This window comes from Hevea brasiliensis, chromosome 10, assembly GCF_030052815.1.
Source record: "Hevea brasiliensis isolate MT/VB/25A 57/8 chromosome 10, ASM3005281v1, whole genome shotgun sequence".
NCBI classification, from domain to species: Eukaryota; Viridiplantae; Streptophyta; class Magnoliopsida; order Malpighiales; family Euphorbiaceae; genus Hevea; species Hevea brasiliensis.
This window is the reverse complement of record NC_079502.1, coordinates 85816370-85888102: the sequence shown is the minus strand read 5'-3', so window position 1 is coordinate 85888102 and position 71733 is coordinate 85816370. Positions and strand designations below refer to the sequence as shown.

At 34.0% G+C, this 71733-nt stretch overlaps 5 protein-coding genes and 1 non-coding gene across 9 annotated transcripts; 4 read left to right on the top strand and 2 right to left on the bottom strand.

The window, feature by feature from the left end:
* The first annotated feature begins 29355 nt into the window (after nucleotides 1-29355).
* On the top strand, nucleotides 29356-29462 carry LOC131170121 (small nucleolar RNA R71). The gene has a single exon (XR_009141063.1). It is a non-coding gene; the product is annotated as a small nucleolar RNA R71 (small nucleolar RNA).
* An 8819-nt stretch (nucleotides 29463-38281) lies between these two features.
* LOC110642983 (agamous-like MADS-box protein AGL104) lies at nucleotides 38282-39533 on the top strand. The gene is made up of 4 exons (XM_058128721.1): nucleotides 38282-38509; nucleotides 38645-38707; nucleotides 38934-38952; nucleotides 39255-39533. Exons 1-4 carry the CDS (start codon nucleotides 38328-38330, stop codon nucleotides 39399-39401), a joined length of 411 nt encoding a protein of 136 aa, XP_057984704.1. The 5' UTR covers nucleotides 38282-38327; the 3' UTR covers nucleotides 39402-39533.
* A 131-nt stretch (nucleotides 39534-39664) lies between these two features.
* On the top strand, nucleotides 39665-41704 carry LOC110642987 (uncharacterized). 2 transcript variants are annotated; one of them, XM_021795200.2, is made up of 8 exons: nucleotides 39665-39783; nucleotides 39923-39984; nucleotides 40079-40178; nucleotides 40335-40379; nucleotides 40475-40593; nucleotides 40780-40939; nucleotides 41064-41186; nucleotides 41398-41703. In XM_021795200.2, exons 2-8 carry the CDS (start codon nucleotides 39953-39955, stop codon nucleotides 41431-41433), a joined length of 615 nt encoding a protein of 204 aa, XP_021650892.2. In that variant the 5' UTR covers nucleotides 39665-39783; nucleotides 39923-39952; the 3' UTR covers nucleotides 41434-41703. The 2 variants fall into 2 exon arrangements, with proteins under 2 accessions (XP_021650892.2, XP_021650891.2); XM_021795199.2 differs by having other exon boundaries at nucleotides 39694-39984; nucleotides 41398-41704.
* Nucleotides 41705-41810: 106 nt separating this feature from the next.
* On the bottom strand, nucleotides 41811-44351 carry LOC110642986 (agamous-like MADS-box protein AGL104). The gene is made up of 11 exons (XM_021795198.2): nucleotides 44031-44351; nucleotides 43867-43920; nucleotides 43755-43773; nucleotides 43616-43677; nucleotides 43494-43521; nucleotides 43336-43397; nucleotides 43164-43263; nucleotides 42720-42770; nucleotides 42475-42605; nucleotides 42176-42389; nucleotides 41811-42085 (listed from the first exon to the last, which is right to left on the bottom strand). The coding sequence occupies exons 1-11, from the start codon at nucleotides 44213-44215 to the stop codon at nucleotides 41960-41962; spliced, it is 1032 nt and encodes a 343-aa protein (XP_021650890.2). The 5' UTR covers nucleotides 44216-44351; the 3' UTR covers nucleotides 41811-41959.
* A 1164-nt stretch (nucleotides 44352-45515) lies between these two features.
* Nucleotides 45516-50253, top strand: LOC110642981 (photosynthetic NDH subunit of lumenal location 4, chloroplastic). 3 transcript variants are annotated; one of them, XM_058154292.1, is made up of 6 exons: nucleotides 45520-46069; nucleotides 46939-47031; nucleotides 48325-48385; nucleotides 48490-48558; nucleotides 48949-49077; nucleotides 49951-50253. In XM_058154292.1, exons 1-5 carry the CDS (start codon nucleotides 45698-45700, stop codon nucleotides 49026-49028), a joined length of 675 nt encoding a protein of 224 aa, XP_058010275.1. In that variant the 5' UTR covers nucleotides 45520-45697; the 3' UTR covers nucleotides 49029-49077; nucleotides 49951-50253. The 3 variants fall into 3 exon arrangements, with proteins under 3 accessions (XP_058010276.1, XP_058010275.1, XP_021650884.2); XM_021795192.2 differs by having other exon boundaries at nucleotides 45522-46069; nucleotides 49944-50253; XM_058154293.1 differs by lacking the exon at nucleotides 46939-47031 and having other exon boundaries at nucleotides 45516-46069; nucleotides 49944-50253.
* A 696-nt stretch (nucleotides 50254-50949) lies between these two features.
* LOC110642982 (heavy metal-associated isoprenylated plant protein 23) lies at nucleotides 50950-52334 on the bottom strand. The gene is made up of 2 exons (XM_021795195.2): nucleotides 51720-52334; nucleotides 50950-51609 (listed from the first exon to the last, which is right to left on the bottom strand). Exons 1-2 carry the CDS (start codon nucleotides 51877-51879, stop codon nucleotides 51311-51313), a joined length of 459 nt encoding a protein of 152 aa, XP_021650887.1. The 5' UTR covers nucleotides 51880-52334; the 3' UTR covers nucleotides 50950-51310.
* Nucleotides 52335-71733: the final 19399 nt, after the last annotated feature.

Here is a 71733-nt window from a genome sequence, read left to right as displayed (position 1 = left end):
CAATTTATAATTGGTTGGCAAAGGCTTGAGAGGCAAATTGGGGCTGCCCATTGGTGATCTTGGTGTGGACAAGCTAGAGGGACAACACTTGGGGTCCTAAGTGCTTCCTAAAGGTGCTAATTACATCCATAGTGCATCAAAGAGATTAGTGCTCTAACTCCTCTTTTAAATTAGGTTTTAAATGAATTAATTTGTTAATTCACAATCTTAAATGACAAACATAGATCCTAATACATATTAAAAGTGTTTTAATATGCAATTGAGCATTGAAATTAATTAGGCACATAAGAGATGTGGCATGATGCATGTAACCCTAGAAGAAAAATTTTGAAATTCAATGCTCTAATGAACTAATCAACTTGCTTTCGCTCCTTCAGTCCAAACATGAATATTTGTGAGTGATCGCCTGGTTCTTTAATTTCTTTACCCTAGAGTCCTCGACACTGTTCAGAGTGATCTTCTTTGGTGCTTTGGGGACAAAATAATTCCAGCTACATGGAACGCCCTCGAAACCATTAGGATCTTTACTCCTAAGTATGAAAAACTGATCTTTCCAATTCTTTAGTGAAGAAGGGAGATCAATGAAGAGCCCACAGTTTGGCTTTGCTTGGAAAAACCAATATTCATCATCTTTTCACCGAGCAAGCCTGTGTAGTTCGGCAAAAACCTTCACTGTGGGCTCAAGTCTCTTAGCTCGGTAAAGACCTCTGAAGGCCACCATAGTCCACCAAGAATTCGGATGCACTTGAGCTACACTAACTCGGTGGAAATTTAGAACGTCTTTATAAAATTCATCCAAGGGAAACCACAGCCTGGCTTTTAATTATTCTTCATACACCATGATTAGGTCAGTTTCGTCAAAGAAATGATCTGCTCGAAGATCCTTATGGCATCTGATAAGCTCGAAAGAATCGATCAGGAGGTTGTATTCTTGGCTAATGGATTGGAGTTCAGCATCCCCTAGGCAGAGGGCAGTTCATCCATGAGTAGATTATATTTCCTCGTGGTCAAAGCTTTTGCTTGTTTCAACTCAACTGGCTGACTAGAGATCAAAATAATGGTTGTAGTAGGTTCAGATCGCACACTTAGTCCGGTCGCATCACCTTCTTCCGAGGTCCATGAAAAGTGAACGGAAGGGGGACTCGTAACACTCTAACCTTCAGTACCGCTCATTTTCGAAAAGTAAAGATAAACTTGACCGAAAAAAGATTAAAACCTTTACCAGAGTGTAAATCGATGCTAAAAAATTTAGAAACAGAGAGAGAACGCGGTTTTCCTGGGGAAGTTGAGAATAGCGTAAGTGTATAAATGGCCATCCCCCCTTCCTATTTATACTCCTCCAAGCATTAAATGCTCGTGAGGCCCTAGCTGATGCATCGGTTAGCGAAAATCCAGTCATTTCAAAGGAAAATTCTAGAAGCATAGGGAGGAGATCGGACAAGTAAGGTCGGTCGCGGAGAGTGAACGTAGAGCGGATAGCAATGGGATTTGGACAGAAGAGATCGGTGGAATTCAGGTTCGCTTAGGGATTAGATCGGACACAGTTATTAGAGATCAAAAAAAAGATTAATGCAATGTGAATAATAAAGATAAAATAAAATAAAAATAGAATAAGTAAATAAAATTCCATTTCATTTCTAAAAGGTCAAATTATATCATTTGGACGATCTCTTCGGATCAATAATTACAAATATCCCTAACCCTACATCTATCTTGCTCCCACAGTTTGGACTCCTCCCGATCTCAAGATGCTATTTAAGAGATACATGGAGATCGGGAAGGTAGCTCTCATCAACTATGGTAAAGACTACAGGAAGCTCGGTGTCATCGTCAATGTCATAGACCAGAACCGAGTTACAATTGGGACCCTTGAGATGGTTGGGAGCCAAATGAACTTCAAGAGGCGGTCACCAACATCAAGATTGAAATTAGCAGTCCTCTTGTCTGAGATCGGTCCATGGTTTAGACCAATAAGTCAACCAAAAGCTAAACTGACAGTCATTTTGGACCCTGATCTATCAATTAGTCTGGTTCCCTTGCTGTCATCAAGTGACGCTCTCATAGTTCTCTGATTACTGGTATCGTCCATTTTCAGGTGATGGGCAAAGAAGACTATTGAAAAAAGATCGAGGTGGTTATCATGATAAGAATTCTTGCTGGGAAAACTAGGTCTAGAAAGAAAGCACATCGAAAATTTACTGGAGAAGAAAAAGTGGAATGTGAAAATAACAGGATTACTTCACTCGTATATATAAGCTTGGGCATTTAATGCTTGCAGAACTCGAAGTGGCTCATTGATAAGTGGAGAATTAAATGCTTCACCATTATTCAAGGTTCATAGATATAGATCGGATACAAAGAAGAGATAGGATGGAAGTCAAGTAGTAAAAAGAGATCAAACGTGAAAGGAGTTGGGTTAAGAGATCGAGATAGGAAGTCCCAAATTTGCCAACCATAGTAAGAGATCGAGTAGACCAAGAAATATCCGACAGAGATCGGAGGGTTTGGGGAATCGAATCACTTTCAATCATGACCCTTAATTTGTAAGAATAACTCCTCACCATCGAATCTCAAATGGTTAAAGCATCCCAGTACGTCTCAATTCACACCGTTGATCGCACTTGTAAGGATGGATTTGGGACCTTCAGATTAAAAGTAAATAACTAATTCGGCACTTTTCATTTTCAGCCCTTGGATCTATCTTGTAAGGTAAGACCCCTGACCATTGGATTAGAGAATGAAGGATAGAATTTCTGCTCCAAATCCCAATTTTGATTCTTTTTAATTCCAAGATGTTGGATTGTGTCCTTTTAAATCCAGACTCTTCATCCCTTCCTACCAAAATCATGACCCTCCATTTGGGGCACCCGTCTCCTATAAATACCTGCATGTAATACTATAGAAAAAAAAGGGGGAGGAAAAATCACTGTACCAAGAGAAATCTCTGAATTTAAATTTTGCGGTAGCCTTGTGGCCTTCATTCTGAAGCTCTTAAGTTTTCTAGAGACTTTAGAAATAAGTTTTCTAAAGGATATTATCACTAGAGCTATTAATATAGCAATCTATATACTTAGTATTCGCATGCTATCTCAAAGGTCCAATCTCATTTTGTCATCAAAATCTTGTTTTCATCATCTCTGGTAGCTCAAGTTGCTTTGTCACCCCAGCTCTAACAATTTTAGCTTCGCGGGACATTAGTATTGGCTCTCCCATCACTTCAACTTTCCACAGGTATGTGTTTTAACGTATCATCCTCCAAATATAACTAACCTGTGTTCACGATGTAAGAACTTTTAAAATATCATGTCATGCTAAACTTTCAGGATAGGGTAGTATTAGGTTAACTTATCTCACAAATATCACCTTTCGCTTCCTATTATGACGTCCACATCTCCTCAAAGAATTTTATTTTCATTTTTATTTTTATTTTTTTTAATATGAGAATAAAAGTTCTGGTGATATAAAAGTTACTGGGATTTCGCAAGTACTATAAGGAGTATGGATGGAAGTGATGACATAGAGAGTTTCGATCTAGTTAAAGGGGAAATAATTGAGATGAATAGACATAGTTCAGGTAGGTGTAGAAAGGTTCGAGCAATTAACAGGAGATCAGAAATCTAGGCAATCTCCGACAATAAGTTATGGGATCGAATAATAAGTTACGAGATTGGAGACTGAGACAAGCTCAGATAACAAGTTATAAGATCGAAAATCGAGATGAGCTCGAACAAATAAGTTACGAGATTGGAAACCGGGACAAGTTCGAACCACGAGTTATGGGATCGAAAATCGAGACGAGCTCGAACAAGTAAGTTATGATATCGGAAACTGAGATGAGCTCGGACCATAAGCTATGAGATTGGAAACCAAGAAAGTTTGGATAATAAAGAGGTCAAGAAATTAGGAGTTCGAGAAAGAGTTCGGCTCAACATCCGCGATTTAAAAAAAAAAAAAAACTCACTTTTCAAAATAGAGGGATTGGGAGAGAGTCCTTTCTTGCATTCCCATTGTTATACACTTTATAAAATTGTTCAGTGTAAAATAGAGGAATCGGGAGAGAGTCCTTTTCTAGAATTCTTGTAGTTCTAAAAATTATTCTGTATTAAATAGAGGGATTGAGAGAGAGTCTTTTCCTGAAATTCCAGTAGTTTATATTTTATAAAATTGTTCGGTGTAAAATAGAGGAATCGGGAGAGAGTCCTTTCCTGAAATTCCAATAGTTTATATTTTATAAAATTGTCCGGTGTAAAATAGAGAAATTGGGAGAGAGTCCTTTTATGGAATTCCAGTAGTTCATATTTTATAAAATCATTCGGTATTAAATTAGAGGAGATCGGGAGAGAGTCTTTCCTTTAGTCTGGAATTTTTATAAACCTATTCGGTATTAAATTGGGGAGAACGGGAGAGACTCCTTTCCATGATAACCCCAGCACTTATTTTTATAGAATATTACAAATAAAATATATCACACATTTTAGTAATCGGTTCACGGGAGAGCCCTTCCAAAAACTCCAAATTCTATATTGGGATCCAATAAAGAGTCTTTATCGAGGACCTCATATTATCAAGGGAGATTTCTTCCTTCAATTTGTTTTAACCAAATAGATACTATAATTCTGAAACATTAAACCGCTTTAAGAGGAAATGATATGGGTAAAGGTCTTATCGGTGATTATATTGGTGATGAGACCTCCCTTCATTAACTGAGAGTCCTCATTAATGAATAATGAAGGGAATTCTCTAGGTTTTAATTAATGCATCCCTTTTAAATTAGAGTCCAAATTAAAAGGAATGAAAATCTATACCCATATCAGTTCTTGTATATCCATTATACACACCGCACCCTCGGTTATTGGAATGCCAATGATAAGGTACATAATGTGTAAGCCGAGAGTCCTTTTCACTCGTTATGAATCTTTATGGACCGAATGACATCTCTTTGGAATTAGAGTCCTAATTTGAGGAGAGAGGAATTTAACAAATGCATAACAAATTAAACAAACACAATATCAATTCACTGTAGGGTCATCCCATGTACTCGTGTTCTTGGGTAATCCAAAATAGTGAAATATCAAACGTTCCTTTTATCAATAACAGGGACCAACATCATAATTTTAACCCCAAAATTATCGATCTTAAATTATAAAGAGCACATCATTAAATATGTTTGCCCTCATTGAGGGACGAGGTGGGGTGCCTAACATCTTCCCTACCCATACACGGAGCCCGAACCTAGAATCTCTGTTTTAAAATTGGTCTTTATAAATTTTATTTTTACAAATGGTTTTCTTTAATTTCTCTCAAAATTAAAGTGGCGACTCCTCACTTTTTCACTTCCGTGAGAATCGTCCAGCGACCCAAAACCCTTATGACAGCGTCTTATGTAGAGTTAAAACTAGAAAGAATAAGTGAAGATAGGTTTGCATGGACATATAAATCCTTATGCACATTTTGGTAAGCTTTAAAGAATTTCTGTGAAGGTGCATAAGTAGTTGCATAGGCTATGCAGAAAGTTCTGCACATTTCAGCAACCCTGGGAGATTTTTTGATCAACTGCATAGGTTATGTAATAACCGATGCATAAGGCTACGTAAGTTTTGGCAGAATTAAGTTCATCGTCCGTGAAGGTGCATAGTCTATGCAGGAAGTTATAAACATTTTGGCAGACTTACAGTATCTTTTTGGTCTCCCGCATAAAATGGTGCATAGCATGCACTAAGCTATGCAACTTTGTAACATCCCTACTGTATGTATTCTGTACGTTCTATTGCTCCAGTGGCCAAATAATAGTCCAGGCAGGTTAGGATGTCTGGAACTACACTTCGGTGATAGTGAACAGACATATAATGATCAAATAAATAAAAAGAAAATACAAGATAAATTAAAGAAAAATGAAAGAGAGAAAATGAAGCTAAGTTAAACGAGCCGGCACCACAGCGATGGGTGACCGCATTGGGAAGGCCGTTGCTAACCCCAGGACTGTAGGGAACCCTCAGAATTTAATTTTGAGGCATAAATAAATGTTTATTGAAATGTAATTGACACTAGAAATATCAAATAAAAATTAATAAATTAGTACAAAGAAAAATGAAAAACGAAAAATCAAGAAACAGACAAAAATCGGTGTTACCGAAAAATCGAGAATATAACCTGAAGTGGGGTATTTTGGTCATTTGACACCTAGAGTTGCCTTTTGACCTCAATTTCCATTAAAAATAAATGATATTACACTTTATAAATGTCATGAAAAATTAAATTGTGATACATTATAAGAATAGTGAAAGAAATGGGGGATAAAATCTAATTTATGAAACTTTGAATAATTAAAATTAAAATCTAAGTTAGTGCTCCACTAACTCTTAATTTGGGACACTTAAATATTCCTTTGGGACAGCAGAACCATCATCTTCCACCTTGAGAAATAACCAGCCAAGAGAAATGAAGTTCACCATGGAAATCACCATGGATGCCCCACATGAAACCTCCATGGGTGCATGATCAAGCCACCATTTCTACTTAGTTCCTTCATTAAAGCTTGCTCACACACCTTGGGCAGTATGTTGGAAGCAAAAAGAAGAGGATTTGATGAAGTTTTGGTGAAGCTCAAAAAAGGTTAGTGCTAGTTTTTCATCCCTTGCTTCATTAAAGTTTGTATTAAGGTTGAGATGAGTTGGATGGTGAAGAAATTTGAAGGATTCGATGAGTTATTGATATATATAATTTTGGACAGCCATGAAAGTTTATTGTAGTTGAGTTTTCTTATCTCTAATGGATGGAAATTAAGGTTGATTAACTTAAATGGAAGTGGTAGTAAGTTAATATCCAATGATGTGCATGTTAGTGCTTGAATTAAGGGTTTGAATATGGGTCTTGATGCCTTGGCAAACTACCATGTTTGGCAGCCTATTAAATCATGAATTTGTGTGTGAATATGTAGTTTATTAATGAAATATGCTAGTATTAAATTGTGGGCAGTATGTGTAAGTGATATTGAAGTATGATTATGTTGAAGTGTATGTGTAATATTGACATTGAGATATGTTAAATTTTGGTGGAAGGAAATGTTGAACTTAATGGTGAATTGTGTGCATTGAGTACTTGAATATTCTGCCTAAAATTATTGCTGGAATTGTGTACAATATATATATATATATATGGAATAATTATTGATTAAATATTGAAGTAATGAGGAGGAGAAGGAATATCAAATTGGAAGTGTATGTGCTTTGTGCAGGTTGTGTATTGAAGGCAGTACATAAACTAGACCATAAGTGCCAAACTGTGAACCCAATTGGTATGAAGCCAATGGGGGGTGAAACTAGACACCAAATAGGCCAACTTTCATGTAGAAATGTTGCCAAAATTCTGCCTAGAAACTGACCTTAAAAATGACCAAATCCGGAATAGCAACCTTGCAACCCAGATTTTTGACCATATGAACAGTAGTTCTTGGGATGACCATAACTCACTCAAAACAGGTCCAATTGATCTGAAATTTTTACCATGGTTAGTTTAGACATAGATCTACAATTCTTGTGAAGACACTAAAGCCCAGAACTGGCCAGAACCAAGTCAAATGGCTTGCACAAATTCGGGTACAAAAACTGCCGAACCAAAAGTGACCTAAAAATTGACCAAATTTTGCACTAAAGGTGCAATCTGTCCAGCTTTAGTAAGTTAACCATATCTTGGTCTGTACAACTCAGAATGACCTGAAAATTTTCCCCGTGTGCAACAAGACATAGAACTACAATTTTGCTTCTTTGACCAGAAGCTAAAAACCAAGAGAAATAGGACTTTAAGCTAGACCAATCTAGCATACAAAAATTAAGAATTTGACATCTTACATACAATGATGCTTGAAGCATTTTGGCAATGAATGCCAACTTGTAAAAATGGTAAATTGCACTATATTGACAGCATATTGAGATATAAATTGTGACATATTGATGCTAGAAACAACTTATCCATATTACCTAAAAAGGTCAACATATGCATTGACTTGTGAATTATATAATAGTTAGTAAACTCCAAAAATTAAAGAATTAAACAATTAATTTATAATGTGCCCTAGTTTGCCTTGTTGACTAGTATGGATAGGTTGGCATGCCAATAGGATTCTGACAGCTGTTCTGTAAATGGCTTCATGCCACACTGTGTTTCTACGGCTTATTATGCCACACTGTAACTTTAATAGCCTATGGCTATACATATTGTGTATTTATTCTTGGCTTATCGCCAGATTGACTATATGGCTTCTTAGCCACACTATTTGCACACCGGGAGAAACTTTGTGATCGATGGTGTGACGGCTCGAGGTACTAGGTACCCAGCTCCAGTATATCCGTTTATCCAGTCTGGTCAGTATATAGGCTACATGGACAGTAATTCAAGTACTAATAAATTCAAATAGCTAAATCCAGTCTACTGACCTACAGCACCACCAAAAATTCGTAAACACTTTATTTACTTTATTTTAGTGTATATTTCTTTATATTTGGCACCACTAAGGAAAATTGCTTAGCGCGTTGCTTTTGTAACGTGTAGGTATTGGAGACACAGCTGGGAAGCCCAGCAAACCTACGACCGGGTGAGACATCAGATCTGCACAGGAGTCCAGAGTCATCTGCACTGCATTGCATACATGGTAGGACTTAGGATATCTTGTATTTTGCACTTTTGTTGTATCTTTGAAATTCAGACTTGTATTTTGTAATATTATGAAAGCTTTAAAGTTTGTAATATCTTGTACATATTAAATAACATGAAAATTTTCTGGATATATTTGAATTATTATGGACTGTATTATGGAACTGTTTAATGACTGTAAAAGTCTATTGACTTTACTGAGAAATAGAGACTGTGAAATATTTGAGATTTTGATATTATCATATTAAACTGTTTTCAACAGGTTTGGAAGGACAGTTTGTTAGAAATACAGATGGCACCTTGCCAAATTTTTATTACCATTTTTAAAACACTGATTTTATTAAAGTGTGAAAATAGAACCAGTATGCTATGAATAGCACATAAAGACTTCTTAAAATCAAATTGAGTTTAGAAAATGTGATAATCACAGACTAAGTGCTCTGACACGCCGTGTAGCACGCCTTGCTTGGGTACACTGTAGACGGGTGAGGGGTGTTACATTTAGTGGTATCAGAGCACGGTTTAGGCGTTTCTGGACCTAGACAAATTGCATATCATGCATTGCATTGTAAGTGTTAAGATGACTCTAATGTAGATCTTTTGATTTGTTTTGTTATTTTGATCAGAATATGGACTCCACATCGCAGAGAGCGGTAGATGAGGAAGTGGAAAGTCATGCTCCATCTATGACTGAACCAGGAGACAAGAGGGAACCTGCTCCAACAGTACCAGGTGCACCAGCCACATTTCAGCAAATGGCTGAGTTCTTTAGACAGATGGCAGGAGTTATGCCACCACCACCACCTCCACATCAAAAATCTCATATGGAGAGACTCAGGAAGTTTGGAGCAATGGACTTTCTGGGCAAAAGGGAAGATGATTCTGTCACAGCTAAAAACTGGTTGGACAGAATTGGAAGAGTCTTGAAACAACTTCATTGTACTCCAGAGCAGAATTTGGAAGCTGCTGTATCACTACTGCAAGATGATGCATACCAGTGGTGGGATACAGTAACTAGTGAGGTGCCACCAGAACAGATAACATGGGATTTCTTTCTCACTGAGTTCAAAAAGAAGTATGTGGGAAGTGTATACCTGGAAGAGAAGAGAAGGGAGTTTATTACCCTACGCCAGAGACAGTTGACAGTGGCTGAATATGAAAGAGAATTTGTCAGACTGAGCCACTGAGGGCGGGAAATAGTCCCTAATGAGGCAGAGAGATGCAAGAGATTTGAGGAAAGACTTAATGATAACATTAAAGTAATGATTACAGCCTTGGGGATTACAGAGTTTGCCAAATTAGTGGAAGCTGCACTGAAGGTTGAAAAAGTTAGAATGAATGAGCAGAACAGAAGGGACAGACAGCATAAAAGAGGTCAGGGTCAGACCGGTACATTTTTTGCCCCTAGCAAGAAATTCAAAGGTTCGCCTACTCAGAGTTACAGTAGAGCACCAAGTCAGGGTCAGTCACAGAGGCCTAAATCTTAGTTTGCACCAAGGAGAGGTCAGTCCACCCCTTCAATGGCTAGCTCTCCAGGGACAGGGTATAGGGGACCAGCCCCAACAGTATCTGTTGCTTGCCCGCATTGCCAAAAATGGCATAAGGGTGAATGTTGGAGGATGATAGGTGCTTGTTTATGGTGTGCATCTACAGACCACCTAGTCCAAGATTGTCCTTGCAGAACTGCAACATCCACTCTGGTATCTACTGATAGGCCTACCCCTCCAGCTCCAAGGGGTAGAAGGCCGGGTAAGGCTGAGGTAGCTGGTACTTCACAGAAACCTGTATCAGAATCTGTGGAGAGAGCAGAAGGCAGAAAACCAGCCAGAGCCTATGCTATATGGGCACAAGAGGAACAGGATGCTCCAGATGTCATCAAGGGTACATTCCTCCTTTATAATACTTCTATGCATGCATTAGTGGATCCTGGATCTACTCATTCCTATATTTGTATCAAGCTGCCCGTAGAAAAGGGAATACCAGTAAAGGAAAGTGACCAAGATATCCTGGTCACAAATCCGCTAGGCTACAGTGTGGTAGTAAACAAAGTGTATAAGGGCTATCCATTGAAGATTCAAGGGAAAGAGTTCTCAGCAGACTTAATCGAGCTGCCTTTCCATGAGTTTGATGTGATTTTAGGAATGGACTGGTTATCCCATCATCAAGCAATAGTAGATTGTAAATTGAAGAGAATCTCTCTGAAAACTGCTGAGAACGAAGAAATAATAGTAGTGGGTAAAAGGACAGATTTCTTGTCCAATGTCATCTCAGCTACAGTTGCAAGGAGATGGTTGAGAAAAGGGTGTGAAGCCTATCTGGCACACGTGGTTGACACTAGGCAGGGTAAACTTGACTTGTCTAACATACCCATAGTAAGGGATTTCTCTGAGGTATTTCCTGAGGAATTGCCTAGTTTACCACCAGAAAGGGAATTTGAATTTACTATTGAGATTATGCCGGGTATAGCTCCAATTTCAATTGCTCCGTATAGGATGGCACCTGCTGAATTGAAAGAGTTAAAAACCCAGTTGCAAGAATTACTAGACAAGGGGTTCATATGCCCCAGTGTGTCACTGTGGGGAGCTCCGATACTGTTTGTAAAGAATAAAGATGGGACACTAAGGTTATGTGTTGACTATCGGCAGTTAAACAGAGTAACAGTGAAGAATAAGTATCCATTGCCTAGAATTGACGATCTGTTTGATCAATTGAAGGGAGCCGGTGTGTTTTCTAAGATTGATCTCAGATCAGGGTATCATCAGCTAAGGGTTAAGGATGCAAATGTGCCTAAGACTACATTTAGAACCCGATATGGGCATTATGAATTCCTGGTGATGCCATTTGGGTTAACAAACGCTCTAGCAGCATTTATAGACCTTATGAACCGTATCTTCCATCCATATTTAGATCGGTTCGTTGTGGTCTTCATTGATGACATCCTGGTGTATTCCAAGGATAAAGCAGAACATGATAAGCATTTGAGAATTGTTCTGCAAACTCTAAAAAAGAAGAAATTGTATGCTAAATTGTCTAAGTGTGAGTTTTGGTTGAATGAGATTGCATTCCCTAGACATGTAGTATCAGCTGAAGGGATTAGAATGGATCCCAAGAAGATTGAAGCAGTGATGGAATGGAAGCCTCCCAGAAATACAACTGAGATCAGAAGTTTCTTGGGGTTAGCTGGATATTATAGAAGATTTGTAAAGGGATTTTCCCTAATAGCTGCTCCAATGACCAAATTACTACACAAGAATATGAAATTTGACTGGAATGGCAAGTGTCAAGCCAATTTTGAGAGGCTGAAGGCTATGTTGACAGAGGCACCAGTGTTAACATAGCCAATGTCTGGAAAAGACTTTGTAGTCTACAGTGATGCCTCACACAATGCGTTAGGGTGTGTACTCATGCAAGAAGGGAAAGTGGTCGCATATGCTTCCATGCAGTTAAGGCCACATGAAAAGAATTACCCTACTCATGATTTAGAGTTAGCAGCAATTATCTTCGCATTGAAGATATGGAGGCATTACTTGTATGGAGAAAAATGCTACATATACACAGACCATAAGAGTCTGAAGTATGTGCCAACCCAGAAGGAAGTTAATTTGAGACAGAGGCGATGGATTGAATTCCTAAAAGATTATGATTGTGTGATTGACTACCACCCTGGGAAGGCAAATGTAGTCGCTGATGCTTTAAGTAGAAAATCTATTGTAGCATTAAGATCTTTGAATGCCCAACTGTCCTTAACTCATTATGGAGTTATTTTGGCTGAGTTGCAAGTGAAGCCAAATCTGTTACAACAGATACAGGATGGGCAGAAGACAGATGAGAAATTAATGGCTGTTATGGGCAAAATCACTTAGGGGAAGGAAACTGAATATGAAGTGACAGAAAATGGGTGCCTGTACTATAAAGAAATAGTATGTGTACCAGATGATAAAGAGTTGAAAACCAGTATTCTAAAAGAAGCACATAATAGTGTGTATGCTATGCACCCAGGAAGCATAAAAATGTACCATGACCTGAAACTCCGATACTGGTGGCCAGGTATGAAGAAGGACATAGTTGACTATGTAACTAGATGCTTGACATGTCAGCAAGTCAAAGCAGAACATCAAGTTCCATCAGGTTTGTTATTCTGACCCATAAACATACCGAATGGAAATGGGACCGAAGTCACTATGGACTTTGTCGGTGGTCTACCTCTCACTCGGAAGAAGCATGATGCAAGTATGGGTGATTGTGGATAGGTTAACCAAATCAAGCACATTTTTACGCGATCGAATCGACTACTCACTGGAAAAGCTAGCAGAAATGTACATCAGTGAGATAGTTAGACTACATGGAATTCCACTTTCCATTATATCTGATAGAGACCCGAGGTTTACATCTAGATTTTGGAAGAAATTATAAGAATCCTTGGGCACACAACTCCATTTTAGTACGGCTTTTCATCCTCAGACAGATGGACAGTCAGAAAGAATAATCCAGGTAAATTTTGAAACTCATTGAGTTATTGCAAACAATAAACTGATAATAATGATTGTAATAACTGAATATGTGTGATAGTTCCTCGAGGATATGCTGAGAAGTTGTGTTATTGAGTTTGAGGGAAGTTAGGACAGATATCTTCCACTGGCAGAATTTGCATATAATAATAGCTATCAAGCTAGCATACAAATGGCACCCTATGAAGCACTGTATGGGAGAAAATGTAGAACACCTGTATGTTGGACTGAATTGGGTGAAGATAAGCTAGTGAGGCCAGACCTGATAAAACAGATAGAGGAAAAGGTGAAACTGATAAAGGCCAATTTGAAAGTTGCCTCAGACCGACAGAAATCTTATGCTGACTTGAGGAGAAAAGACACTGAGTATGAAGTTGGCGAGAAGGTATTTCTCAAACTATCACTATGGAAGAAAGTGTTGAGATTCGGGAAAAAGGGAAAATTAATCCCTAGGTTCATTGGCCCATATAAAGTTATTGAATGTGTGGGACCAGTAGCCTACCGATTAGCATTACCACCTGAGCTGGACAAGATACATAATGTGTTCCATGTCTCGATGCTTAGAAGATACAGATCAGATCCTTCACATGTCATCTCAGTAGAACAAATTGTGGTACAACCTGACCTGACATATGAAGAAGAACCAATTAAAATCTTGGCACGAGAGGTAAAAGAGCTCAGAAACAAGACAATTCCACTAGTAAAAATCCTATGGAGACACCACAACACGGAAGAGGCAACATGGTAAAGCGAGAAGACAATGAGGCAACAGTTCCCTCAGCTCTTCACATCAGGTAAATTTTGAGGATGAAATTTTTATTTAGAGGGGAAGAGTTGTAACATCCCCACTGTACGTATTCTGTACGTTCTATTGCTCCAGTGGCTAAATAACAGTCCAGGCAGGTTAGGATGTCTGGAACTACACTTCGGTGATAGTGAACAGACATATAATGATGAAATAAATAAATAGAAAATACAAGATAAATCAAGAAAAATGAAAGAGAGAAAATGAAGCTAAGTTAAGCAAGTACACCACAATGATGGGTGACCGTGACCGAAGGCCGTTGCTAACCCCAGGACTGTGGGGAACCCTCAGAATTTAATTTTGAGGCATAAATAAAGGTTTATTGAAATGTAATTGACACTAGAAATATCAAAGAAAAATTAATAAATTAGTACAAAGAAAAACGAAAAATCAAAAAACAGACAAAAATCGGTGTTACCGAAAAATTGAGAATATAACCCGAAGTGGGGTATTTTGGTCATTTGACACCTAGAGTTGCCTTTTGACCTCAATTTCCATTAAAAATAAATGATATTACACTTTATAAATGTCATGAAAAATTAAATTGTGATACATTATAAGAATAGTGAAAGAAATGGGGGATAAAATCTAATTTATGAAACTTTAAATAATTAACATTAAAATCTAAGTTAGTGCTCCACTAACTCTTAATTTGGGACACTTAAATATTCCTTTGGGACAGCAGAACCATCATCTTCCACCTTGAGAAATAACCAGCCAAGAGAAATGAAGTTCACCATGGAAATCACCATGGATGCCCCACATGCAACCTCTATGGGTGCATGATCAAGCCACCATTTCTACTTAGTTCCTTCATTAAAGCTTGCACACACACCTTGGGCAGTATGTTGGAAGCAAAAAGAAGAGGATTTGATGAAGTTTTGGTGAAGCTCAAAAAAGGTTAGTGCTAGTTTTTCATCCCTTGCTTCATTAAAGTTTGTATTAAGGTTGAGATGAGTTGGATGGTGAAGAAATTTGAAGGATTTGATGAGTTATTGATATATTTAATTTTGTACAGCCATGAAAGTTTATTGTAGTTGAGTTTTTCTTATCTCTAATGGATGGAAATTAAGGTTGATTAACTTAAATGGAAGTAGTAGTAAGTTAATATCCAATGATGTGCATGTTAGTGCTTGAATTAAGGGTTTGAATATGGGTCTTGATGCTTTGGCAAACTGCCATGTTTGGCAGCCTATTAAATCATGAATTTGTGTGTGAATATGTAGTTTATTAATGAAATATGCTAGTATTAAATTGTGGGCAGTATGTGTAAGTGATATTGAAGTATGATTATATTGAAGTGTATGTGTAATATTGACATTGAGATATGTTGAATTTTGGTGGAAGTGAATATTGAACTTAATGGTGAATTGTGTGCATTGAGCACTTGAATATTCTACCCAAAATTGTTGCTAGAATTGTGTACAATATATATATGGAAGTGTTATTGATTGAATATTGAAGTAATGAGAAGGAAAAGGAATATCAAATTGGAAGTGTATGTGCTTTGTGCAGGTTGTGTATTGAAGGCAGTACCTAAATTAGGCCATAAGTGCCAAACTGTGAACCCAATTGGTATGAGGCCAATGGGATGTCACACCCTACCCCTCTGTAAGGCATAACATGATCCTGTAGTATACCTAATGAATTACCAACTTCGTCTACTGATAACCCATTAAATACACTACAAGGGATTTTAAAACTTTTCTTACTTCTTTTTACATTAGTGAGCACTATTTACAGGTGTTAAAAAATTTTTTTTTTGAACTTAAGTGAAAGAGCTAACACATTTGAATTATTAGGAATTTCTGTAAAAATTTTGGCGGAGTGCCCTCTGTATTTTGAATAAAACGGTTCTTCAGAAACCTGTAAAAAGCACTTCAAATATATTTCTCAATCTTAACTCCAACAGTTAAACTACACAATATATTTCTCAACTCAAATCCACAATAATTTTTCAGTATTTTCAAAGGACGAGATAAAAGAAATATAATACAAATTTTACAAGTTAAAATAACTCATAATTTATTTTACAACTTCAATGTATAATTTTAATTTACAACTGCTCAAAACCAAGAACAATATATACATACAGTGAACATACATTACAGTACAAAATGCAAAATGTGGTATACTCAATATACCCGATGATCTCTCACTGAATGCACTAGCAGCCTAGTCTGCTGCCCTGTCAATCTGTCTACCTGCGACAGCAATGAAAAGCTATCGCTGAGACAATGTCTCAGTGGTGCACAACATTAATCAAATACAACTTTAAATCACAATTCATAAATCATATAAATGATAGATACGTAAAACCATAGTTAAATTCAAGACAATGAATGTCATAAGGAATTTAACACAATATCACAATAAATCTCAGTAATCAAAGCGTAGTTAAATTCAAAAGACAATGAATGTCAATAAGAATTTAAACTCCATTTCATAAATTATCAAAGATCATAATAACACAATTTAGTCAAATAATTTACGAACACAGTGTTGCCAATTCATACACAACTTAAGCCATGACACAAAATTTCCGATCAATGCCGCGTTATACACCACGACAAAGCAATCACAACCCCACTAATCGAAATCAATGAGGAAGGGAGCTAGCTATATAATGAGTACTCATCCGATCACCTCAACTAGTAAACCAGGGAGGGAGAAAAATAAACGATCACGACTCCATAAATGGAGAAGGAAAATAAACGATCACAACCCCATAAATGGAGAAGGAATGATATGATACTGTCATGCTAAGTGTGAACACAAAATCAATTCCAAACATTTTATTCAAATGATTCGTGAGAATCCAATAAATTTCCAAAGTCATAATTTCATTCACAAAATGGCAACACAATTCATAATTAATTTCAATTTTCACAAGTCACACTAAATCAATTTTTCCATAGTTTCAAACCATTTACAATGCTTTTCAAGCAATAAGTATCCATTCAAACACATTTCCATAATTGAAAACAATAATATACAAATAGTCATAATTTATTTCAATTGAAAACTTCAAAAGAAATAACTGTTGTGTTCAAACCTCTGATAACTGTCTCCTGGTCTTGACTCAGTGTTTCCTTCCCTTTCCCTGAGTCTTTGCTAACTGAGAAACACAATTTGAAGTGTTTCAGTACTTAATTAAACTGTCTCTAACGATAATGCTTAATAAGTAATTCATTGAATGCTATTATTTGCTTAATCAACCTAATATATCGACCCTCGATGTGTTCTAGGTAAATTAGGTTTTAAGGTTACCAATATGTCACATTCGATAGTCTTTTAGGGTTGGTACATGTTACTAAATTCATTTCCATATATCTTGCATTTTCTTGCAATTTGCTGGATTCCGGGATACTAGTTTGACCTAGCCGGACGACCTAGTTCCCTCAGTTTTCGGGTTTTGGTCAAAACTAAAAACTTGTAGATCTATGTCTTATTGCATGCGGGGCAAAATTTCAGGTCATTCTGAGTTATGTAGACCAAGTTATGGTCATTTTACTATTGCTGGTCAAAGTGCATCAAAATTGGTCACTTTAAGTCATTTTAGGTCAATTTTGGTTCGGCCAGTTTTTGGACCCGAACTTGTGCAAGCTGTTTGACTTACTTATGGTCCTTTTTGGGCTTTGGTGTCTTCATAAGACTTGTAGATATGGGTCTTATCTATTCATGGTTAAAATTTCAGGTCAATTGGACCTGTTTTGAGTGAGTTATGGCCTAAACACTAACTGCTGCCCAAATGGTCAATTTTCAGGCCTCAATTGCACTTAATCCGGATTTGGTCATTTTTCAAGCTACCTTGCAAGCAGAATTTTGGCAAGCTTCCTTCATGATAGTTGGCACATTTTGTACCTAGTTTCACCTCCAATTGGTCTCATACCAATTGGGGCCACACACTTAAAGTTCTAGGCCTAAAACTCAAACTGCCTTATTGCATTTCTTTCATACACATCAAGGATCACTCCTAACACTTACCAAACTCAACATTCATGCCCATTTTTGGTTTGTACCATAACCTAAACATATTTTACTACATATTGTTGATCATTTTGGCAGCTTACAATCACATTCAACATACACCATTAAGTGCAGAATTTGTCAAAATCAATTACAATAATTTAGTCACCTATTCATGCTCATTTACATGTCCAACTTCATACCATCACACATATACCCAAACTGCCATAACAACTAACACAATTCAACATTAATATTCCATAATCCAACCATGAAATAACATCCTTATGGTTCACCAAACCAGGCTGCCGATTCATGCATTACATTCCCTAAATTTCCAAGCATTCAAATTTCAATACACATCACATATACTAAGTATACATCACCCAAATAATTTCCTACACACATAAACATTTAATCAATCCTTTAATCCACCATTTACAAGCAAAAATAAACTGTCTTCAAAGAGTTTCCATGGCTGCAAAAACTAAACATCTCCCTTAGAACATTAAACTCCAAAATTCTTTCCACAATTCAAGTACCCATAACCTCCTTACTAACTTTAATGAAGCACTAACCAAAAACACAAACTTACCACTTTGGAAACTCTTCAAAATCTCTCCAAAACTTGGTCTTCTTGCTGCCAATCTACTGCCCAAGTGGTGTAGACTAACTTTGATGAAGGAACTTAGGAAGAAATTGGCTTACTTCATGCATGCATGGAGCTTGGCCATGGATGGCCATGGAGGAACTTGAGAGAAAAAGAAGAATTCGGCTGGTTCTGGTTTGGAAGGTTGAAGATGGTAGTTTCAGTCCACTAATGGTTAATATGGGTCCCTTAAGAGGTAACTAGTGGAGCACTAACTTGATTAAATAAGTCATAAATCTTAATTTCCTTAATTTTGCTCATTTGCCACTAATCTTTTACTATTTACATAATGGATCTCAATTTAATTTTTCATGTCATTTCTAAAGTGTTATATCATTTATTTTTAATGGACATTGAGGTCAAAAGGCAACTCGGGGTGTCAAATGACCACAATGCCCCTGTTTGGGTTGTATTCTCGATTTTTCGGTAACATCGGATTTTATCCGTTTTTCGATTTCTCACTTTTCTTTGTACTAATTAATTAATCTTTCTTTGATATTTCTAATGGAATTTATACTTCAATTGATGTCTCTATAAGTCTTAAAAATGTTTTCCAGGATTTCCCGCAGTCCAGGGCTAGTCAACGGTCCACGCCGTAACTTCCCGGTGCGGTCACCCATCGCTAGGGTTCTCGGCTCGTTTAACTTGGTTACATTTCATTGCTATTATTTTTCCTTTGTTTTTCTTGTATTTCCTTTTCTTTTATTTCATTATTCTATGTCTCCTCATCCATATCTAAGTATAGTTCTAGGCATCCTAGCTGTCCGGACAACACTGGTCACTAGAACAGTAGAACGCACTACCGAACATGGGGGTGTTACATGGGAGGTGAAACTAGACACCAAATAGGCCAACTTTCATGCAGAAATATTGCCAAAATTCTGCCTAGAAACTGACCTTAAAAATGACTAAATCCGGAATAGCAACCTTGCAACCCAGATTTTTGACCATATGAACAGTAGTCCTTGGGATGACCATAACTCACTCAAAACAGGTCTAATTGACCTAAAATTTTTACCATGGTTAGTTCAGACATAGATCTACAATTCTTATGAAGACACCAAAGCCCAGAAATGGCCAGAACCAAGTCAAATGGCTTGCACAAATTCGGGTACAAAAACAGCCGAACCAAAAGTGACCTAAAAATTGATCAAATTTTGCACTAAAGGTGCAATCTGTCCAGCTTTAGTAAATTGACAATATCTTGGTCTATACGAGTCAGAATGACCTGAAATTTTGCCCCGTGTGCAATAAGACATAGAGCTGCAATTTTGCTTCTTTGACCAGTAGCTAAAAACCAAGAGAAATAGGACTTTAAGCTAGACCAATCTAGCACACAAAAATTAAGAATTTGACATCTTACATACAATGATGCTTGAAGCATTTTGGCAATGAATGCTAACTTATAAAAATGGTAAATTGCACTATATTGGCAACATATTGAGATGTAAATTGTGACATATTGATGCTAGAAACAACTTATCCATATTTCCTAAAAAGGTCAACATATGCATTGACTTGTGAATTATATAATAGTTAGTAAACTCCAAAAATTAAAGAATTAAACAATTAATTTATAATGTGCCCTAGTTTGCCTTGTTGACTAGTATGGATAGGTTGGCATGCCAATAGGATTCTGACAGCTGTTTTGTAAATGGCTCCATGCCATACTATGTTTCTACGGCTTATTATGCAGCACTGTGACTTTAATAGCCTACGGCTATACATATTGTGTATTTATTCTTGGCTTATCGCCAGATTGACTATATGGCTTCTAAGCCACACTATTTGCACACCGGGAGACACTTTGTGGCCGATGGTGTAACGGTTCGAGGTACTAGGTACCCAGTGCTAGTATATCCGTTTATCCAGTCTGGTCAGCATATAGGCTACATGGGCAGTAATTCAAGTACTATTAAATTCAAATAGCTAAATCCAGTCTACTGACATACAGCACCACCAAAAATTCGTAAACACTTTATTTACTTTTTTTTAGTGTATATTTCTTTATATTTGGCACTACTAAGCAAAATTGCTTAGCGCGTTGCTTTTGTAACGCGTAGGTATTGGAGACACAGCTGGGGAGCTCAGCAAACCTATGACCGGGTGAGACATCAGATCTGCACAGGAGTCCAGAGTCATCTGCACTGCATTGCATACATGGTAGGACTTAGGATATCTTGTATTTTATACTTTTGTTGTATCATTGAAATTTGGCCTTGTATTTTGTAATATTATGAAAGCTTTAAAGTTTATAATATCTTGTACATATTAAATAACATGAAAATTTTCTGGATATATTTGAATTATTATGGACTGTATTATGGAACTGTTTAATGACTGTAAAAGTCTATTGGCTTTACTGAGAAATAGAGACTGTGAAATATTTGAGATTTTGATATTATCATATTAAACTGTTTTCAACAGGTTTGGAAGGACAGTTTGTTAGAAATACAGATGGCACCTTGCCAAATTTTTATTACCATTTTTAAAACATTGATTTTTTAAAGTGTGAAAATAGAACCAGTATGCTATGAATAGCATATAAAGACTTCTTAAAATCAAATTGAGTTTAGAAAATGTGATAATCACAGACTAAGTGCTCCGACACGCCATGTAGCATGCCTTGCTTGGGTACACTGTAGACGGGTGAGGGGTGTTACAAGCTTTTGGTAACTTAAGAATTTCTTTCATTTTTTGGACACAAACTGCATAGGCTATGCGGCTCCTTATGTGACTTTCAGCAACCTTCAAAATCTTCAATTTTAGGCTTCATTTTTGGCACTTTTGGACTTAAAATTTGCTCCTTTCTTGCACAATTACCTTATAGTCCCTCAAAAATAACATTTTATCTACAAAACAAAAACAAAATTACAAATTAATTCAAAATTAACAATTATGAAAAATTAACTAAATAATTAATGAAATTAACTAAAAATAACTAACAAATCAATAAAATGACTATGAAATTTGACCTAAATGACAACATGAAATGCATGTATTAAATATATGAATTCATGACCTTTTACACTAATAGATATGTTTTTGATATTTTTTTTTCAAGTATCTTTTTTTTCTACCTCTTTTTCTCCTCATTTTTCAGAAATTTTCTAGTTAAGACAACTTCAAAATTCACCAAGGGGAGGTTTACCATTTGATTATTATATATTCATTAAGTTCAATGAAATGCAATAAAACATACGATATTAATTATAAAAGTTTGATTGAATAGATCAATATTTTATTAATTAGATTGTTTAGACTTAGCGCATTGATAAAATTCTAACCAATAAGTGGTAGCTTAGTAGTACTTGAGTATTCTCCAAGGTTGTGAGGTGATGTGGCCCAACCGCAAGTGCATGGGTCGTACAAGTAATATAGTAAAGATATCATTCCCACGAGGAGTTGTGTTAATGATTTAATTTTTGATATAAAAAGTTGACTAAATTGAACTAATTTCAAAATTAAAACAATAGATTGAATGGGTATTGGAGTATGAAATCTATATGTGCAAAATGAATAATCTATCTAACAATGTATTAACTAAACTAAAATTTCATCAAATTGAAATAAGCAAGTTCAAATATGGCAATATTCAAAATGGCAAGTAATTAAATTCGATTAGAAATTAACAATGGTAAAAAAAACGATTCTGGAGTTCGGGATTTCATATCCGAGCTATTTTGGGATTTTAAATTGGTTATCCAATCTTATGAAACTAATGGGTTTTAAGGAGATTAATTCTTAAATCCTTTGAATTCCCTTTTGAGTGAGACTAAGAGTGTCTTAATCAATCTAATCCTACTTTCGTGGACTTAGAGTTAATTAAGACCCATTAAGTTCTTTAATTAATCTGTGAATCCTCTTAATCCTTAGCCTATTTCTAGGTCTAAGTTAATTAAGTCCAATTTCTTGATTATCTATCACAAGGCCTTCTCCTTTCGGTGCTTTAACCATGGATTAAGAACATTACTTAATGGGATCCTACACTAAGCATGTCATTAAGCACACAAGAAATGAATAAAACTCATTAAGACCACAAAATATGGATTACCCAATCAAAATCCACAAAATATCTCAAATATTACAACCCTTACTCCAGAATCAAAAGTAAACTACTCACTATCCATAATGCTTACAAGATATTATGAGTTTATAAGGAAATAAAGCTTTAATCTAAGCTAAGAAATAAGAAATTAAACACTAGAAATGTAGAAAAATGTAAGGAAAGAAAGAAATCTGCAAATCTTGGTTGAAAATGGTGTGGAAGGTGAAAGTGACTCTTCAAATTCTGCCTCTCCTCTTCCTTTCCTTTTCTGCTCCTTGTCTCTTTCTAAAATGGGAAAATGGGACTATTTATAGCATTTTCTGACATGGAGCCCTAAAATGGTGTGTTCTAGGAGAAATTTTCTGAGGGAATCTTCTGCCAGCTCATTAATGAACTCTTTATGGGACTGCATAAGTGGACTGCATAAGTTATGTAGTCCCTTATGCAGTTTTCGGCTGGTTCTGGTTCACTTATGCGAAACTGCATGACTTGGTGCATAGGTTATGCACAATTCCGTGAGAGTGCATAAGGGAGGTGTGAATGTGCATAAGCTATGCAATCTCCTTATGCACATTTCGGTTGGTTCTGGAACAGTGATTTTTCTCCTTATGCATATCTGCATAGCTTATGCGGCAAGTTATGCACAATTTGGTCAATGCATATTTCAGCTTGAAAACTTATTTTTGACATCTTTGGCTGTAGAAGTCACTCCTCAATAGCAAAATTTCTCTTCAGTCCTTCAAAAACACCATTTTTCCTACAAAACAAAGTAAAAATTACAAATTAATCCAAAATCGACAATTATGAAAAACTAACTAATTAACTAATGAAATTAGCTAAAAATGACTAATAATCAAATAAAATGGTTATGAAATTAGACCTAAATGACTATGCAAAATGTATGCGTCAAATACCCCCAAACTCAAGCTTTTGCTTGTCCTCAAGCAAACTTTAAAATGTGGTGCAAAAATTTTAGGGGTGCCTTATCCAAGGAGCTTTGAAAATCACCTATTAAAGTAACTTAACACCCCTTTAGCCATACCAGCAATCCATATACCCATCCTTCAAAATGCAAAGAATTTAATGCTTATCCAAGCTTTCACCGCTTAGCCATCAAGTCAATTATCATTCAAAATCCCCAAACCAACCAATCAAAAGAGAGAGTCATGCTCAAAAGGAATTCTAGGACCGTCAATAACCAAAGTGTCTTTATATGGAATGATGGAATTGAATGAATGAATGAATAATTTTCCAATCCCATAGGCAAATTCCCTACTCCCATCTCCACTAATGTAGCAAGTACTATCAAGAGATCAAAGGTCTTTTTAGGGATGTAATGAGGCCATGGGGTTCAAAATGAGGCTAAGAAGAAAAAGGGGTAAAAAGGCTTCAAAGCATGAGAATATTTTCAATTTTGAAACATAAGGTACACTTTATTATATATTTTTTCTTTTTCTCTCTTTTTTTTTATATAGGAGAGAGAAATACACAATGAGGATTGTCAAGTGCTAGCATATTTTACAAAACACATAAAATGGAGGGACATTTTGATACTTTAAACTTGTATTTTGCATTTTCTTTTGATGCTTGTCCCTAAAATTTGCCACCCCCAAACTCATTTCTTTTAATACTTTGGGTGGATTTCTTTCATTTTGAATGACAATGGTGAAAAGCACATATACTAGCACTTTTTTACAAGATGACAAGCATTTCTTCTCCCTTTTATTGTATAATTTTTCCTTTTTTTATTTTTATTTTTATTTTTATTTTTTTTTAGAAAGTGTACCTAATATTCAATATTATTCTCATGAAAAGGGTTGGAGTGTTTGGTTCATTGGCTAGGTAGCAATAAGGATTTCAAGAAAAATTAGGGATAAAAAAAAAAAAAAAAAAAAAAAAAAAAAAAAAAAAACTCAAAGGGGTTTGCAAGGGTAAATTTTAATTAGGAAAAAGGGCCAAAGGTTTAAAATGAGAAGGTTTTAAATCAAAGAATGCCTAATCATCTCTCTTTTCAAGTACAAGCTGGTATTTCGCCTTGAAAGGTTTAGAAAATTTGTTCTAGGATTGGTGAGACATCATTTGACTACCTTATATCCAATAATTCCCTCTAAGCATTCCAATCTCCAAAGGACTAGTTGGGTGGCTTTTTGGCTAAGAAGATATAGGCAAGGGATAGACACTTCAAAACCTTGCACCTTTTAGGAAACTTTCAATCCACAAACCCAACTAAAAGGTGAGTCAAATCACTCTAATAGGCACATTTTCAATACTCAAGGGATTTGGCAAAAGATTTTAATGCATGATGCATGATTCCTAAAAATGAGTAATGCATTAACTAAATGGAGGAAGTCTATTTGTATGCAATGTGTACAATTTCTAAGTGATGTATGATGTGTGTGTAAATGTGTTATGTATATGTATGTATGGATGTATATGTAAAATATTTACAATATATGTAAATGGAATGGGATGAGATGCTCCTATACTCAAAATGTGAAAAATGAAGCAAAAATCAAAATGTGCACCCCCAAACTCAAAATTGGACATTGTCCTCAATGTCTCAAGCAATGCATTATCAAAACTCAAAGCAAATAGTAAATACCAGGAATTGTGAAATGTTAAGAGCAAAAAGAAAATGATACCTGGTATAGAGCATATGAGAATTCAAGAGATAATGGGAATGCATGAAAAGCTGCACAGGTTATACAGAGTAAAGTGTTGTCCAGAACATGTGCATAAGTAAGGTGCATAAGCCGTGCGGTTCTGCATGAGTGGTAATAAAGGGCTGCACAGGCTATGCAGAACATGTGCATAAGGGGATAAGAGCCTGTGCAGTATATTCAAAAGGAAAATGGGTGCCGAAAATAAATTTTGATTTGAACAGGACATGTGTAAAACTGCATAAGGGGAGAATGAGTGTGCATAACTTATGCACTCTCTTATGCATGATTCGGTGGGTGATAAAAAGAGTGTGAAAAACTGATTATGCAAGAATGCATAGCTTATGCACTAACTTATGCAAGTTTCGGCTTGTTTTTTATTTCAGAGAAATAGGTCATGTAAAAGTGCATAAGTCATGCACTCTGCTTATGCACTTTTCGATGGGTTTTGATTTTCAGGGTTTGTGGTTATGTAGAAGTGCATAAGTCATGCACCCTCCTTATGCAGGTCTCGGCAGATTTTGGTGTTTGGAAAATGTGGTCATGCAGTTGTGCATAAGCTATGCACTCTGCTTATGCACCTCTCGGCAGGTTTTGAAATTTTGGGTTGGTGGTCATGCAGTTGTGCATAAGCTATGCACTCTGCTTATGCACCTCTCGGCAGGTTTTGGGTTTCAGAAAATGTGGTCATGCAGTTGTGCATAAGTCATGCACCCTCCTTATGCACCTCTCGGCAAGTTTTGAGATTTTGGGTTGGTGGTCATGCAGTTGTGCATAAGCTATGCACTCTCCTTATGCACCTCTCGGAAAGTTTTGAGATTTTGAGTTTTCAGTTATGCGGAAGTGCATAAGTCATGCACTCTCCTTATGCAAGTCTCGGCAGAGAGAGAAAATCAGAGTTTTTGGTCATGCGGAAGTGCATAAGTCATGCACTCTGCTTATGCACCCCTCGGCAGGTTTTGATTTTTGGAGTTTCTGGTTATGCAGAAGTGCATAAGTCATGCACCCTCCTTATGCAGACTTCGGCAGAGAGAGAATGAAGAATTTGAAGTTATGCAAATGTGCATAAGTCATGCACTCTGCTTATGCAGGTTTCGAAAGATATCAAATTTGACAAAATTAGGCTATGCAGAGTTGCATAAGCTATGCACTCTTCTTATGCAGTTTTTAGCAGGGTGAGAAAATGGCAAAATTTGTGATCTAAAAGCTGCATAAGCTATGCAGTTACTTATGCACAATTCAACAAGAATGAGATTACAACTAAAAATGATTTACAAGTGTGAAAAATGCCCTAGAATGAAGAAATATAATTCTATGAAGCATAAATCATGAGAAATTATCACCAAAAACACATCAACATATACAAAATCCATCAAAATTACATCACACATGCTTGTAAAAATGAATCCTGCATAAAAGGCATTTGTGACCCATGCCATTTTGACTCAAATTCTGCAAATCAACATTTAGCATATTAAAACTCAATAAAATCTGCATAAAGTTGCATCTATTCACAAATGATGAATTCCCCAAGTCATGCCAAGAAAAATGCAGCATTTCCACCTTAAATCCCACAACCCAAATAAGCTCATAACTGCAAAAATGGCTCACTTACCACCATATTAACATTAAAAGTACATATACTTAAAAGTTACACACCCAACCTCACCAAGAAACATAAGCCATCTGCTGCAGACCCTACCTTGCTGCAAAATTCATTTTTCTGCATAAACAAAGTAGCAAACCTGCACATGTTATGTAGTAAAAATCAGTCAATTTTGGGAGAGTTGAAGGACATAATTTCAGTTTAAGAGTCACTCCCCAGCAGTTCACCAACCTTCCTTCATTAAAATACATCTACAAGGGACAAGATTCAACAATGTCAAAAATTGAATTTGGGGAAATTTAAGATAAAAACAAAAGCAATGTAAATAAATGTAAATCAACAAAAGCAAGATAAAAGAACTTGGGGTGCCTCCCAAGAGCGCTAATTTATAGTCCTTAGCTGGACTCTTGTCATGTGTCATGGTGGCTGGAATTGGAATTTATTGCCTTTGTTTCCAATAGGTGCTTCAATGAATCTATACTTAATTTTCTTTCCATCACAAGAGAAGATCTTTGTTGCTTTGTCTAAAAATCCAACCATTTCTTTCTTGACAACCTTTGGTGCATCTTTTTCCTTGAATGATGGTTGCTTAGATTCTGTTATTTCCTTTTGTGTGAGTTGAAAAACTGGAGCAGAAATGAATGGTGGACTACCCTCTAAGTGTTGAGCATATGCAGCCACATGAGGGTTGTCATAGTCTATGCCTCCTCCATGAACCAAGCAATTTTCAAGTGGATCTTCTGGATATTTCTTTCTGAAATGTTCTTCAACCAGCTCATCAATAATATCAACTCTCAAGCAAGTATCAGCTTCTGAATGATGCTTCTTCATAGAGTTATTAATATTGAAAACCAATTGCTCTTCACCAACCCTAAGAGTCAGCTTTTCTCCCTTAACATCAATCAATGCTCCTGCTGTAGCTAGAAAGGGTCTTCCCAAGATGATTGGGATATTAGAATCTTCCTCCATGTCCAAGATGACAAAGTCAACAGGTATATAGAACTTTCCAACCTTCAAAGGCACATTTTCCAAAATCCCTTCAGGATACTTGATTGATCTATCAGCTAACTGAAGAGAAATATGGGTTGGCTTTAGATCTCCCATATTGAGCTTCTCATAAATTGAGAGGGGCATGAGGCTAACACTAGCCCCTAAATCACATAAGGCTTTTGTAGAACATGATTCCCCAATGTGGCATGGAATTGAAAAACTCCCTGGATCCTTGAGCTTTGGGGGAAGTTTCCTTTGGAGGATAGCACTACATTCTTCAGTTAAGGCTACAGTCTCATGGTCTTCAAGTTTCCTCTTGTTTGAGAGAATTTCTTTCAAGAATTTGGCATAAGAGGGCATTTGTGAAAGAGCATCAACAAACGGCATGTAAAGCTTCTTCAAAACCTCTAAGAACTTCCCAAATTGCTTATCAAGCTTGGCTTTTTGAAATCTTTGTGGGAAGGGAAGCTGTGGCTTGTAGGGCTCAGGAGGTATATACTTCTCTTCTTTCTCTTCAATTTTCTCTTTACATTTTTCTGCACTCTCTTGTTTTTCACTCTCATCAGTTTCTTTCTCATTTTCTGCATTCTCACTGTTTTCACTCTTCTCATCATTTATAACTTTCCCACTTCTTAAAGTAATAGCTTGACACTGCTCTCTTGGGTTTTCTGGTTGACTTGGAAGCTTTCCAAAAGACTTGGTACCTGAGGAAGATGCTTGTTGTGCAATCTGATTTTCCAACATTCTGTTATGTGTTTGCATCTGTTCTAGCCTTGCTTTCATCTCTCTCATCTCCTCATCATGCTTAGTTTGGTTAGCAAGAATTTGTTGCAATAAAGCTTCTGTGGTGGAACTTTGTTCTTGCTGTTTTGGAGGAGGATTCATATTTTTCTGCTGAAAATTAGGCAATGGTTGCCTATTTTGCTGATATGGAATTCCTTGTTGCTGTTGTGGTTGAAAACTCTGATTTGGAACTTGACTTTGCTGATTTCCCCATGAAAAGTTGGGATGATTCCTCCAAGATGGATTATAAGTTTGAGAGTAAGGATTCCCCATTTGCTTGTTTCCATAATTACCAACATATGCAGCTTGCTCTCCATAGTCTACTCCACAGCTGGTAGTTCCCTCTGCATAAGCCACTTGTTGTGAACTTCCAGATGATGATGATGAACTAACCAACATACTCAAATCTTCCATCTTCTTAGCCAAGACATTTGTAAGTGCATCAAACTTTGCATTAATCATGTTAAACGGATCAAGATCATACATTCCAATAGCTTGCCTCTTTTGAGTTGGAGCTGGTCCTCTTGGACTACTCCAAAGATGAGTATTCTTTGCGATTTTCTCCAATAGCTCATAAGTTTCATCTTCATGCTTCATAATAAATTCTCCTCCTGTTTGAGCATCAATAATCCCTCTGATTGCTGGAGTGACATTAGTGTAAAAATTCTGATTTATCATCCATTTTGGAATGGCATGATGTGGGCATAATCTCTCTAATTCTTTCCATCTCATCCATAACTCATAGAGAGTTTCATCTTCTCTTGGTCTGAAAGCTGTCATTTGATTCCTCAATTCTTGAGTTTTTCCAGGTGGAAAATATTGTGCAAGAAATGCATCAGTGAGTTGCTCCCAATTTGTAATGGAGTTGTGAGGTAAAGAATCAAGCCAATCCAATGCTCTATCTTTCAAAGAGAATGGGAATAGCTTCAATCTTGCTGCATCGTCAGACACTCCAGGTTGTTTTTGCATATCACAAATCATAGCAAACTTCTTCAGATGTGTGTGTGGATTTTCAGAAGGATGTCCTCCAAATTGAGAATTTTGAATCATTTGAAGAACTCCAAAATCCATCTTGTAGCTATTTGCATCAATTCTTGGTCTTGCTATGCTCTCTCTCAAGTCATCAAAACGAGGAAAAGCATGATTCATCATACTTCCCCTAGGCACATTAGCATTAACAACTTCTTCACCTTGGGCTGCATTTTCATTGTTTTGATCATTTCCAGCATTAACACCAATTCTCATTCTTTCATCAGCCATGACTTCTTCTAATTCAGTTTCTCTCAAGGCTTCTTTTCTTTTTCTGGTTTTTTTCTTGTTGGCCTTACAAAATTTCTCAATTTCAGGATCAAACAATAAGGATGTGTCACTTGTGCTTCTAGCTCTTCTCATAAAAGATTAAAAGTACCTGAAAAAGAACAAACAAACACAAAATGAAAATATAACAAAATAAAACTAAAAACAACTAAAATAATCAAGAATTCAATCTTAAACAAACAACTCCCCGGCAACGGCGCCAAAAACTTGATGTGGCCCAACTGCAAGTGCACAGGTCGTACAAGTAATATAGTAAAGATATCGTTCACACGAGGAGTTGTGTTAATGATTGAATTTTTGATATAAAAAGTTGACTAAATTGAACTAATTTCAAAATTAAAACAATAGATTGAATGGGTATTGGAGTATGAAATCTATATGTGCAAAATGAATAATCTATCTAACAATGTATTAACTAAACTAAAATTTCATCAAATTGAAATAAGCAAGTTCAAATATGGCAATATTCAAAATGGCAAGTAATTAAATTCGATTAGAAATTAACAATGGTAAAAAAAACGATTCCGGAGTTCGGGATTTCATATCCGAGCTATTTTGGGATTTTAAATTGGTTATCCAATCTTATGAAACTAATGGGTTTTAAGGAGATTAATTCTTAAATCCTTTGAATTCCCTTTCGAGTGAGACTAAGAGTGTCTTAATCAATCTAATCCTACTTTCGTGGACTTAGAGTTAATTAAGACCCATTAAGTTCTTTAATTAATCTGTGAATTCTCTTAATCCTTAGCTTATTTCTAGGACTACGTTAATTAAGTCCAATTTCTTGATTATCTATCACAAGGCCTTCTCCTTTCAGTGCTTCAACCATGGATTAAGAAAATTACTTAATGGGATCCTACACTAAGCATGTAATTAAGCACACAAGAAATGAATAAAACTCATTAAGACCACAAAATATGGATTACCCAATCAAAATCCACAAAATATCTCAAATATTACAACCCTTACTCCAGAATCAAAAGTAAACTACTCACTATCCATAATGCTTACAAGATATTATGAGTTTATAAGGAAATAAAGCTTTAATCTAAGCTAAGAAATAAGAAATTAAACACTAGAAATGTAGAAAAATGTAAGGAAAGAAAGAAATCTGCAAATCTTGGTTGAAAATGGTGTGCAAGGTGAAAGTGACTCTTCAAATTCTGCCTCTCCTCTTCCTTTCCTTTTCTGCTCCTTGTCTCTTTCTAAAATGGGAAAATGGGACTGTTTATAGCATTTTCTAACATGGAGCCCTAAAATGGTGTGTTCTAGGAGGAATTTTCTGAGAGAATCTTCTGCCAGCTCATTAATGAACTCTTTATGGGACTGCATAAGTGGACTGCATAAGTTATGCAGTCCCTTATGCAGTTTTCGGCTGGTTCTGGTTCACTTATGCGAAACTGCATGACTTGGTGCATAGGTTATGCACAATTCCGTGAGAGTGCATAAGGGAGGTGTGAATGTGCATAAGCTATGCAGTCTCCTTATGCACATTTCGGTTGGTTCTGGAACAGTGATTTTTCTCCTTATGCAGGTCTGCATAGCTTATGCAGCAAGTTATGCACAATTTGGTCAATGCATATTTCAGCTTGAAAACTTGTTTTTGACATCTTTGGCTGTAGAAGTCACTCCTCAATAGCAAAATTTCTCTTCAGTCCTTCAAAAACACCATTTTTCCTATAAAACAAAGTAAAAATTACAAATTAATTCAAAATCGACAATTATGAAAAACTAACTAATTAACTAATGAAATTAGCTAAAAATGACTAATAATCAAATAAAATGGTTATGAAATTAGTCCTAAATGACTATGCAAAATGTATGCATCATGAGGTTTTGAATTCGAACCTCAATTGAAGCCAAATGTATAAAAAAAAAATCATAAAATTCTACCTTAACATTATAATGGCGACACATTTTACTAAATTGAATGAATGTGAATTGAAGATAAAAAAAATATCGCATTCAAGTTCACATTTTAGTTGTAAGAAACATCTTCAAAATAGAAAACATGAAGGACTATCACAACAAACACAAATCTTATTAGAGAAAATGTAATCGATTCCAATAAAAATATATTTCTTAACAAAAATATACTTTTACATATATCACCATAAATTATTGAGAGCTATTGTATAAAATTATTGGTTCATGATTTATAAGAAAAGTTTGTCTAACATTTGAAATGTATGCCATTAAATATTTAAAATCTAATACTAGGCCAAATTACATTTATCTAGACTCAAGATTTTTAAATAGTGGCTCAATCTAACTATTTTAGCATATATTTTTACAAAGCTTGATCAAATAAAATAAATGGTTTAACTCAACACAAATAAAAATTTTAATCTTCCATTTTGCAGATGGATTCATCTATATTGAATGAATCATATCGAATCAAAATAAGCTTTCGCATTTTAAGTGTAATGAACACCTCAAATTAGAACAAATGGAAGATTATCATACTATATACAAAACTTGTGGAAGAAAAGATAAAAGAGAACAAATAGTACAAAACTTTCTCTAACTAAGGCATTCTATTTATCGAAAACTTAGAATATTTATCATTTGGCTTGATTGACTGTTTTAACATATATATATTTGTAAAATTTGACCGAATATGACAAAATAATAGATATTTTATTAGATTGATTTGTGATTCAATACATAAGAATATAAATACTTCATTAATTAGATATGTCCAACTCGATAAAGATAAAACTTTTAATCCTGTGTAATTAAAGAGTAAGATTCATTTAGATTGAATGCACCAAAATGGAAAAGAAAATTTAACTCTCAACTTTTCACGATGTAATGGGTAGCTAAAAGTGCAATCCATAAAAAATTATTAAAAGAGGAACAAAAATTATTGGACAAAAGGTAAATAGAAGAAATGTAGGCTCAAAGCATCTTTTGAGTTCTGACCTCTATTTGAAAAGTCACATGGCATTCTTACTTTTAGTTGCATCATATTTAACACCTGAACTTCATAAAAGTGTAACTATTTAACCCCTTGTAATTGGTGAACGCATTAATGTGACTTGAATTTACTTTGACTTTTCATTCCACTTTTATAATGTTCAGGGGTTTAATAGTTACATTTTTATAAAATTTATGTATCAAGTATGGTACAACTAAAAGTGATGGTGCCAAGTGACTTTTTGTTCAAAATTCAAAGTTAAAAGATGCTTTTGGCCTAAAAAGTGCATTACGCTTTCCATAGACATAGTCAACATATTAATTGTAAAGGACTTGATTTTATTATTTCTTTTGAACTCTATAGATTGACAATGTGGCTAATCACTTGTATTAACTATCTAAGTCTTTGACATATGTTTTGAATACACATTAAGGATATCCAAAATATGAAATTTTTGACTTTTTACATTAATAATACTACTCTAAAGTTTTTTAATTAATATTTGCAAAGAAATTGTATTTGTATTGGTTTACACATATCTATATTAATTTATCTTTTTTCCTTTTAATATTCAATTTGTGTATTCAAAGATTGCATCTTAATTAATAATTGAGTATTTTTCATATAGGTTTAAATTTTTTTTGAAATGGTTGGTTCTTCTTCAACATTTTATTTGAATTTTAATATAAAGTATTGTAGGGATTAAAGACTAGTTTGGTTATGTAGTTAGAGTCAATTATTGATTATCAGCAGTTAGTATTCAAATATTAGCGATCAAAGACCACAAATTGAGGAACTAAAAACTGACAATTGAAAATTCCTCCTTTCAATGGTATAGTTATAATTAATTATCAATCTATATATTTAGAAGACTGACTTTCTTGAGAGTTAATTTGAGAGATTATGGGAAAAATAAAAATGATAAAGTGTACATCTTCATAATTATTGTGTTGATTATGTCTTTGTGAAAAGTTTTCTACTACTTTATTTCTTTTTACCCTTTCTCCAATAAGCTTAATGCTTCTTATGAAAATTTTTCATGGATTCCCCTTTAAGGTCTCAATTTCTCTCGAAAACTTGAGTATTAATATTAGATTTTATTATTAGATAGGTCTGCCAAACACCAATATAAATTTTAATCTTCTTTAATTATAAAGTTAAATTTAATTAGATTGAATGAACCAAGAAGGAAAATAAAATATGGTATTAAAACTCAACATTTCAAATGCAATGTACACTTCAAAGTAGAATCCATTTAAAATTACTCAAGAGATACAAAGTTTGTTGAAGAAAAGGTAAAATGAGGAAAAAGTATAAAACTTTACCTAAAAGCATAACCAACACATTAATTGTGAAAGAGTTGACTTTATTATTTATTTTATTTTAAGTGTCTCAAGAAAGCCAATTTTACTTATGGCATACATTGATAATATAGCTTACTTACATTAACTATCCAAATCATTTATATTTGTTTTGATATTAGGGTATCAAAAAATAAACACAAGACCTTTACACTAATAAATAGATTTTTAGATCTTTTTTTTTTTTTTTTTGAACTATCATCCAATAATTAATGAATTTTAAATCAAGATAAAGGATGTTAGATTTGTGACTCAAAATCCTAATGAGATTTAGAGAGAGATATTTTCCTAATTTGAATGAAAGAAATATTCTTTGATAGGTGGATGGTTATTTCTTTTCTTTTTTGATAGCAAAAAAAAAAATCAATAGGAGAAAACAAAGAACGCAACTACTACACATTGATAAGCCACAGAACTAACAGCTAAACTCAAAAAAATTGGGCAAAAGCAAAAAAAAAAAAAAGGCTCTTATTTTAGTATAGAACTCTTATTTCTTATATTATGTAGGGTTGATATTTTTTATATTATGTAGAATTTTTATTTTAGTATTATTTCTAAATTGAGTTGTATTCTTAATTAAATTAGAACTGAGGGAACTAATACTATAAATAAGAGTATTATGAAAAGGTTATTTGGCTTTTTGCCCCATAGCAAAAAAAGGCTCATGCTCATTGCAATCTCACAGAGGAAGAGATGCTTCGGCCTAAAGTAGAGAATGGGCATAAAATTCAAGAAGAATGAATTCTTGTCCATTGATAAGGGGATTATCGCTCATGTAGGGAGGCTATTACTCATGTAATTGAAGACACCCTTTATAGTGTATAATGTTATTAAAGTAATGATTGTTGTTGTGATTGTTTGATTTTTTTTTTTTCCTTTATAGTTTATATGCTTCTGCAAGGAACAACGCATATAATTTTAGTTTCTTTGTTATGGAAAGAAGATACAATAATGAAGAAGGTAAAAGTAATTAAATAAACTTCATTAGAGGGAATGAGTTGGGAGGTATGAAGGCAACGAGGAGCTCAACGTATGACAATGAAGAGAAAGCTTATAGCCAGGAAGTTATGGTTTTACTGTTTAAGTTGTTGATTTGGGTCCCTCCCACTCCCATTCCCATGTTACATGGATCCATATTTACATTTGTTCCATGAGGCAACAACCCATCAAACATAGTCGTTAAGGATTGGTTATTACTGATAATATATAAAATGATTAATTATTCCTTGTATATCAATTGAATTTTGAATTATTGAGCACTGATTTTTGTTATTAACTACCTACAGGAATACAAGACGTTTGATAAGATTTTTAGGCTACAAAATTTAGGTTTTAACCATTATCTGATGGCAACCAACTCATAATATCATTTTAGAAACTTGGTAGACCTTTCTCTAAATTTAAGTATATATGAAAAATCTAAAGGAATGAATGAGTATATTCAATAATCCAATTGTTATTTACTATTTTTTGTGCAAAGAAAGATAGATTATCTTCATGAGAATGTTAGCATCGTTTAAATTAGGATAATAGATGGTTATTTTAGTCCTCCTCCCCCTTACTGGCCAACATGGGTTGTGGGGATTCTAAGCGTTTAATTTATAATACTACTCTTGCTTATTTTTTTTTTTCATTATTTGCAATGAAATGGTATTTGTATTGATTTTATAATATCTATATTAATTCATCTATTTCGTTTTAATATTTAATTTGTGTAAACAAAGATTGCATCTTAATTAATTTAGTGTTTTTCAGATACGTTTAAAATTTAAATCTTCTCTAATTATAGAGTTAGATTCAATTAGATTGAATGAACCAAGAGGGAAAACAAAATATGGTATTAAAACTCAATCTTTCAAATGCAATGGACATTTCAAATTAAAATCCATTGAAAATTATTACAAGAGGTACAGAGCTTGTTGAAGAAAACGTAAAAAGAGGAAAAAAGTGCAAAACTTTACCCTCAAGCATAACCAACACATTAATTGTGAAAGAGTTTACTTTTATTTTATTTTATTTTTTATTTTAAGTCTCTCAAAAAAGTCATTTTTACATATGGCATACATTGATAATATAGCAAATCACTTACATTAATTATCCAAATCTTCTACATTTTTTGATATTAGGGTATTAAAATATTAATTCATGACCTTTACACTAATAAAGAGGTTTTTGATCTTTTTTTTTTCAAATATCTTGTTTTTCTATACTTGACCTCTTTTTCTTCACATTTTTTGAGAAATTACTAGTCAAGACAATTTTAAAATTCACCAAGGAAAGGTTTACCACTTGATTATTATATATTCATTATGTTCAATGGAATGCAATAAAACATACTATATCAATTATATAAGTTTGATTGAATAGATCAATATTTTATTAATTAGATTGTTTAGTCTTGACACAATGATAAAATTCTAACTAATGAGCTGTAGCTCAGTGGTACTCGAGTAGTCTACAGGGCTGTAATGTCTTGAATTCAAATCTCAGTCGAAACCAAATGTATAAAAAAAATTGTAAAATTCTACCTTAATATTATAACGGTGACATATTTTACTAAATTGAACGAATGCAAATTAAAAAGAAAAATATCGCATTCAAGTTCACTTTAGTTGCAAGGAACACCTTCAAAATAGAAAACATGAAGGATTATCACAACAAACACAAATGTTACTAGAAAAAATGTAATCAGTTTCAATAAAAATATATTTCTTAACAAAAATATGCTTCTATATACATCACCATAAATTATTGCAAGCTATTATATAAAATTATTGGTTTTTGATTTATAAGAAAAGTTTGTCTAACATTTTGAAATGTATGCCATTAAATATTTAAAATCTAATACTAGACCAAGTCACATTTATATGGACTCAAGATTTTTAAATAGTGGCTCAATCTAACTATTTTAGCTTATATTTTTGCTAAGCTTGATCAAATAAAATAAATGGTTTAACTCAACATAAATAAAAATTTTAATCTTATATTATGCATGTGCATTCATCTATATTGAATAAACCATATCGAAAAAAATCTCATATTTAAGCCTTCACATTTAAAGTGTAATGAACACCTCAAATTAGAACAAATGGAAGATTATCATACTATGTAAAAAACTTGTGGGAGAAAAGATAAAAGAGAAAAAATAGCTCAAGAAAAAATAGTACAAGACTTTCTCTAACTAAGACATGCTATCTACCAAAAAAATTGGAAGATTTATCATTTGATTTGATTGACTATTGAATCACTAATCAATTTAATAAAATATCTGTCGAACTTTACATATATATATATATATATATATATATATATATATATATATATATATATATATTTGTAAAGTTCGACAGATATTTTATGAAATTGATTAGTGATTCAATACATAAGAATATAAATATTTCATTAATTAGATATGTCCAACGCAATGCCGACAAAACTTTTAATATTATCTAACTAAAATGTAAGATTCATTTGGATTGAATGAACCAAAATGAAAAACAAATCTAAAACTTGACTTTTTACAATATAAAGAACACCTAAAAGTACAATTCTAAGAAAATTATTATAAGAGAGACAAAAATTGTTGGACAAAAGTAAAAGGAAAAAAGTAGGCTCAAAGTTTGCTCTTTTTTTTTTTTTTTTTTTATCCTTCAACTTTATTGAAAAAGTCACATAGGATTCTTACTTTCAATTACATCATATTTGACATCTGAAATAGTTATATTTTTATAAAATTTGTGTCAAGTGATTTTTTATACAAAATTCAAGGTCAAAAGATGCTTTTAACCTAAAAAATATAGTACTTTTTCCAAAGACATAATCAGCATATTAATTGTAAAGGACTTTATTTTATCATTTCTTATGGAGGCTATAGATTAACAATGTGGCTAATTGCTCATATTAACTATCTACATATTTGACATTTGTTTAAAAGACATTAAAGATATCAAAAATATGAAATCTCTGACTTTTTACATTATGAAAAAGTACTCAATCATGGGTTATAAAAGTGAGCATATGGTATGAGCTAGTCTTATGAAAAATCCTTAGGATTTTAGGGGGATGGGTAAGAAGATAGCCATTGAGAAGATAGAGAATCCATTAAGACGTCAAGTGACATTCTCAAAGAGGAGGAACAGTCTTATCAAAAAGGCAAATGAAATCTCCATCTTATGTGATGTGGATGTTGCCTTCATTGCTTTCTCTCCTTCTGGTCGCATAATCAAGTTTTCCAGCCGTCCAAGGTTGTAGTTTTTGCCTAAATTAATTCTCTCATCATATTCTTTAAATCTTTGCTTAATGATAAATTTTTTTAGATAAAATTAATAATAAATTTTTTAAACAAATTTTATTTTTTATTAATTAATGTATTTTTTCAGGTTTGAGGATATGATTGAATGCTATATCAAGCTGCCTGCAGTGAAGAGACATGAAAGAAACCCGTATGTACTTTTCTTTTCATTGTTTAAACCATTCTCTTTTTTTTTTTAAATTAAGTTAAAAATTTATTATCGTATATTTAGCTAAAAATATGCATATATTTTGATTTTTTAAGAAAGATTTAAATTGTATGATTATTAACTTTTTAAATTTATATGTCTCTAATGATTCTTGTTTGTTGATTCGGTGGGAATTGTTTCTCTATGGCGGATGGATGACAAATTACAGTCAAATGAAGAATATTGAGGTAATATTTCAATAAATTATTTTTCTTTATAATAACGAAATCAGTTTCCACATAAATTACAGAATTTTTTATGCAATCTAATAAACCCTTTGTATCCTTATTTTAGCAAACTGATTGTTATATTTATGATTTATTTTTTAGGTTCAAATAAATCGTGGGTCAATTGAATTTTTTTAAGTATGTAATTCACGCATCAACTGGATAATTGAACTCAAATTGTAACTTGATCAATAACCATATATGAATATTATTTTTCAATTTTTTTTTACAGAGATTGCAAATCAATTTATGATTGGTTGCAGGGGAAATTAGCACGGTTAAAGAAGCTTGACCACATAAAAGGGAACGATAACAAATTGCATAGTCTCAACGCCCAGTTTGTTTCCCTCTTCTTATCGTTTCTGTTCTCTTATTTTTTTAGTCTTTTTTTTTTATCTTGGTTTTTTTAATTTTTCCAACTGGGAAATTTGGATTTCTTGCATGCATCTCATTATTTAAAAAAATAATTAATTTTCCATATTTTCAACATACCAATAGGCAATAGCAGTAAATCCTTAGGCAATATTTTGAGGCCCTTTGTTTCAGGCATTAATTAACCGGATAATTAGTTCATTATTTTGTCATATACGTTAAAGCACAGTTTCAGGTTTGTGATATTGAAGTCGTGTTTATTACTGTGACATCTCAAATTTAACACCTTCTACTAGATTGAGTGTGAGTGTGAATGTATTCTAATGTGTTTTATTTTACATATGCTCTGGATGAATTTCCATGCCTTTCGGGTAACTTCTTGGAATCCTCAATGGGTGTAATAATACTTGAAGAATCGAAGTAAGTGATATTTTTCTGAAAATTCCCTTTATCTAACTATTATATGAACAACCATATTTTTAATTTTAATTTATTTTTCTTTTACTTTCTTCTTAATTAATTTACATATTACAACTTTCCATGGATATGGCTTTCACAGAACCTGGAGCTAGAAATCCATAACTCCACAATGGAGATAGAAATGCTTGATGCCAATCTCCAGTGAGTTCATTTATTTATATCAGGAATATTTTCACTTCATTTCCTCCAGTTTAAGTTCTGTTCTTACACTACCAATTCTTGGCAATTTTGAAAGGAACTATGATCCTCAAGCTATAAGAGATCCCTCACTCGATCAACTCTTGTGCTGCGAAAAAAGCCTGAAAATATCGTTGCAGCAAGTCATGGATAGAAAAGTGAATCTTTTCTCTTTAACTCTCTTGCTATATGCACTTCTTACCATTAATTATGAATTGATTTTATTAAGGGGCGTGTGTTGTCCCTGTCCCCTCTGTGTGTTCTCTGTGGAAAACAATTTGATTTTTTGACATGGATCTGTTGCTTGAATTCAGAAAGAGTTGCTCGCTAACTGGGTGCCATCTCCTGGTACTGATCAGGTAAAAATTGTTGATCTGGCTATATATAGTCATGTAGGTTAGAAATAATACAAAGAAGGAAAGCTTTTTCAGAGACATTGCTTGATTATTGTCAGAGAGATCAAATGGAGACTCAGGGACAAGGTGCAGTTTCTTACTACTCTGGTGGTGTTGGGGATGTGCTCAACTATGATAAGATTCTCAGACAACTCGATCCCTGGATTAGTCCTTACAGGTTGCCTTTGTTAATTATCAGAATTGAGCTTTGCATTGTAATACCGAGTCGCCTTTTGAGCTGCAAGATCATAAATTGGAATTTCAATCAAAGTGAAATTTTTATATCATATGCCTCATTCCCATTTTTGGTTGTGGTATTTCAAAATTTTAATTAATACCATTATATGTAAATTTTTCATGGCAGCCCTAAGGTTAGGGAGAAATTGCTTGAAGACATGAGCAAGGAAGCTAAAGGAAAATCAGAGGTTCATGAAGTGGCTGCCATGCCCAGCAAGAATAATACATGCAGCCTGAATATGCTTGCCTTTCCTTCCACTTACACTTCAGTAGTTCCACCAATCCAGGTAATTAATTACTTGTTACAACAGTATATATATATATATATATATATCTGCAAACTGCAATTGATTTGGACAGTTACAACATCTAAATTAACATTTAAATATTTTATTCCTAATTTGAGAACAGAACCATCGAAATTGGCATATTGGTGGGGCTTCAACGTCTTACTTTGAAGCACCTAATGATGTGCATTGTTTCAACTTCAACAGCAACATCCCTCAGAATTTGAATGTCCATGATGCTACTGAGGTAAGAATAAGATCAATCTGAGTTGAGTATTTTCTTTTTCTTTTTTTGTCTTGCATATTATACATATTTTGCGGGAGGGAATTAAAGAGGTCAATTAGATAATTAGGCTTCATTGGCAATGAAATACTAATTTACATTAGTTTCTTTTATTGTTGGTTTTGCACTTCAAGTTACATATTTTGATTTCAATTACTGCGCTTACATTTTTCAGGTCCCATTTTCTATGAGATCTAAACGCATATTTTGATGCATATTGTAATCAGGGTGAGAAGGGAAATAATGCATTAGGCACTGCAAGAGAACAGGAGGAGGCTCTAGGGACTGCAGGCGATTCCTTTAATTTGGAATTTGGACATAGCTCAGTTATCTCTACATATGGTAGCTAAATATATGTAACAACACAATAAAATAGCAGTGTATAAGCCAAAAAAACTTTAACTTAGTGGTATTGAAGTCGTCTCAAAAACTGTGTGATCTCTGTGATCTCAAGCTCTAGTTATCGTCAAATCTAATTATGTATAAAATAAAATAGCCGTGTACATGGCAGAGCATGTTTGGTTAATCTGTCCTGGAATTGAAATCCCACAACAAAATATCATAAAATATTTGAATCCCACTCTGAATTTCAAAACGAACTAAACAAAATAGATCATTCAATTCCATGCACATACTGAATCTTATGCAAGCTGAGCTTAATTAATACATTCAACAATAAACTGTTGGGAAATATAAATGTGAATTGTCATTCTACATTAAACTGAGATAGCATGGTTTCACAAGTCATAACTCTCATAATTTGAACCTTCACCACTGGAAGGCATTTGTGTGCAATTTGGTGTGGTCTCTGCCTGCTGCTGTTCCAACATTGACGTGAAGCTTGGACATTCAATCTCATGTTGCTAGCCAAAACAAACATATACATATGATTTTGCTTTATTTGTCATTGATGGAAGGCACATTAATGAAGAGAGTAAAAGAAATCAAATAACCTTCATTAAAGGGAATGAGTTGGGAGGCATGAAGGTAGTGAGAAGCTCAGTGGACGACAATGAAGAGAAAGCTTGTTGCCAAGAAGTTATGCTTTCACTGTTTGAGTTGTTGATTAGGGTTCCAGCCCCCACTCCCATGTTGCATGGATCCACATTTACATTTGTTCCATGAGACGACAACCCATCAAACATGGTCGTTGAAGATTGGTTATTACTGATAGTATATGTAAATTATCAACTATTTCTTGTATATAAATTTAATTTTGAATCATTTAGCAGAAATTTTTGTTATTAATTACCTCACAGGAATACAAGACGATTGATCAGATTTTAAGGCTATAGAATTTGGGTTTTGTCCATTATCTGGTGGCAACCAACTCGTGATCTCATTTTGAAAATTTGGAAGCCCTTCCTCTGAATCTAAGTATATCTGCAAAATCTAAAGAAGTGAATGAGCATATTCAATAATCCAATATTATTGTTTTGTTTTCCCCCTTTTTTGTCCAAAGAAAGAGGATTCATCTTTAATTGAATAATTGATTACCTGTAGAGTTGTTGGATCATATGCAGATGCATGGTTACTCAAGAGATATTTCTGCAATAATATATTTAAGAATCATTCAAGTCGTGGATCAGGTTTTATGCAAGGAACTAACTGAAATTAAATTGTTTTTGCCCCTGAACCTTATACAAAAAATCATTTGTCAGTCTCACTTTTAGTTGCATCCTATTTGATATCTGCAGTGTAACTATTAAATCCCTGAACATGTAACTATCAAACTCCCGATTTATAAAAATGTTACGAAATGTCAAATTATGTGCAAGTTACGTCCTCTCTTGCATCAATCTTAGGGGTATAATAGTTGCAGTAGTTTTATAAAGTTTAGCATCATATATGATGCAACTAAAGATAGATGTGCTAAGTGACTTTTTGCATAAAAATCAGGTCAAAAGATACTTTCAGCTAAATTAAATTGGAGTTCTATACCTTTCTGTCTTGGAGAAGTGCCATGACATCCAAAAGGTTCTTCTCGCAAGATTCAAGTTCTCCCAGGGATGTGAATTTTAGAGGTTCAGGCTCATATATCCTTTCAATTGATTCAAAGAAAAAATTTGTTAATTTAAACAAGAAATTAACACTTAAGAATAAACTTTCTAACCTTAACTGATCCTCAGCTATCTGAACCTGATGCTGCAAGTTACAAACTTCTTGCTGGAGCTCCTAGATATTCATATTCAAGCAATTAAAATTAACGCTTCACACTTCCAAATGCATAATATTTAGATTCTTAGAACTACAAATCAGTTTCTTTTTCACCTCTAAATTTGATCTCGTAACCTCTGGACTGCAAGAAAAAGAAAAACATGGTTGTTAATATACTAAGGACCTTGTTATAAAAATTGAAAGAAGAAGAAGAAGGGAGAAAGAGAATTGTATACTTGGCAGCTTGAAGAACCATGTCATTCTCTGTCTTAAGTTTTTTAAGTGTGCTGAGCAAATACTGCAATGGATATATGGAGATTATAAAAATCTTTTAAATATAATCCTTGCTTGTAACTTGCACACTATTTATGTTACCTCTCGGTTTTGAACATCACTGCAATAAGAACATGCAAGATAATCTTTATTTTTGTTCTATGAAGAAAACTAAAAGCTGAATCAAATATAATTTGGCAAGAAAAATGCATACCATCCTCCATCATTTTCTGGGAAATTTAGGTATCGGGCAATCACATCTTCAATCCTAATTAATTTTTTATTTTTAAAGAAAAGTACCAGACACCAAAAATAAGTATCAACGTGAATAAACATAATAAGAAAATCATAATTAATTATATAGCTAAAACTGATCACCTTCTCTTGCCAGAAAAGTGACTGAGACGGCCGGAAGGAGAGAACATGATAAGAGCAATATCAATATCACAGAGAATAGCAAGCTCGTAAGCTTTTTTAATGAGTCCATTTCTGCGTTTGGAGAATGTCACTTGTCTATTTGTGTTGTTCTCTATTCTTTTAATTGGTAGTTTAACACGACCCATATTTTATTATTTTGTAGAAAGGGCTGTAGCCTTTGATCTCTACAACCAAAGGCAAAGGAGAACTAAAGAAATCTTTCCACAATGTCTTTTTCTTTTTCTTTTTTTTTCCCCCTTAATTGCTCGAAAACAAGAAAGAAAATAAAATATTTTAGGCTAGCAATCCACTAAATTCGAGAGATATGAAGAGGAGGTAGCGGGTGTATTTTTTTTGAGCGTTCATGGTCAAGTAAGTGACCGAAAAAGATGAAGAAGAATGGGTCATTGGTGACACTATTACTTAATTTCACCTTGAAGAGTGGAATAGTTTGTTTTGGAAAATAATGAATTGATGGACAAAATTCAATCCTCCCTCCACATTTAAAGTTTATCACTCTTACTATTTTAATCAAATATTATCTGTTTGTTTAATCCAAATAAGTCACGGCTTGAATCTTAATTAAAAATATATATATAGTTTTTCATTATATTTTAATTCATTGTGCTTTCTATTATTATTAATTAAATAATTAAGTAATTTACAAAAAAATTAAATTAAATAATTAAGTATAAAATGAATTAATACCATAATATGAAAATATATAATCAAAATGATTTAGAGTACAACGAAAAATGATTTTAAAATAAGAAGAAGAGTTTAGGAAAATTATTAAATATACTCGATGACCTAAATTTTAATGCTTTTTACATTAAAATATAGGCCTTTGATAAATCATGAAAAGTTAATACCACATCCACATCCATACAAGGAGGTACATATTTTGAGTATATTATATAATTTACCATAAAATATAAATTATCAAAATTAAGAATAAAAATCATAACTATATATAATTGTAAAAATTTTGAGAAATTTTTTTTTTTAAATTTAGCATTTATTTGTTAATAGTTTCAATATGGAGATATGAAAACCATTTTTGAGACTTATGATGTATAAGTTTTAAACCTCAATTAAAATTAATTATTATAAAAAAATTAAATATTTCATTAATTCAAAAAAATATATAAAAAAAATTTGCGTTTTAACGCATAAAAAATCATGATTTAATTATCGTGATTTTTTTTTAAGCAAGTGTGGTCAAAATCGTCATTTACTCTAAATGACGTTATGCGGTGAACACAAGCATTGACATGTTGCTCTTGTATCGCCATCCTAACGCTACTTATTTACCATATCAGATAGTTTGCATCACATTTGCTAAGAGTAAAATGCAAGACGCAAGATATCAATATAACAAAAATTGTCAAAGCTCAAAATCACAAGATTTTTTTTTTTTTTTTCCTGATTTATTTAAGATGGAAAGGAAGGTCCTCCTAGCAAACAAGTCCTCTTACCGAAGGGCAGTTGGTCTCTTATCCATATCTAACGACTATAAATCCCTCCAGTCAATCCAGCTTCCCAGCTTAACAGCTTTTCAAAACCACTCACTTCCCTCTACAGATAGCACAACACACCCCCTGTAATCCAATTCTTTTGGGAAAAAAATGGAACTTTCTGCTATAGCCTTCACATCCCCTAGAAGTCCCTTCACCAAGCATAAACCAGTTTTGCCCGCTAAACCCACTTCTTCTTTATCGACATTTTCTTGTTTTTCTACTTTGTCGCGTGATAAAGAACCAGTTCTCTCATCAAATTCTGATTACACAAGAGAGAATTGCCTATTTGGTGTGGGTATTGGGCTTCTAGCAGCTTCAGTTCTTGCTTTCTCACCAATGGATGCTGATGCCACTAGGATAGAGTACTACGCTACTGTAGCTGACCCTTTATGTGACTTCAACTTTGTTCGCTCTGGTCTTGGTTATTGTGATATTTCTGTGGGGTCTGGTCAGGAAGCTCCATATGGTGAGCTCGTCGATGTAAGTTCAGAACTTTGGCAATTGCGTTCTCATTAAGTGCAATTGGGTTCTTGTTAAGTTTAATTGTGGTTAGTAACTGCAATTTTTCAATTCCTGTGTAATCTTGTAACTTCCCTATTTCAGACTTTCAATTAGCGGATTGAACTTAATTTTTTGTGTTTCCATGCAATTTTTCTCTGTTTTTCTGCAAGATGTATGATTTGTGAACTATAGGTTTTGGTAGTTGCTAATTTGTTTTTTTTTTTTTTTCTTTTTTCGGTTAGGCTATTTTGAAACCAATAGTCTTGCTTTCTTTCACCACATGAAATCTGTGTGAAGGTGTTTTTAAACATAAGTAAAATCAATAGCTTTCTTGTTATGTGGTTGATCATATTATTATGATGCACACTCCAAGTCCCATATGCATGTACATAAACCAATCAAACCAGTATGCACTTGATGAAATCTCAACTAAACCACATATGCTGAGCTAGTATGTGCTAAGGAATTGTAAGGAATTGTGATATATCAAATATGCTTGATAATGACTCGAAGTTGAGCTTGACAATTGTGAACAAGAGAAAATTAGAAACATTGTAATTCTTCTCCATCCTCGAGAAGTATAATGCTGGCAAGAGAAAACAGCCATATTAAATGTTCCTTCAAATAACTATAAAACTAAAGTTTCTCATCATAGTAGCTTTGGTAGTGATGGGTTTCTTTCTGGTTTATTGATGATGAGTCTATTAGCATATATGTTTAGTACCACTGCAGACATCCTTCAACTTATTGATAACCTTATTAGGATAGCAACTATTGAACTATTTGATAGACATACGCAATCTCATATACAAAACCTGAGTTCAATTATTTTTCACCTCTTAATGTAGGTCCATTACACTGCAAGATTTGCAGATGGGATAGTTTTCGACAGCAGCTATAAACGTGGTAGACCTCTCACCATGCGCATTGGTGTTGGCAAAGTATGAACTTATTAGGTGTCATTTTGTTTCAGTTCAATTATTTTCTCAATTTTAAGAGTAGCAAGATAATCTGTTGATCTCCCAGTTCAAAAACATCATGCTTCCTGCTTCTAAAACTAGGGTCAAAATCTCACCATACGCATGTGGTAAATTACCCGATAAAAATGCTATTCAAAGATTGCACATATTTTTACTGCACTCTTGCTAATTTGTTCATACCATGCTATATTAAATTTGAAAAATAATGATGCGTGCACCAAAATTTCATTCTTGGAAACTAGTCTCTTCCTTCTATGGTTGGCTTCATATGAAATTATTTCAATTTGTAGCACATTACATGTGTTGTCAGAATAAATGTTTCTATATTCAGGGAAGTGTTTGGTGTCTGTTACCTTCATTGTTAGAATCAATAGAATGGCCTTTATAATTCTTTGTGATGCCGTATAGGTTTTGATAGATCAATATGCTTCCCTTTAGTTCAAAAGGTCATAATGGCCTAGCAATACTCTTTATATGTGTATATCGTATAGGAATAGGATCAATCAATAACCAACAAACTTCTGAAAGTGATAAACTAATGATGTTGTCTTATCTTTGATTAGCATAAATTTTGGAGTTTGAGGACATGATAAAAGTTAGCTTCTCCATTCTTTGTTCATCATTTTCACTGTCATTATAATAACCCAGTCTTGTCTTGAAATATTATATGATGAATGCCTTGAATACAAGTCTGAGTAACGTACTGACGACAACCTAGAACTTTAAAAATTAAGCCATTTGACTAGGCTTTCTTCATTGACATTGATGAAAAATCTTGGGTCAAGTTATGAAAGACCACAATGAAATCACCACTAATTTTGAATTGCAAGATAAGCATCTTCAATGCAAAGAGTTTAATTAACGAACTACAACAAGAGGCAGCTAAATTTTTGGGCCATTTCCAGTTTAGTAGTTGGACTCATTGCCTAGTACTGAGGTTGTTTCCAATCACATAAGATCTGATTTAAGACCATGGGTACGTCGATTTAATAGCAATGCGAAGTGACCCATCCGATAAGGGTAAACATGCATTAGACATGCAATTCTAGAGAATATTACTTAGCCATCCAATTCCTCTTACCAAGACCCTAGAACTTCAATTATTGGAATATAATTAGGCTCACTTCATTTAGGTGGCTTAAGCCATGTGATTAAGCTCACTCATCAAACTTCTGAACACGTAAGCTTCCTAGAGTATGACAACTTCATTCTTACATTGATCAATTATCTTTTGCATGAATATTATTTGTCCAGGTCATTAGGGGATTAGATCAGGGAATTCTCGGGGGTGATGGAGTACCACCAATGCAAGTAGGTAGGGATTTGAAGACAACAGATGGATTTCTGTTCTTTCATGTTTTGTGTAATGATTCTTGTTTACATGAGGAGTGATCACCCTTCCAATGTTTCCCTTTGCAGGTGGGAAACGTAAGCTTCAAATTCCTCCAAAGTTAGCATATGGGCCAGAACCTGCAGGTTGCTTTTCAGGTGAACATCAAATATGATGGATATTCTAAGCAACTGATTTCATAAATTACAAGTTCAAAAGACAATATCAAAATGCATTCAAGATGCGTACAATTAGGCCTGAGAGAACACTTCTAAACTAGAAGTAATATTCATCTATCTTTACTGTTAGAGATATAAACTATTCTTATCACTTTGGTCTTAGATTTGTCAAGTCTCTATCACTTGTGTGGTCTTAATCTTATCTTTCTCATTTATACGTTATGACCATACACGCACAGATTTTTAAATGCAAAAATTTTTGTTTCACTTAATTATTCCCTGTGCATGAGAAAGAAGTACAAGCACTAATGCATTCAATTATTATTGCACAATTACTTTGAACTAACATCCATGATATTGTGTGTCCAGGTGACTGCAATATCCCTGCCAATGCAACTCTTGTGTATGATATCAATCTTGTTCGCATCTACTCAGGAAATAGAAAGTGAAGTCCATGATCATATGACAACAAAGTGAAGAAAGTCCAATATAGATTGAGTAAGTCCCCTGATGTCTTGGAAATGATACTATTGCACATTATTGGATAGATATACTCTGGATGTGAATCATAACAATATGTGCCATCTACTTTCTTATGTACAGCTAACCAAGAAATAGAACATCAAGGGCTGCTAATATATTGGTCAGACCCATGTCTAATAATTCACATTTGAATTGGTATACTTGAATTTATATTCTTTCCACCCCTACCTTGCATAATCAGTGATATACTGTGATGCAAGCAGTCATAAAGACTGGATTAATCCTGTTTTCAGTACCAACAGTTATTAAAATGTGGGATCATGGCTGTCAATGACACTTCCAATTTTCTATCCAAAACTTAAGAAGTTTTCTAAAATTTTGACAAGCCAATGGTGGAGTTCAATGAATACTTCAGAAGGCCCACGGTGCTATAGATTGCATATGGCTTAGTCCCTTCCAGGGACAGAGTGAGCTCACTAGTAGTAGGAACACATGTATGATGCATGATACACACAGACACTCTTCAGTTGTATGATGCTTTTGGTTTGAACACATCAACTAGTAAAGCAGAGCAATTATGCATTAATCCTAAATATTCTGCATATGATAAGCATCTTTCATCAGTCTTTTCCTCATAATTCACATGATAAATTTTTTCCCAATTACTTGTTACATAAACAATTATGCAAATTGGGCTGATTAAAACAACTATTAATGATAGCCCCAAAGTTTTATGGGCACTTGCTGCTTTACCATGAAGATGGATTTGCTATTAATAAATAAATTTGATTTATAAAATTATTTGCTGCAATTATACTGATCTGATGTGCTTTCTTTGCTTTTGTACTCTGAATTTGCCTGAAGTTGGTTGTTTCTCATAGTTTGCAGAAAGTGAAGACCTTTAGAGTATGGATCAAATTTTATGTCCGGGTATGATGATGATTCACACTATTAAGAGGATGAGCATAACTTAGCTGTGCTTACTTTGAGGAGGGAAGTCTTCTATTTTCTTTGGTGGGGGAATGAAGTTAAACGAGTTGATTCCTATCTTTTGTACGTAGCAAGAGACATAAATTTTGTACCTAATAATTTTTAGATCTTATTTTTTCAGTTTATCAAACTTTTTGTGTTGCTGCTTACTTGAAGTATGCGTATATGATGCCTTACATGCTAGAAAAATCTGTCTCTTCATTTATCTGTCCCTTATCTGCCTTTAAATTTTTTCTTTTTAAATCAAAATGAATGATTTTGCACTGTTAATAGAACAGTGATGGAAGAGTCTGGAAAATGAACATAAATTCTTCTGTTGTTGAGTGCATCTTCATCTTCACAAAATCTTTATTAGAATTGGGTGTAAATATGCTTTTTGAATTCTGGATATTGCATGAATGTCTTTACGCTTCCTTTGGATCAGTGAAAATTTGAAGAAAAGAGAAAAGAAAGATTCTTTTCTCGCGTTTGGTTGGTTCTTGTGAAAAAAAAAAAAAAAAAAAAAAAAAAAAAAAAAATAAAAAGAAGGCCATGCTTTTGTTGGGAATTTCTTAGCTTTACCTCTTGCTCCTTTATTGAAGCCATGGATTTGAAATCTTAAGACCTCAAACGTTAGCGCCAATACCGTTTGCCAATTCTCAGGGGCAAGCATTCTTGCAATTTCAGCCAACAGCTTTGTGTATTGTGTCTATGATGAACCAAGAATTTCCCCTTTGAGCCTGACAAGTGACGTCCCGTATTTTCTTGCGTTTTCAACCTAACTATAAATATCTAATCCCTCTTGTCACCTAGTCCTGCATCCAGCATGCACTCTTTTTCTATAGGACTACAGCTGTGACCAAGCCAAAATTTAAGAGGAAAATAAAACAAATTATGCAACTAAATATAGGAGCCTCATAAGTCATAACACGGGATTTAGATTTCACTATCGAATACCTGAACCCAAATTTAAAAAAATTTGGCATTTGGTCCACCAGAAACCACTCCCAGCAAAATTACAGAATACTGATTGGGACCATTCAAAAAGACCAAAATGGGTAAAACCAGAACAGGTCCAGACCAGAGAGCAAAGCAAGAAAACATTCATGAGCTCACCATTCTGCTCACTGGTTACATTCATGAAATATAATATTAAAATCCCAAACAAAATGAAAAAGAAAAAAAAATACATGGGAATTTTACAATGGTGTCCTGGTAGACTCATGAGAAGAGTAGGCAGATAAATAGACAGAAATTGTACTATTTTGTTCAGAGTGCATTACATGATAGAGCAGGCATTTGGGTTGTCATCACTGAACATGGAGATGTAAGGGTCCTCATATCTGGTTACAGTGCCCGTAGTTGCAGTGCTTTCTACATTCCTGACATAGCCTGGAGGTGCCTTCTTGTCATAAGCCTTAGCAACGTAAGGCTGTGCCACTAAATTGTAAGGAACATAAGGCCAAATCTCAGCCTTTTTTCCTGTTGATTTGGCCTTCTTCAATACCTTGTTTGAATCGACATACCCAGTTACAGTAACCTTCTGTTGTTTCCTGTTTATCTCTACCTTTTTAACTCCTGCAAAAATATGAAAAATTACCACAAATTTTTTCTTTTAGCCTCAAATATAACACACAAGACTCAAGAATAGCAGGAAAGAAAGGGGTAAAAAAGAAGCAACTAATTACCACTTAATGAAGAAAGGGCATTCTTGACCTTGAGCTCACAGCCATCACAGTCCATTCTGACCTTGAGCTCTACAGTCTGTAATTGCTTCTTCTTCTTGTGTTTATGGCCACTACTTCCCACCAAATCAGATAAATACTCAAAAGTACCTCCAACCCCCATTTTTTGGTATTATGAAAAAAAAAGGATCTAAAAGAGACTTCTGTTGCAATTACAGAATCAAAAGTACTTCCAATGCAAGCAAGTTTTAAGAGCTTGACAGAAAGTAACAGATGGTAATTTCCAGGGAAAAACCAAGGAATGGAAGGAACAGAGACAAAAGGGTTGTGTTTGTGAAAGGAAGCAAGGCAATTTATAGTATCAGAACACAAATTACACCAGTGAGCAGCTACCAAGTAGAAGTTACTAGGAACTTCCCTGCAAACAATAATGGATTCTTTTCTTTTCTTATAAACGGAGTTCTATTTCTTATATAGGCCTTTCCATCCATCAAGGATTTATCTTACCCAAATCCAGTCAACCATATTTTGAATCCATAAACTTTAATCTATGATAGATCGAGGTCTAGGCAGGAGTTTCCTCTAATTCAAATTGAAAACAGTGGTGGCCCCCAATTAAACAGACATGATATTTATGTTCTTCTAAATTATATTGCCCTCAATATTAACATATCATTTCTCTTTGTTGTGCTTAGGGTGCAAGCAAGAAAATGACGAGGAAAGAAAATTACATTTTAATTTCAAAACAATTAATTATTTTTTAACTTTTATAAACATATATATATATAGAGGATGTCTATTATTCTATCCACCACCTTCAATCATACTTTATTAACCATGGACGCTTGCAAATGCTGCCAGCTGTTAATTGCAACACTAATACTGTAAAATGGTCTTAAATATTTTGATTAGCAACTAAAAAATGGTTTATTAAGATAATTAATATTTTGTATGTTCTGGGGGCAAATAAATCCCTAAACTCAAAACCCATTTTTACCAATTATCAATAAATTCTAATTTAATAATAATAGAATGATTTCAATCCTTTGTGTAATTGATTTCATTGGAATTTGAATTCAAATCTTACAGTTTTGGAGGGATGAGTTAATATTTAACCCTTAAAAGGATGTAATTCTTCTTCATTGATCTGGCCTAATACACTTTGTATGGGCAAGTAGAATAAAAATAATGTTGAAAGTATTTTTCATCTTGATATTTACTTAAAAAGGTTAATTAATATTTTCTCATTTAACACTTAAATTTTATAAAAATATAATTATTAAATTTCTATAATCGATGAACACAAAAATACTTGTAAAAACTTTTACTTTTCATTATATTTTTATAAAGTTCGGTCTTTCATAAAATTTCGATATTAAATAAAATACAATTAAAAGTGAGGGTTTCGAATAATTTTGCATGCAAAATTTAGGGTTTCAAGCTTTAATAATTGATCAAAATGATTGAAGGGAAAGTAGCTGGCACGTTTTAACGAAGATCACAGCACACAAATCAGAAGAAAATCAGAGGGTAGTAAAGTTGACTAGGGGATCAACGGTGGAGATGGTAAGAGGAGCTGGCTCCTCTAAAGTTGGGGTCGTCCGTTTGTTGGTTGCATGAGTTGTGTTAGCTGGGTTTGATTGGCGAGAAGACGCGTGGAAACAAGGACATAATTTTGCCACGCTCTCAACGTGCGCGTACAATCACTCTCGCGCTGCATTCCTCTCCTTTTGTAAAATAGTAGGAAATTTACTCTCCATTTCTTAAATTTTGAGAGTAAATTAAAAAAATTGTTTCTTAAATCTTTAATTTCAACATATATAGATGATCTTTTTTTAATCAAATTGAAGAGATAAATTTAGTATGGTGTGAAAAATAAATCTATAATATTATTTTATTAGAATACCAATAGAAAACTTATTAGTTTCTAATCATATTAAACAATTTTTATCCATTTATTTTGAATTTTAATTTAATTCTTAATGGCATTTAATTTGGATTTTTGATAGCATAATAATTAAATATATTTTAAATAATATATTTAATAAAATATTATAATTTGTATCCCATTCATAACTAGTTTTTAGCTCTAATCACATAAATTATATATTTATTTGGTATTATGTTTGGGGATTCAAAATTACTTTTATTAATAAAATTATTATTTTAAATATTATTGAAAAAGTAGTTTAAAAAATATTATTTTATTATTTTAAAATTTTTATAACTAAAATTTATTAAATTTAATTTTAAATTATTTTTTAATACTCTCTATCTAATTAGTATATCTAAAAAAGTGATTTTCCCAATAACAGTTTTAACAGTAATATTAAATAGACCTTATGCTTGTAACATGAATATTATTGGAATAGTATTAAAATAATTTTAGAATTTATGAAATTACAAATTAAAATTTTTTTTGGTTGGTTCTTATTTAAATTTTAGTTGTAGTTAAATAACATTAATAATAATTATAATAATAAATTATGCCATATGAACTATTTAGTTTTGGATTCTTATTATTTTTTTTTATCATAACGACAATGACTCAATTTTAATCACAAATAAATTGTAGTCAATTATATAAGTATTTTTATACCATTCAATTCTATTATATATAGATATATATTAATATTTAAAATTTATTAAATCTTTAATATCATTCAATCTCTTTTTTTATTTTTATTTATTTATTTATTAATGTATCACACTTGAACGTGAAGACATTTGATTCTTTATATTGTAAATATAAATTATTTTTATATTAAAAAAAATAATTACAATAAAAAATTGTTGATTTTAATATTATATTTGATAATTAACAGCGTACGCACGCGCTGGCTGGTGGATTGTCATTGTCCATTATGTGGAGCGTGGACCACCGACCGGAGCCCTTTCGCTGCGGGAACCAGTTGTCAAAAAGCTGGTAATAAGTAAGGTGGATATTATAGACGTTAAAAAATTTTCAAATTCGAAGCTTCGTTGTGATGCCCCTTTAATTAAAAGTTTTTTAATTTAAAAATAACGTTAAAATAGAATACCTAACTTGTTTGTCTCTCAACAACTTGGTTGCTCTAATATTTATTGTGGCCCTAGATTTTATGTTTAATCATGGGTTTATTGCTTAATTAATTACAAGTTTGTTTGATTATACAATTTTCTTTTTAATTTAAATAATTAAAAAGACATTAAAAAAATTAAAAATGACTGTCAGAAATTTTCTTTATTTTATTTATAAGACATTCCCATTCAAGGAGAAATATAGATTATATCATTTAATATTACTGACTCATGATTTTGTATTGAATTAAAGTTTAAATTTGCCTCTCAATTTTTTTAGGGTAATCTATTTTAAAATTTAATTAATTCATAATTTTCATTTCCTTTAAAGTGAAGTATACAATAATTGACAGAAAATAATATAAAAGAGAGAGAGACATACTAATAAATAACAAAAAAGAATATATATATATATATATATATATATATATATATATATATATATATATATATATATATATATATATATATTGATAAGTGAAAAAACAAGAAATTAAATAAGAGTTGAATATAATTGAAACAAAAAGATTTATATATACAACATAAAAAGGAAATGTGGATTCAAAAAAGCCTACTCAGAAACTAATCAAACTAAAATAAATTACGATTAATGTTACCCATTATAAAAACCTTGCTATCATCGATGGTTGTTAATTGGATTCAATTGAAAAATAGCTAGGCCAAAATAATTGATTTTGAAATTGATTTTGAAAGATGGGTAATGTTTATCAACTGAAATGAAACATAAGACTGAGAATATAATAGAAACTAATGGTGTCAGGATAGTGGTTTGAGATTAAAAGGAGAGTGCGAGATGAGTAGATGAAAATGGAGGTGAACATAACTTTGCTTCCTAAATTCTTAATTCCTTAGCCCTCTTGACCTAAAAGTTGAAACCAATAACAGCGGAGATTCGATGTGATAGATCTTCTTCTCAGAGTGAAAAATTAGAGTTATTAGGGAGAATGGTAGGGGATTAGAACATGTGGAGGAATAACTACCAAAGGGGATATAAATAGGATGAAAAGAGAAGAGGGGAAAGTGCCTCTGAAGAACTGGCATTTTCTCTCAAAGGAGCAGAAATTGTTCTATACGAGAATTATTTTAGTGATGATTGCATCGACTATTCTCTTGTTCATTTATTTTCTTTTCTTCATTTAGATTCTGTACTAGAGATAGAAATATAGAAATTGTCAAAAGATTGTTGCAATTGCAAGATTATCATCGTAATATATTTGAATTTAAATACAAGATATTTCCATTCTATTTACAATCATTATTCTTCTTTCACAAATTTTGCTCCGTCTTTGGTTCCTAACTCTACCAATTAGTCCAACATGCTAAATCGTTAAAATCAGAATGGAAAAGATGGACAGGAACATGGCAAATTTGGTGAGGCTCTAACTACCCCTAGATTATAGTAGGAACAACGATTTCAAAAATTAGAATTGCTACTCATGTCATTCATCCAAGGCAAAAGCAATGGCGACTTCTCCAATCCAATTTATAATCCGCATTTACCTATGATGCATCATCTGCAAGATCTGTAGTTCATATCTTTTTACTCAACAATACTTCCATTATAACCAAAAAAGTTGAGATGTAAAAATTTGTTGATGTAAATCCAGAAAGCTGGACTGATAATGTGGAGTAATATTTTGGAATGCATGGTACTAGCAAAGATATGAAGATATTATTAGCTATGGTCAGTATAGAGGGAGCACTACTCCAACGGTTGTGTGGGTTTCGTCAACACAACCCATACCTCTCTTGAGACCAATTCATTCCAGCACTATTACAACATTATGGTGGAGATGTAATGGCATGGTTGCGTTTGCAAGATGCCAAAGTTGTGAATCACATGACAGAATAATGGGGAGAGATCAACCAAGAGTTTCAACTTATTATGCAAAAGAAGGACTCCTTCCCATTTGTGTTTATGGAACTTGTAGGGAAGAAGATGTTAGTGCATAGTGGGCTTAGATCAAAGGTAGGCTTTAAAGATACAAGCCCAACTTCATCAACAAGCCCGAATCTTACGCAGCTTAAAAAAAAAAAGAGCCCAAATCTTAAACCAAGCTCCTTTGATCCATTGCCATTATCGGACCACGAGGTTAGATTACCTAAGAAACAAACTAGGCCACAATATTTTGAAGGCCCATCTCCCAAGCCTTTAGATAAAACCCAACTTACCTAACTTCCTCCAACAGCAATAACAAAACTGAAAATAGAGATCAATTCAAAGCCTATTACTCTTATAGAAATTAACTGTTCAGTATTGAGATTAGAGATGAAGAAGCCATCTCTTATTAATGATTCAAATAGAGCTTTAAAAGATCAATTGAGCCGTCTTGAGACTAAACAGTCCTTGTTGAAGAAGAAACAAGCAGTGCTAATAAAGCAATGCAAGCATGAGGAGACAAATCATGACTCACATTCTATTAATTAAGGAAGAAATAGACAAGGTAAATCCTGAGATTTTATAGGTTGAGCATGAGTATGATCTTAATTGTGTCGTTGAACTAAAATATGGTAGCCTAAACTTTTTGCAATGCCAACTTGAAAGTACTAAGAAAAAGTTGGCTGAGTGTATGAGATCTAGAAAGTCTATGTTAAGAGAAGAAGTTATATAAGATAATATTGTTGAAGTCACTAGCAAATTGACTAGTATCCCTATTTTGAAGCTTAAATAATTAGAAAAATAGAAGCTTCTACAATTGAAGGATGAGCTACATAAATATGGTTTAAGAGCCTGTAGTGAAATTAGTAATTAAGGCAACTCAAAGATCTTGTGCTAGTCTCTCAAATCCTTGGTATCCAATATCTAGCTTTATGTTCATGGGTCCTATTGGTGTTAGAAAAATAGAACTAGCTAAAGCACTACCTTCCTATATGTTCAATATTGAAAAAGCCTTTGTACGAATTAACATGAGTTGAAACATGGAAAAGCAAGCTATTTCATTGTTGATAAGTGCCACAATTAGTTATGTGGGATATGAGAAAAGGGGATAATTGATAAAAACAATTCACAAAAAGTTGATTTGGGTGCACAACTTTGAACTTGGTTTATAATTAATAGCAATAACGTTAGCCAAGGTAATTGAGAGGTCTTGACGGAATATTCTGGTGAAGGCTGAAACTTTACTGATAAGAGAGTGGTAGTAAGATGTGAAAATATATTCATGTGTGTGTTTTTAAAATGTTAAAAATATATTTAAAAATGAAAAAATATTTTAAGAGTTTTGTTCTTTAAAAGTTTTAAAGTAGTTGTTTTAGGCAGAAGAAACTTCGGCAGTCGAAAGACAGGCTTTCGACAGATGAAGTTCTTTTTATGGTTCAAATGTCCATTTGGGATGAATCAACTCTAACAGTCAATAGTTGAACTTTTGACATCCGAAATTCCCTTGGTAGAAAGGGTATAAAAGGGATCTCAGCTCATTTCCTGCGCAAAACACTTAGGTTTTCCTTCTTTCCTCTCTTTCTCAACTACTGGGGCATATAAGGAATTCATTAAAGAGATTTCCTAGAAATTTTCAAGATCTGGAGGTGGATTCTTCCATTTGGAAGTGTGAAAGAGTAGATTTAACCTTTGAGACTTTGGTTCTCTCACCTCCAAGCTCTAAGAAAAGAGGTAACTTTCATTTCTTCTTAATCTAACAGGTAGATCTAAGAGACTTGATGAGGAATTAGGTTTTTATAACTTTAATTTCATAAAAAGTTGTTTGAAGTTAAGTTTTTGGAAGTTTATGCTATGTTAGGTTAGGGAAAACCTAGGATTTTAAGTTTTGATTAATGTATGTTGGTATTAAGCATGTTGTCTAGTTTTTTTAGGCCCTAGAGATGTGTATATGTGATGGAGTTGTATTTTGGAACCTTGAATTGAGTTTGGGTGTTGTTGGGAGAAGTGATCTACCGGTTTTCGACTTGAAAATTATGGAAATTCCTAGGTTTGGCTGCCAAAAGCTAGAGGTTTAGCAGCCGAAGCTTGCATTTTCTCATAAAATCTAGAAATTTTCTAGGTTCAGCAACTAAAGTCCCAGACTTCAGTAGCCACAATAGCTACTACCCAAAATGGACTCCTAACGTTCCAAGGTTTGACAGTCGAAACCCAAGACTCCGGTAGCCGAACTTGGTCCTACCCACTTTATTTTTGCTTCGATTCCAAGGTTTTAAAATCTAATTTCATGGTTCTTAAGGGCCTAGAGTAGGATGTTTGTTCCTAAGGGCCTAGAGTAGGATGTTTATTTTATCTACAGAGTTTTAGAGCCATGTATAACACTTTAGGGTCCAATTTTATAGGATCGGGCTTGAGAGACTCGAAAGGATAAGGATCCAAGGATAGCTCTTGTTCGAGTAAGCAGGTTGATAGGATACAAGAGGTGAGTAACTCTAACCTTAATAAAATAAAAACTATTTACAGGTAATTAATGAGCATCCTTATGTATCATGACATATTTATTTAGGATGTATATATTTAGAACACAAAGACGTTACATAGTTGTATAAATTTTTGTTGGTGCATTGATGGATATTGGATGATCCATTACTCCCCCCATGTTATGTTTATATAACGTTACATATGTTATGAATCCATAAGTAAATCCTAAGGGAAGATCTTGACGTTGTTGTCACACCTTACCCCTCCATAAGGCATAACATGATCCCGTAGTATACTTAATGAATTACCGTACTTCGCCAATCGATAACCCATTAAATACACTACAAGGGATTTTAAAATAATTCTATTTCTTTTTAAAGGTGGTGAGTACCTTTAACAGGAAATAAAAACTTTTATTTGAAGTTTAAATGTTAGGTAGAATTTTTGACAATTTCTATTTTTCCATAATTTTGTAAAAATTTCAGCAAAGTGTCGTCTGTATTTTGAAAAAACAGTTCTTCAAACGCCTGTAAAAAGGTACTTCCAATAATTATTTTCACAACTCTCAACCTCCAAATATAACTCAGTTCAACACAATTCAATTCAAAGTCCACAATTCAAATCAAATTTTCCATCTCAAAATATTTCATAAATTCATCCATATTGCATTTTATATTTAATTTATATATACAGGTCTTAATTTACAGAAAGAAAATCTAAAATAATATTATTACAATTTATTGTATAATTACTCAACTTTACATTAGTACAAATGACACTACAATATTTACATCAAAATAACTACAAGGTATAAGTAAATACCCATACAAAAAGGTCAATGCAGTCCTCTGTCTCAATAGCAACTCACTCTGCTACTTTCTCCTTACGCTTATCTGCGACAGCAAAATAAGTTATCGCTGAGTAAAATTTACTCAGTAGTGCACAATAAAAATTTAAAATGCTGAATATAAATCATTCACAATTAAATCATAAGTCAAATAAATCACAATTCCATTTCACAATTTTCAAATCAAATTTATAATACAATTTTGTCAAATAATATAATAAATACAGTGTTGCCAATCCATACACATCTTAGGTCATGACACAAAATTTTCGATCAATGCCATGTTGTACACCACGACAAAGCAATCTACAACCTCACTAATCGAAATCAATGAGGGAGGTGGCTAGCTAGCTAAGGAGTACTCATCCTATCTACGACCTCAACTGATAAGTCAGAGAGGGAGGAAAATAATCGATCTCAACCCCATAAATGGAGGAGGAATAATATGGTACTATCGTGCTAAGTGTGAATCCAAAATCAATTCAAAATAATTTATTCAAATATTTCATGAAAAGTCCAATTAATTTCCAAAGTCACATTTTCATTCACAAAGTGGCAACACAATTCATAATTAACATAAAGATTTCATAAAGCATACCAAATCAAAATTTCAATAAGAAATACTTAAATAGGTTTAGGTTTATTATGCACAAACCTGATTTGAGTCGCCTCTAGGCCTTGACTCAATGTTCCTTTTGCTTTTCAATATCATTTTCAACTGAAACACACAATTTAAAGTGTTTCAGTACTCAGTTAAATTGTTTCTAATAATAAAATCCAATAACTAAATTTTCTTGGTACTATTCACTTCAATTCATTTTATTAGTCAACCTATAATGTTGACCTTTAATACACACTAGGTGAATTAATTTTAATGTTACCAATATGTCACATTTTATAGTCCTCAACTGTTGGTATATGTTACCAATTTCATTTGAAAGCTTATTGCATTTTATTTCAAATTTTCAGATTTGATGCACTGCATTGATCTAGCTAATTGACTTATTTTCCTTTGTTTCTGGGTCCTGGTCAAAAGAGCAATATTGTAGGTTTATATTTTAGTGACATTTTGACACTGATTTCATATCATTTGGAGTTTTCTAGACCAAGTTATGGTCATTTTACTATTGCTGATTAAATTGCCTTTTTATTGTGAACTTAGGTTATTTTAAGGTCATTTCCAATTCTGGCAGGTTTTATACCCGAATTTGTGCAAGCATTTTGACTTACTTATGGTCATTTCTAGGTTTGGTGGTCTTAACCAAAATTGTAGCCCTATGTCTAAGCTTTCCAATGATATAAATTTTAGATCAAGCATTTTGACTTACTTATGGTCATTTCTAGGTTTGGTGGTCTTAACCAAAATTGTAGCCCTATGTCTAAGCTTTCCAATGATATAAATTTTAGATCATTTGGACTTGTGTACAAGGAGTTATGGTCATTTTTGTAAATACTGTTCAATTGGTCAAATTTCAGGGTTGTAATGTTACCAATTCAGATTATGTTAGTTTTCATGTCACTTTCTGGATAGAATTTAGGTCTGCTTTCTTCATGAAAGTTGGCCTATTTTATGTCTAGTTTTGCCTCCAATTGACCTCATACCAATTGGGGTAACAATTTTTCACTTATAGCCCAATTTGCATACTGCCCTTACTAACCTAAATCTGCATTTGAGAATTTACACTTCTAATGTTTACCATTCACATTTCAATTTGGTCAAATGGCCAACAACAACTCAATTTGGTAATTTGTCCAGCAACAACTCAGTTTAATGAAATAAAATGTCAAATAATAGTTCAATACAATCAATATCCAGCCACAATTTAATTGATCAAGTATTTAGCAATTTAATCTATGTCCAAGTACAATTCAACTCTCCAAACCTAATTCAACTAATCAAAATCCATAAAATACAATCCATTGCTCTTAAATTAACATTAATTATACATGAATTTAAGGCCCTCCTAAGCACATCAAGGCTGCCCAAATTGCTCATATACATCAAGCTTCCTAATTTCAATATGTGATCTCACTTTACATTCACAATTCACACATATACATAAAAATCAAACTCTTATACATTTAAGCACTCTAATTAAATTCATTACCCATCAAATTCATATAAGAACAAATCACTTACCTTTCACTTCCATGGCTGCCCAAAATGGTATACTTCAATAACTCATCAAAACTTCAAAATTTTTTCATCAAAATACTCATCTCAAGCTTAATACCAACTTTAATTAAGAAAGGAAGAAGTTTGCACACTTACCTCCTTTTGGAGCTTATTAAATCTTCACCAAACTTCCTTCTTTCTGCTCCCAAAATGCGACCCAATGTGTGTAGACAAGAATTTGTGAAGGTACTTAGGAAGAAATTAGCTTGGTGAGGGATGAATTAAGCTTGAACATGTGACGTCAATGGTGGTTTAGGAGAAACTTAGAATTCGGCCAAGATGAAGATTTGATAAGGAAGAAGATGAAAGTGGGTTTTACACATGTCCACTTAATGATTTTATATGCCCATAGTGCTCCACTAACATAATTAACATTTAAATAATCTAATTTTTTAATTATTCCACGTTTTACCCTTAATTCTCTTAATTACTCCGCACATATGACTTCAAATTTTAGTGGAATTATTAAATTTTAACACTACTAATTTTTCATGGACATTTAGGTCAAAAGTCAACTCTAGGTGTCAAATGACCAAAATGCCCCTTTTCGGGTTGCATTTCAAATTTTCGGTAACACCGATTTTTGTTGGTTTCTCGATTTTTTGCTTTTCTTTGCACTAATTAATTAAATTTTCTTTGACATTTTCTAAGTCAATTATACCTCAATAAATGTTTATTTAAGTCTTAAAAATATTTCCCAAGGTTCCCCGCGGTCCAGGCCTAGTCAACGGTCCTCGCCGCAACTTCCCGGTGCGGTCACCCATCGCTAGGGTTTTTGGCTCGTTTAATCTCATTACATTTCATTGCTGTTATTTTTCCTTTGTTTTCTTGTATTTTCCTCTATTGTATTTCATTATCTTATTTCTCTTCACTAACATTTAAGTATAATTCTAGGCATTTTAGCTGTCCGGATAGACACCGGTCACCGAAACAGTAGAACGCATTACCGAATATAGGGGTGTTACAGTTGCCCTTTAAAGGAGATTTGAAAAGTTGCCCTTGGGTGTATGACACAAGTCATGTTTAAAAAGAAAGTTTGGGGAGTTATTGGTGATAATCTCCATCTTACATGAAATATTTGCGTTATGAAAATCCATGTAAATGATGCATTGCATATGTATGAATGAATAATGTAATTAATGATGGTTAATTTACTCATTGAGTTTGTGTAAGCTTACCCCATTCCCATGACCCTCAAGTGCAAGGTTGTAGGACTAAAAAAGTTCCTTGAAGAGAGACCATCAGGGTTAGTCTTAGCCCTTCTTTATGTATGATGTATGGATAAATTGACATGTAATTTATGAATGGATAGTATTGTGCGGGCGATTAAAGGAAAATTGGAAAAAAAATGTAATAATTGGTTAAGTATGATGATGTATATGTTATGTTAACCCTTGTGAGGGTACACATGTTAAACCATTACACTTTGGATCATATGTATGTTAAGGTTCAAATTATGAACCATTATTATGTTATGAATGTTTAGGTATGGGTGAAAGGACTAAGGTGTAATGGTTTGATGTATGTTAAGAGGGTAAGATGTAGGAATGTATGTATGTTTCGCAGGTTTTAGGCTTGCTATAGGTTCTGGCAGCCTTAAGCTGACCCAATCCCTAGCACCAGCACGGCTTCTTGGTTTGGGTCTTCACAATGGTATCAAAACTCTAGGTTAGATGAGTGAGCCTAGATGCTAGTAAAAGTATAGAAAGGAAGTTTGTTGACCAGCACAGTTAAGGAAATACATGTCCAATAGGGATTGAGTCCCTGTTTGTTATGTGATGAATGTGAATGTTAAGTTTGATTATGTGTTGTGTGTTCATGTGAATACACATGAACTTTTTATGTGCTCAACACTTCTTATTTATTTTTAGAAATACGAGGTTCAATATTGTCCACTAGGTTGATTAACACTCTACCTGAGAATGAGGGTATGGGAGCACCACCCACCAACCCTGTTATCAGGAAGAAAGCAAGCAGAGGTGGAAAGAGAGAATCTTTAAAAGTTCCTAGAAGCTCCTTTAAAGTTAGCAGGGAGACCGCACAGGCACCTAGAATGTCTGTAAATGTTAAAAGGAGTTTTTATAGTTTCTCCCAATAGCATGAGAATCTTGAGCCTTCTGGTGTGGGGAGGATGGGAGCAGACAGCTTTATGGAAGGAATAGATGAATCAGAGTTTGCATTTCCCCCATAGCCAAGATCGGAGTATGGGTTTGGGTATCAATACTGTAATAGGGGAGTTTTGGAAACCCTGGGTTTATGGGCTACCCCTAATATCCTCTTTTTATGCCCTACCCACCTTACTTCCCACCATATAACCCATATCCCATGTACCCTTTATAGAAATACCCCCAAAGTTCTTCTACCACAATGGGAACTCAAAATCCCATGGAGGGAGTCACAAGAGAGTAAGTACCACCACTACCCCCTATAGTTCTAACAATTCTTACATGAGAGATCGAGGTAAGTAGTCAAAATAAAGAGATAGACTACTTAAAGTTGGATGCTCCTAAGTATAAGAAGTAGATGATCCTTTCGAGTTCATTAGAGCAGTCAAAATGATAATTGATGAATTAAATGCCAACGATAGTAAGGGCATTTAGATAGCTGACTTTACCTTAAAATGTAATAAGGCAAAGGAATGGTACAAGTCCTATGTTGAAGACAGGATTAATAGTATAACCTAATCTCAATTTGTGACAAAGTTTACAAATTAGGCTTTTCTAGAAAGCTATAGACAACTGAATGTGGTGGAGTTTAAACAGTTGAGACAAACTGCTGATATGAGTGTGGACGAGTATATGGTTAAGTTTATTAAGCTTCTACAGTTTGTGTGATAAGAGTATAATACAGATAAAAAAAAGGCAAAGAGGTACACTCAGAGGTTGCACTCTAGATGCTCTTCATTGATTTTGGCTGTATAAACTCATAGCTTCCATTCCATAGTAGATGCTACAAGAAATATGGAAGCTGGGGCTATCATTGAAGGGAGTCTGAAGTTAAAAAGTATAAAAGCCAAGTAATTCACAATTCCTAAGGCTACTTATGCAGGGAGGTTTGATCATTTAACCCAAACTATTTCTTCATCCGGAGCTAAGAAGGATAAAGGAGGGAAGTTTGGCAAGAAGTAAAAGAAAAATAAGTTCTGGAACAAAATCAAGTCAAGCCTTGGGATGGGAAGCGGCTCTATTTCGGGTTTGAATACCTCTGATTGTGCAAGGTGTGGGAAGCCTCATCGAGGAGTTTGTAGGTTTAGAACTTCCCAATGTTACAGATGTGGTCAAGAAGGGCACATGTTTAAGGAGTGTCCTAACATGGAAAGGGTGGCCTCATAATAGCAGACTGGATCAAGTAGTGTGGCTCAATCGACAGTAAGATAGACTTCTATGGGTCCCTCATCAGGAAGGGGACAAAGTAAAGGATGAGGTTCTTCTTCCTCTACAGCAGGCTCTCAAGGAAAGGGTTCAATAGCATAGGCACAGCTCTTTACCATGACACAACAAGAAGCTAATACCTCAAACACTGTGGTGTCAGGTAACCTTTGCATTGGAAGTTTTAATGTGCATGTTTTGATTGATCCTAATGTATCCCATTCTTTTGTTAAGCCCAAAATAATTCTGAGATTGGGTTTAGTAGTTTCAAGTTTGCAATATCCGTTGCTTATCAGTGGGCCCAAGTGTGATCCTTCAGTGATAGAGATGATCTGTTACGCCTGTCCATTAATGGTGGAGGATAAATGTTTTCCAGCTGACTTGGTGGTTCTAGAATTGACAAATTTTGATGTCATTCAGGGGATGGATTAGCTCTCAACCAATTATGCCACCTTAGACTATGGAAACAAAGTAGTAAGGTTCAGAGGACCAGACAGGTTAGAGGTAGTCTTTCAGAAAGATCAGACATCAGCAGTGAAAGGGATGATCTCTGTGACACAATCTAGCAAGATGCTCCAAAAAGGATGTAGAGGGTTTCTAGTCCATGTTAGAGAGATTGTGGAGAACAGAAGTGGACCAGAATCAATTCCTATGGTAAGAGATTTTTCAGATGTCTTTCCTAAGAAATTGCCTGGTCTACCACCTGAAAGGGAGATAGATTTTGAAATTGATCAAGTGCTTGGTTCCAGACCCATATCTATTCCTCCCTGCAGGATGGCTCTTGTAGAGTTAAAAGAATTGAAAGAATAGTTGCAGGAATTAGTGGATAAGGGATTCATCCAATCGAGTACTTCTCTTTGGGGTGCTCCAGTATTGTTTGTAAAGAAGAAGGATGGATCCTCGAGCTTGTGTAATTACTATAGGCAGTTGAACAAGGTAACTATGAAGAATAAGTATCCTCTGCCCCATATTAATGATTTATTTGATCAGTTGGCTAGAGGTAGTTATTTTTTAAAGATAGATTTGAGGTTTGGATACCACCAGTTAAGGATTAAGGAGTTAGATATTCAAAAGACTACCTTTCGAATAAGATATGGGCATTATGAGTTTCTTATAATGCAGTTTGGGTTAATAAATACCTCAACTGCATTCATAAATCTCATAAAACATGGCATTCAGACAATATCTGGATCACTTTGTAATCGTTTTTGTTGATGATATATTGGTGTATTCCAGAAGTCCAGACGAGCATGCACAACATCTAAGAATAGTTTTTCAGACATTGGAAGAGCATCAATTGTATGCCAAGTTTTCTAAGTGTGAGTTCAAGCTAAGGAGTATATCATTCTTAGGGCATATAGTGACAAAGAATGGAATCGAAGTGGATCTTAAAAAGGTAGAAACAGTAGAAGATTGGCCAAGGCCAACCATAGTGATAGAGATTAAGAGTTTCCTAGGTTTGGCTTGCTATTATGGGAGATTTATACCTGATTTCTCCAAGATAGCGCTCTAATGACTAGGTTAACTTAGAAGAATAGGAAGTTTGAATGGAGTGATGAATGTGAAGAGAGCTTTCAAAAGCTTAAGGAGTGTTGGATTTCAGCACCAGTACTGGCTCTGCCTACGGGCAACGAGGATTTCACTTTCTATTACGATACCTCCAGAGTGGGTTTAGGATGTGTTCTCATGCAGAAGGGAAGAGTAATAGCTTATGCTTCAAAACAGTTGAAGAAACATGAAGCCAATTATTGCACCCATGACTTAGAAATGGCATCGTAGTTTTTGCTCTAAAGATGTGGAGATATTATCTTTATGGAGTAAAATGCGAAATCTTCACAAACCATAACAGTCTCCAGTACATCTTCAAGCACAAAGATTTGAATATCAAACAGAGAAAATGGGTAAAAATGCTCAGTAATTATGACTATATAAGCTAGTATCATCCAGAAAAGGCAAATGTTATTACAGATGCCTCAGTCAGAAATCAATTGATAGTTTAGCACATATATTTATAAAAAGATGGCCCATCTTGAAGGGGTTGCACTAGCTGATTGGAGAAAGATTGTAGCTAGAGTTCTCAGCCAAGGGTACCTGGATAGCTAAGATGAAGGTGACACCAGTGTACCTAAGATAAATAATAGAGAGATAGCATGAAGACCTTGAGTTAGTGAAAATAGAGAAATCAATACAGAAGGGTAAGATCAATGAGTTCCATTTCAAAGAAAAGGAGTATTAAGGTATAGTAACAAGTTGTGTGCACCAAATTACACCAAACTCAAGGGAGACATCATGAGGGAAGCTCATAATGCTAAGTATAGTGTGTACCCTAGAGCCACCAAAATGTATCAGGACTTAAAGAGGGTGTATTGCTGGCCTTCCATGAAGAAGTAGATTGCATAGTTTATGACTGCTTATGAAATCTGTCATAGAATGAAACTAGAGCATCAGAAGCCAGCAAGAATGCTCAACCCACTACCCCTTCTAGAGTGGACATGGAAAAAAGTGGCTATGGACGTTATTGTGGGGCTGCTAATCACCTCTAACAATATGACTCGATATGGGTTATAGTAGACAGGTTAATCAAGACTGCTCACTTTATTCTTGTTAGAGCTAACTACTCTATGGATAAGTTGGCTCAAGTGTACGTGGCAGAGATAATAAGGTTGCATGGAGCTCTAGGGACAATAATCTTTGACAGAGGACCACAATTCACATTAAGGTTTTGGCATTGTCTTCAAAATGAATTAGGCATCGGGTTAGACTTCAGCATGACCTTTCATCCTCAAACAGATGGATAGTAAAAAAGGACCATATAGACTTTGGAGGATACGCTAAGAATGTGTATATTTGACTTTGGTGGATCGTGGAAAAAGTAACTTCCATTAGTTGAGTTTGTATACAACAACAGCTATTACTCTAGCATCGGAATGGCACCATATAAAGCTCTATATGGGAGGAAGTGTAGGTCTCTTATGTGTTAGGAGGAAGTTGGTGAAAGAGCCTTAGTGGGATTGGAGTTAATGGAAGCCACCAATCAAGCCATGCCCTTAATTAGGGCAAGATTGAAAACAAGAGCCAGTAGACAGAAAAGTTATGTAGATCTCTATAGGAGAGAAGTGGTTTTTCAAGAAGAGGACATGGTGCTTCTAAAGTTATCTCTAACAAAGTGTATCATCCGGTTTGGTAAGAGAGGCAAACTAACTCCAAGGTACATTGGACCGTATGAAGTGTTCCAAAGATTAAAAAATGTAGCTTATAAGTTAGCTTTGCCACTAAAAATGGAAAGGATACATCTGGCATTCCATGTTTCTATGTTGAGAAATTTTATCTTATATCTAAACAAGGTTATAAGTGAACCAGACATGGAAATTTTAGAAGATCTTTCTTTGTTGAAAAACCTATCTAGATTGTAGACACTCAAATAAGGAAGCTGAGAAACAAAGAGATACTGATGGTTAAGGTATTATGGAACCTCCACAACATGGAAGCTGTATGTGGGAAACTCACGATTCCATGATACAATAATATCCCTACCTTTTTTAAGTATGTTCTGTATGCTATGTTTTTTATGTTTGCTTTTATGTGTTCATTTTAATATTCGAGGATGAATGTTCTTAAAAGGGGGAGAATGTAATACCTGCCATTTTTCAATGTCAGAATATCTGTCCTTAACAAAATATTCTAGTGAAGACTAAGACATCAATGACAAGAGAGTGGTGGCAAGATGTGAAAATATATTCATGTATATGCATTTAAAATGTTTAAAATGATTTAAAAATGAAAAATATTTGAAGAGTTTTGCTCTTTAAAAGTTTTCAAGTGGTTGTTTTAGGCAGAAGAAACTTTGACAAATGAAAGATAGGCTTTTGATAGCCGAAGTCTTTTTTATGGTCTAAATGCCCATTTGTGTAGAATCAACTCTAGCAGCTGAAAGTCCCTCAACAGAGAGGTGTAAAAGGGGCCTGCCCATTTCCTACCCAAAACACTTGAGTTTTCCTTCTTTCCTTTCTCTCTCAACTACTGAGGCATACAAGGAACTCTTTAAAGAGATTTTCTAGAAATTTTCAAGATCTAGAGGTGGATTCTTCCATTTAGAAGTGTAAAGAGTAGATTCAAGCTTTGAGGCTTTGGTTCCCTTACCTCTAAGCTCCAAGAAAAGAGGTAACTTTCTTTTTTTCTTGATCTAATAGGTAGATCTAAAAGAGTTGATGAGAAATTAGGTTTTCTATAACTTTAATTTCATAAAAAGTTGTTTCAAGTTAAGTTTTTGGAAGTTTATGCTATGTTGGGTTGAGGAAAACCTAGGATTTTGAGATTTAATTAATCTATGTAGGTATTAAGCACGTTTTCTAGTTGTTTTAGGCCCCAGATCTGTGTATATGTGATGGGGTTGTGTTTTGGAACCTTGAATTGAGTTTGGGTGTTGTTGGGAGAAGGGATTTGTCAGTTTTTAACTTGGGAATTCTGAAAATTTCTAGGTTTAGCTGCCGAAAGCCCCAGGTTTGACTGCCAAAATTTCTCTAAAAATCTAGAAATTTTCCAGGTTCAGTAGCTAAAGTCCCAGACTTCAATAGCCGTAGTGGCTATTGCCCAAAATGGACATCTAATGTTCTAAGGTTCAGTAGCTGAGACCTAAGCCTCTGGCAACTGAACTTGGATCTGCCCATTTTATTTCTCCTTTGATTCCAAAGTTCCAAAACCTAATTTCATAGTTTTTAAGGGCCTATAATAGAATGTTTATTTTATGTACAGAGTTTTAGAGCCTTATATAACACTCTAGGGTCTGATTTTATACATTCAGGCTTCAGGGACTCGGAAAGGTAAGGATCCAAGGATAGCTCCTATTCAAGCAAGGAGGTTAATAGGCTACAAGAGGTGAGTAACTCTAAACTTAATAAAATGAAAACTATTTATAGGTAATTAATGAGCTCCCTCATGCATCATGTTATATTTGTTTAGGATGTATGTACATAGAACACAATGATGTTGCAAAATTTCATAAATTGTTGTTGGTGCATTAATGGATATTGGATGACCCATTACTCACCCCATATTATGTTTGTAAAATATTACGTATGTTATGGATCCATAAGTAAATCCTAAGGGGTGATCTTGATGTTGCCCTTCAAGGGAGATCTAAAAGTTGCCCCTGAGTGCATGACACAGGTCATGTTTAAAAGGAAAGTTTGTGGAGTTATTGGTGACAATGTCCATCTTACGTGAAATATTTGTGATGTGAAAATTCATGTGAATGGTGCATTGCACATGTATGAATGAATGATGCAATTAATGATGGTTAGTTTACTCACTGAGCTTGTGTAAGCTTACCCCATTCCCCTAACCCCTAGGTGCGAGATTATAGGACAAGAAGAGTTCCTTGAAAAGAGAGCATTAGGGTTAGTCTTAGCCCTTCTTTATGTATGATGTATGGACAAATGGACATATAATTTATGAATCGATAGTACTGTATTGGAGATTAAAGGAAAATTAGAAAAAAAAAATTTAGTAATTACTTAAGTATGATGATGTATATGTTGTGTTAACCCTTGTGAGGGTACACATGTTGAACTATTATACTCTGGATCTTATGTATGTTAAGGTTCAAATTATGAACCATTATTATGTTATGAATGTTTAGGTATGGATGAAAGGACCAAGGTGTAATGGTTTGATGTATTTTAAGAGGGTAAGATATAGGAATGTATGTCACACCTTACCCCTCTGTAAGGCATAACATGATCCCGTAGAATACCTAATGAACTACCGCACTTCACCTACCGATAACTCATTAAGTACCCTACAAGGGATTTTAAAACAATTTTCTTACTTTTAACAAGTGGTGAGCATTTTCTAGTAAGTACTTAAAACATTTAGTTAAAATTAAAACTAGTTAATATTTTTGGTCCATTTTAGTTTTCCGCAAATTCTATAAAAATTTTGACAGAGTTTCCTCTGTATTTTGAGAAAATCGTTCTTCAAATACCTGTAAAAAGCACTTCTAAAAGTTTTTCTCAACCACTACTTCGGTTTCACAATCAAACTCAATCAATTTCACAATCGTTTCAATAAATTTCTCAAGTTCAAAATTCAATAGTCCTCAAGGTACAGTCAATCAATTTCATACATTCATATTTCTTTAAAGATAAATAATTTATGTATACATCATACAAAAATTTACATTAAGAAAA

What these genes read in the sequence shown, in the direction of transcription:
- LOC110642987 (XM_021795199.2), top strand. Translation starts at nt 39,953, where the DNA reads ATGGAGATAGAAATGCTTGATGCCAATCTCCA. An exon ending in ATGCTTGATGCCAATCTCCA is followed by an intron (nt 39,985 to 40,078) that starts GTGAGTTCATTT and finishes CAATTTTGAAAG; the next exon opens with GAACTATGATCCTCAAGCTA. An exon ending in CCCTGGATTAGTCCTTACAG is followed by an intron (nt 40,594 to 40,779) that starts GTTGCCTTTGTT and finishes TTTTCATGGCAG; the next exon opens with CCCTAAGGTTAGGGAGAAAT.
- LOC110642982 (XM_021795195.2), bottom strand. Translation starts at nt 51,879, where the DNA reads ATGGGGGTTGGAGGTACTTTTGAGTATTTATCTGATTTGGTGGGAAGT. An exon ending in TGCCCTTTCTTCATTAAGTG is followed by an intron (nt 51,610 to 51,719) that starts GTAATTAGTTGC and finishes ATATTTTTGCAG; the next exon opens with GAGTTAAAAAGGTAGAGATA.
- LOC110642981 (XM_058154292.1), top strand. Translation starts at nt 45,698, where the DNA reads ATGGAACTTTCTGCTATAGCCTTCACATCCCCTAGAAGTCCCTTCACC. An exon ending in CATATGGTGAGCTCGTCGAT is followed by an intron (nt 46,070 to 46,938) that starts GTAAGTTCAGAA and finishes CTCTTAATGTAG; the next exon opens with GTCCATTACACTGCAAGATT. An exon ending in AGTACCACCAATGCAAGTAG is followed by an intron (nt 48,386 to 48,489) that starts GTAGGGATTTGA and finishes TTCCCTTTGCAG; the next exon opens with GTGGGAAACGTAAGCTTCAA.
- LOC110642983 (XM_058128721.1), top strand. Translation starts at nt 38,328, where the DNA reads ATGGGTAAGAAGATAGCCATTGAGAAGATAGAGAATCCATTAAGACGT. An exon ending in AAGTTTTCCAGCCGTCCAAG is followed by an intron (nt 38,510 to 38,644) that starts GTTGTAGTTTTT and finishes GTATTTTTTCAG; the next exon opens with GTTTGAGGATATGATTGAAT.
- LOC110642986 (XM_021795198.2), bottom strand. Translation starts at nt 44,215, where the DNA reads ATGGGTCGTGTTAAACTACCAATTAAAAGAATAGAGAACAACACAAAT. An exon ending in CACTTTTCTGGCAAGAGAAG is followed by an intron (nt 43,921 to 44,030) that starts GTGATCAGTTTT and finishes AAAATTAATTAG; the next exon opens with GATTGAAGATGTGATTGCCC. An exon ending in TTACGAGATCAAATTTAGAG is followed by an intron (nt 43,398 to 43,493) that starts GTGAAAAAGAAA and finishes ATGAATATCTAG; the next exon opens with GAGCTCCAGCAAGAAGTTTG.